This window comes from Chelonus insularis, unplaced genomic scaffold (genome assembly GCF_013357705.1).
Source record: "Chelonus insularis isolate UGA/USDA-ARS -01 unplaced genomic scaffold, ASM1335770v1 contig_27_pilon, whole genome shotgun sequence".
Lineage (NCBI taxonomy): Eukaryota > Metazoa > Arthropoda > Insecta > Hymenoptera > Braconidae > Chelonus > Chelonus insularis.
Window position 1 is genome coordinate 206433 of NW_023276464.1, and position 61326 is coordinate 267758.

The following is a 61326-nucleotide window of genomic DNA, read 5'->3' on the forward strand; positions in this document are numbered from 1 at the left end:
TGGCATGCAAGCCCCGAGACCGCCAGGACGGTGTCAGCTCCGTCCTGACCCCAAGTGGCCAGACACTACCTGGAGGCACCCCAAGAAATGCCGTCACCAGAAGATCGGGCGAGCTCCGTCTTCTACAGCTCAATCTACACTTGAACATTAAATCTACTAAAGAAGCGTTTGCACTTGTGAAAGAAAAGCAACTAGATGTACTGTTATTACAGGAGCCCTACTCCATGAATGCCGGTTCACAAGGCTACGCAGTTAGAGGATTTGGCCAAGCCATAGACGAACTAAGCACTGCACACTGTACGTGTGCCCTCATTGAAGGGCTTGGATATTCGTTCTACGCTATTTCACACTACTTTCAACATAAGGACCCAATCGAAATCCATATCGGACACTTAAGAAAGGTCCTAACGACCCTTAGAGGCAAGCAAGTTCTTATCTGTATGGATGCGAACGCCCGATATCCTCTGTGGTCACCAGACGTCGATACCAGAGGGGAAAAGCTTGCAAACTTTCTTACCGAATTCGGTCTGGAAGTTCTCAATAGAATTGAAGAAGGCCCCGCTTACAGCTCCCCAAGTGGGGAATCGCACATTAACGTGACCGTAGCTACTCAAGGACTGTCACAGTACCTTAGTAAATGGTCAGTCGAGAGAGAGTGGGTTCAGGGATCGGACCATATGGCCATCGGAATCCAGCTTGGTCGAAGCGAAGTGCAGGGTGCAACTTACACGGAGGCAACCCGACGGTTCAATGTCAAAGCAGCCGATTGGGAAGCCTTTGGAAAGCTGATACCCGAGCTAGAGAGCACACTTTCCGCTGGACCACCGCTGGACTCTCCGATGAACATTGACAGATTCGCTGTCACTCTCGCAGATGAGTTAACGGACATTTGTGAAAAGTCCAAGCCACGACGTAAAGCACCCAGGAAAGCGAATCCTTGGTGGAATAGCCACCTATCCTGCCTGAAGCGCAGCGTTTACAGACTACGCCATAGATTCCAACGTACCAAGAAGCTTGGTACAAACGCCCACCGAACCACGACGGCGAGACTCCGATACCGCCAGCAGGTAAGGATGTACTCCAGAGAAATCAAAAGAGCGAAGACAGACAGCTGGAAGAAGTTTGTTACAACCCACGGAAACGAGGAAAAATGGGGCGTAGTATACAAACTTGCAGCCGATAAGATTCAAGCCGAAAAGGTCATGAATGCGCTCCGCACTAAAGAAGGCGGCGAGACCTTGGACTTCAAGGAAACAGCCGAGCGATTGCTGGCAGTACATGTAGTCGACGACCACCCGGAAAAAGACACAGATAAACAGAGCAGATTAAAGAAAAACGCTCTCAACCTACCCAACACAGAGGATGCAGAACCATTCAACAAAGAAGAACTAAAGCAAGTCGTCCGAACGCTTAAGAACGGAAAAGCTCCAGGACTAGACTTGCTAGAAGTGGAGGCCGTTAAACGCGCAATCACGTACCTTCCAGAAAGATTTCTGGCACTATTCAACGAATGCTTGAATCAAGGTCTTTTTCCTCGGGCTTGGAAGGAGGGTACAATTCGTATGCTCCTGAAGAGTCCCGACAAAGATGTGGCGGACCCTAAATCATACCGCCCTATATGCTTTTTATCAGTACTAGGCAAAATCTTTGAAAGACTTATGAAAATTCGTCTTTCAGCTAGCGTCCTTAAACAAGGAAACATTTCTGATCACCAGTATGGATTTATGGAAGGACGATCAACTGTGGACGCGATACTGACGGTGCGAAGAGCGGTGGAAGAGTCCACGGAACGTAATGTGGTTGCACTACTCTTCGATATCTCAGGCGCGTTTGATAATGTACGGTAGCCCTTAGTCCTCGAGGGACTAAAGTCACGAAACTGCCCCAAAAATATCTACAAGGTAATGCAAAATTACTTTACAGATCGCACAGTTAGTCTATCATGGGGAACTGGCTCAACCACAAAAGTGACCACGCGTGGATGCCCCCAGGGATCTGTGCTCGGCCCACTGTGTTGGAACATCATGTTCGATGATCTCCTAAAAACACTTAATCAGTCCGAACATGGAAAACGATACGCAGCATACGCAGACGATCTAATCGTCATCGTTGATGGCAATTCAAGGGAGGCACTTGAAGCCAAAGGACAGGCAGTTGTTGACACAATACTCAATTGGTGCAAGAATGCCAAGCTCGAGCTGTCAAAAACGAAGACGGAAGCAATCTTCATGAAGAGAGAAGTAAAACTCAGAGGCAAGAGAAACTACAGGGATAAAAACAATCCCAACTACAGAGAATATAAGCCACACCTAAGAAGAAAGAAAGATAGGCATGAATGCAAACCGCCCAAGATTACAATAGATGGCAACAGGATGAAATACCCAGAAACGGTTAAGTACTTGGGGGTCTGGTTCGGCAGAGATCTTAACATCTCCATGCACATCCATAAACGACGGGCGCAAGCGGAAAAGTTATTCCACAAAATAAGGCGCCTTTCGCGAATGCGATGGGGACTTAATTACCATACCTGCCTAACCCTATATAGAGGGTGCTTCCTGCCGGTGATTGCTTACGCGTCTCCGGCATGGAGCGACTTGTGCAATGCTAAGGACTGGCTGACGCTTGCGGCCGCACAGAGGAGCGTCTTGGGAGTTGTGGCGCATGCTCGCGCATCCACTCCGAGAGACGGCCTCTGCGTGGCGGTGGGCGTCCCGCCTATACGCATAGCGATTAATGATCTCAACGCGCGATATACACTTCGCACCGATGAAGTAGTAACGTACAACGGCAGTAGAATCTTCCTAAACGACAATACGTCAGGGGAGACGACGACGCCGATTATGAACCTCAAATTGCAGACGACCAAAATATGGCAGGCAGAATGGGATGCATCTGAGACGGGCCGCAAAACATATCACTTCTTCCCGAACATAGCAGACAGGCTCGATAACCAGTGGATACGCCTGAAAAATATAATGTCGCCAATATTCACAGGACATGGTATATTCCGAGCACACCGTGCACAATACGCCACCGAAGCAGACCCAACCTGCCCTAATTGCAATAGGGGAGATGAGGACACAGTGGAGCACTTCCTGCTGCACTGTCCCGCATACAAAGACAAACGCACTAGCCTCATGGCGGTCATAGAATCGGAAACGAATGTTGACCTCAGATCAACATGGTCTGAAATAGCGCCAAAATTTGTCCAAACGAAGGACACATGTAGGGCCCTCGAACAATTTGTCAAGCTTTGCGGAGAACAAAAATTGTTCGAGGAAGTTAAAAGAATCCGCAATGCGGTAAGAGAGAAAAGGAAGGTAGCGCGAACTGGAGTGGCAATGTCCAGCACACAGAGTACACAGAACCCTCCACCCCGCAGAAGTAGTAGGTCATTACCATTACCAGCGCCGTAAGAAAACATAGCTCGTGAACTTCATTGATCCACACCTGGGTGTTGTCGGAGCACCTAGGCACAGGTTGCAGGCCTGCAATCTTCGCAGAACACCTGAAACCTGTGGATCAAACGGATAGGGATTCCCACCTAAGAATGCTCAACAAACATCCAAACTTTAACTTCAAACACAAACTTTAACTTTAACTTCAAACTTAAACTCAAAACTTAAAACAAACAATAATAATAATAATAAACTTTAATATTTCAGGAAACATCAAAAGCTAACCATTTTCCTCTTTCGGCTATTGACAATATAACGGTGCTCCCCTCACACCAAAAACAACTGGGGCCGCCGACCAACGCGGATAAAACTGGTACTACGGGAGACTGAAATCCAAGCCCGCATCCGGAGCTGCAAAGTCGAAAAACGATATGCAGAGAGCCGGGTGTTTTCGGTCAATTGAGGTTGGACTCGTAGTGGTATGTCGTAAGGCCTTGGGCTAGATGCGTGTATCCTCGTGCCTTTATAAAGGCGCAAGTATATCACGTCCCAAGTAACGCCGTCACTAGAAGTAGAGCTATCCCCAGAGTTATGCCCTATAAGGCGAGGTACTCAAACAAAATGTCCTTCTCAGGACAGGGAAACAAGGCATTACTTACTTACTATTCCAGTAATAAAGCGGATTGTGCGCAAGGGAGCTATTTACAGATATATGCAAAAACGAATATGGATAGCATGCATAAAAGCGGGAAGAATACGAAAAGTGTATAACGTCCAGAGTTTCTAACAAACGAAATTAATTAAGTGTAAACGATTGACTCGGGCCCTCTTTGCCCGTCAGAAACACCACGAAAGTAATTGTTTGAATATATATTGATTAATTTTATTTGAATTATCTAGCAATTAAAGCGAGCGAAGGTCAGTGACTTTTATTAAAGTACATTAACGAACATGAACTTATTGTTAACGTAAAGCATTAATTAGTAAATACGCGAGAATACGAATAATGTAAGTTTTTTTTTTCTGATAATGGATTCGGAATAAAGCAAAAATAAATTTTATGTGCAATTTAATCAACTCTTTATCAGTAAAACTTTTGTTAATCTGATTGATTTTAATTAAATTTTAATTCTTATTTGTTTATTATTATTATTATTATTATTATTATTATTAAAGCATAATGAATATTTGACTTTTTCAACTATATTTTTTTCTTGATTATTCAGAAAATGTAAGTCGTGAGATGAGAACCACTTGATGTTCCCACAAAAGCAAACACGTATGTATGCGTATGTACATCTCGGAATATTTTTACGAACTCTAACAGCTATCTGCACGTCTATTCATTCGCTGATCACTAATTAATACTCGCAGGCGTATTACAATGGTAGAAATATGGAGACGTGGGGATTTTTAGCCCGCAGAAAAAGTAGGAAAGAGATTCGTCGATAGATCGATAATTGAGAGAGAGAGCGTTAAATAGATCGATGATTTTTTTCTTTTTTACCGATGTCGATAACTTGGGGATTTAGGACTGGGAGATGAAGATTTCGACTCTTCCGAAGTATTAACAGCTAAGAGCCGCACAATCGGACGGCAACTTTTTCCCGTAGTCGAGCGTCGTCACTTTTAAAGAGATTGAAGGAAAAACTACGGGGGAGAAAATACTAATTTTGGGACCAATAGGAATCCACAGTCCTCCCGATTATTAGTGAGGAAATTTTTGCCCTTAAGGATCACGGAGCCTTGAAAAATTATTCGAAAAAAAGTCTCGCGACAAGGAAATTCCGAATCAGCGAAGACTATTTTAACTTTAAATTGAAAAATAATAAAATTTTTGGGGCAAAATTGGTTCCCTTTCGTTTGTAGAACTGCTAGGGTTAATTTGAAATTTAACAGCGAACAGTTTTATAAGAGAAAAATCAAGTAAAACAATAAGATGAGTCGTCGGGGCCCCGTAACTGATAGGCTTAGCGCGTCACATCAACTTCAAAACAGCAATCAGTCAAAATGAGCAAAATGTCACGGCTACTTAAATAAAACAGAATACGATTTCATATTAATAATTAATTTATTATTTTCGCCTGCGGTTTGGAATGCCAATATAACATATCTCGGTTCCTCCAATTGTGTTGATTTCGTTACCATCCAAACGTTTTTTTAAACAATAAACTCGGCATTTTTTATTATATAAAACACCATTAAATCTATGTAAATAGAATTAAAGTGTCTGTCTGTGATTTCAAAAAAACTGTCTCAAACTAAGCTCAAATTACAAATTACTGCTATAATTGATAATATTTTTTGTGAAATTACAAATTAAAGGAGTAATTTGAATTTTTTTTTCGCCAAATTACTGAATACAAAAGTAATTGATAATTTAATAATTCAAATTTCTGAGTTAAAAATTAGCAATTTCAGTAAGAATTAATTAAGATTTTTATCTATTTTGTGGTAGAAACATCACCTTCTCATAATAAGAAATAAATAATGTTTTAATATGTAGATCAACAATTCAACTTATGGTTCAATAATAAATTGTGTGTTTTAAAGTTCACACATATATTTTGACCATAACACATATGTTTAAAGAAACTTATTTATGTTTTAATGTTCGTCAAGATGTTTCAACGTTAAATCATACAATTGAACATTCTAACTTACGTTTTGATGATCAAATATGTGTTCTAACGGACTTATTTATGTTCAAAGTGTCAAATATAGGTCCTCATGTTCCAATTTATGTTCTGTTAATATGGGATACCTTCTAACGATTTCATTTATGTCCTTATAATGAAATATGCGTTCTAACATCCGTTGTCGCAACTTTTTTTTTCTATAAAATTTTTAGATGAATTATTGTACTAAGTCAAACAGCTCTCCTTGTAGTCGTGAATAGTCAATAAACTTGTAATTAAAGTAGAACGAGTGTCATTAAATAGTTCATACTTATATATGCTTATTGAAAGGCTGATTGTCGAAAACGTTGTTATAAATAATTAATTTGTACATATAACAATTGAACATTGTTATAAGTAATTCATTTGTACATATAACAATAGGACATTGTCATGAACAATCAGTAAGTGCATATAACAATTAAACATTCTTATAAACAAGTAATTTGTACAAATAACAATTTACCATTGTTATAAATAATTGATTTCAACATATAACAGTCTAACATTTCTACAAACAATCTAATTATGCATATGACGATAGAACATCGTCATAAATAATTGATTTGTGCATATAACAATTGAACATTGTCTTAAACAATCCAATTATGCATATAAAATGTTAATTTAAAAAACGTGGATTACCTTATATGCATATGGTGGTGATGTTAAGAAATAAATGTAAAATAACAACTACACAAATTAGTTTACAAGTTAGTTTTAATCGATTCTGTTTTTTTTAGTAAAGTCGATTGAAGTTAACCTGAGCTCACTCTGCAAATAATTTTTTATTATTATTTTTGTTTTACCCCCAGTTATCCTATGTATCGATAAAAAAAATCAATTAAATGAATAGCATTAATCGACTCAGCATTGAAAACTTAAGCGATTGATGCTATTTAATTTTGCGATTTTTTTTTCATGTCACTTAGGGTGATTACTCTATACAATGCTGGTGATCACTTAGTTTTCTTTCAAGTCTTACAAATGCTGACCTTGTGACGTTAGCTATCCTTTCCTATATTTTGAATACATAAACATAACCCTCCTTGTCTACTCTATCGGTTTTGCTTACATTGTGTTTCGTTTAGGCACGTTTATTATGATAAAATACTCGCAATAAGTGTGGCAAGGGCTCACATATCGCTTTGTTTCTCTTACAGCAGTATCGTACCCAAAGAGTGTTCAATATTTTCATTGTTTTGGATTTTTCTAACCTTTAGAGGTCAATAACTTTTTACCTGTCTCTACATTCATTTCTCATAGAAACTTTTTATTTTCCATAAAATCGCTAACTTTTTTTTAAAATCATTATAATCCTATTCAGTTGTGTCAATAGGAAACTTCTGAATTCTGTAGGTTTGGGATGTCACTAGTTGAAGCAGGATCTTATGAGTAATGGTCCCATAGTTTTTTATAAAAAAAGTTTTATTAAAAAAATTATTTACGAATAGGTTCTCATTCAATCTGATGACAACAATTCTGATAAAATCAGACAACATCAAACGGCGTCACTTACTCATAAATTCTCATAAGATCTTACAACAAACGGTTTGATTGTTTCTTATAAAAATAGTTGATATGCTGAAGAAATGGTTTACCGATAAGAATTCATTGATTTCTTACAGGAATTTTTCTAATGTTCTTTGTTTGAATGAAATAAAATCTGATCATATGACATTGAGATAAAAATAAAATTTCTTAGTTGCATTTTAACTGTCATATCTTTACAAATTACATTTATTCTATTTCTGCTTTGAAATACTTGCCAGGGAGCAAACTCAATTAATGTTCAAATTATTTCAAATTTTTAACTAAAATAGATTAGGCCAAAGTCATATCTTCATGTTTTAGAATAGCGCAGTCGGCAGTGTATTGGACTGTAGACCCGAGGATGCCAGGATCAAATCTTACTATTAGCAGGATATTTTCGGATAAAGTTACTAACAAATTTCACTACAGGAATATATTTGAACGACAAATTCGTATACATAACGAACGTCCAGAGTGAATTCAAATTTTCTTTTGTTTAAACTAATTTTTTTCGTGGTAAGAAGATAAATTCCAAATAAAAACTATACAAAACGCGCTTATAGATTCTTATAAAGTTATAAGAATGAATCAGAAAGTTGCATCAGAAAGATTACTTATTTTATAAGGATTTATAAGAAAATGTTCTATAGATACTTGTAAAAAGTGTGATATTTCTGATAAAATTTTTTGATCCATTCTTAGAAATTTTTTTTATAGGGTTCTATCGCAATGTTCAAACAGAGCCTTATTATTGACGCAGAGATTCAGGTATCACTTATACTCAGTGTACCACATAATAAAATACTTTCGAAACGATTTAATGCTCATATAAATGTAGAAATTGTTTCGTCTGTAAAATCTGTAAAATTTTTATGTAAATATCTATTTATAGGGCATGATTAAGCTTTAATAACAATAAATGGGAACATCTCGAATATTAATGACGATAGCACTATACCATATGATGAAATAAATAATCATACTGAAACTCGCTATGTTCGACCAGTAGAAGCTATATGGAGAATATTATCGAAACCATTACAAGAAAAATGTCACAGTATTATGCAATTACCTGTACACCTACTATTCGGACTTGGAGGGCCCCAAGTCAGCAAGTCTCAGAATATTTGAAAATTCTTAATACCGGACTTGTCCACCGGCGCGTCAGTCAACTCACTGGACCAATCATCGGGAAGTATTTCCCTCATGGCCCAGAAGGCAACTCTACGGCGCTAGTGACGCCAACAAGCACGCGGTCGAGCACTTGTGGCGTCAGTTAGCTCCAGGCAAATTACGCGGTCATCTCTGTATAATTGTTCGCAGTCAAATCGCGGTTTTGTGCAGTCAGCTCACCTTTGGTAGTACCAAAGACGGTCAAGTAGACTCAGACAACTCTCACGAACCTAAGTGAATCATCAAAATTACTCTCATCAGTGCCAGTGGTCCAGTATAGTCAGTTGTAGTGTCTTTGGGCGCGAAGCTGAACTGGCGTCGACGCCATAGTGCCTCACGGACATTCACATATACATCGCACACCCGAACAACTCTGGTGTATACCGTGAATGTTGCTATTCACTGTTTTGAGACTTTTTTTGGTGAAAAAATAACCATCAGACAATTCATAAGTGTATGAACAATTAATGTACAGTCAACTCACATAACCTTAGTGATTATTAATGTCTATAGTTTAAGTTAAGTGTTATTGGTTAATAAAATCTATAAAACCCATACAATTTGGTGTTGATAAACTATTTTAAGGAACCTTCTAGCATCCAACCTTTGTTCGTATTCTGCTCTTAATTATTACAGTCCACTAGTATTTTGTTTGCTCGTCCGGCCGACTCGAAGTCAGAACACCTACCTAATGAACAAAATTTGATAATAGACGATAACTGTGATGAAACACAAATAAGAAATGTATTTGATTAGTCTATCAAATGTTGAATTATTTTATTTCAGATTGTTATTAACAAAAATGGAAGAAGCGAAAAGTTATGAAGATTTAAGAAAAATTAATGGTCACACATACAGTACATATTTAAATACTAGCCTTGCATGAGGTTTGATCGAAACCGATAATGAATAAAAAAATGCATTTCATGAAGCAGAAATTTGGATGATGCCATGTCAATTGAGATGTTTATTTGTGCGTATATTATTACATTATTATCCATTGCACCTTGGAGAACTTTGGCAACAATGCAAGAAATCGATATCAGAAGATTTCATAATACGTTTTGGATCAATTTTAGGAGAAGAAAAAGCTCATCTGCATATAAATTCTATTCTTTGTAACAAAGGATCTGACATATCAAACATGCTATCTATGGAGAAATTACAGATTCAGAAGATATAAATAACGACGAAACTAGAGAACAAGGCGATAAACGTGGAATTCAACAATATCACAAATGAAATCAAAAACAAAAGAAAATCGTTGATTACATATGAAGTATTATCGATACTAACAACAATAATAGTATATCAAATTGTATTTATATAGATTGACCTGGTGGATCTGGGAAAACATTCATCTATACAACCTCATGGTATTTGTTAAATTCTAAAAATAAAACAGTTTCTACTATGACATTCACAGGGATTGCTGCAACATCACTCCCAAATAGGAAAATTGTTAAAAAAACTTTTTATCTATCTCTTTTTCCTGACTCATCATCTAACATTAAAAATGATTCCAAACAAGGTAATTATTATTTATTGATGTCGTTATATGGGACAAAGCACCAATCTCAATATAATATGCTTTGGAAGTAATAGATCGAATTTTGCGTAATATGACAGATAACCATCTAGCATTTGGTTGAAAAACATTCATTTTAGGAAGAGACTTTTGACAACTACTACCTGTAAAAAAAAAATTCAACGAGAAGTAAATTCATCCATTAAACATAGTTATTTTTGGCGACAATTTTATCAATTTACGTTAACACAAAACATGCGAACGTTGCCTTCAAAAGTTGCATTTACCAAATTTCTAATAAATATTGGTGAAGGTATTTTGAATAAATCCCATGATAATTTAGGTTTTCCAGTTGAATGTAGAATATTCAAATATGATAAAATAATTAAAAACATGTATAAAGAAATAATCACAGATAAATATCATGCTTAATTATCAACATGTGCTATACTTGCAGCTAGAGATATGGATGTTGAAAAAATAAATACCGAAGTTGTAAATTATTAGCTTATAGTACTGAAAAAACGTATACAAGTGTAGACAGTACTGATAACTGTGAAAATGGCAACAATGACGATGCTATATTACCAGAATATTTAAATACATTAAATCCACCCAATTTTTTAACTTATGAACTTATTTTGAGAAAATATCGTGTAGTTATGTTAATCAGAAATCTCAATATTAGTGAAGGTTCATGTAACGGCACAAGATTAATGGTTTTGAAACTTGGACATAATCTTTTACAATGTAAAATATTAGATGGTAATAAACCAGAAGAAGTAGTATTTATCAACGGAATAATATTTTATTATAAAAACACATATCTCTTTACATTTAAAAGAAGACAATTTCTGCTTACAATAGCCTTTGCTATGACCATAAACAAGGCTCAAAGACAAACATTTGATATGATTAGAATAGACTAAACAAAAGACGTTTATAATCATGGACAAGTATATGTAGCATTTTCAAAAGTTCGATCTTAGAAAACTTTACAAGTTTTTTGACGTTTCAAATAATATTTCATAAATGTTTCAATAACGTCAACTAAGGAAGAAATTTTTTTTCCGTCAATTATTACAATCCGTTTCTACATACCGTGTTTTAAACTATATTACCTATTAATATTTCTAAAAAATAAGCAATTTCAATAGTGTTTAGTAGGTGGACTAATCCATGAGCATAATAAATAATAAGTTGATTGAATAGTGGGCATTCAGACCGGTTGTTAAGCGAATAATTACAAATCTACATTAGAATCTACAGTATATTAATATTAACGTAGCGAACTAGATAACGAAAAATTCTATTATATGTCATAAGTAATTCAAAAATTAATGTCCAGTTTATATGAATAGATACTCGAATATTTTATCGATATTTCTATCCATGCATTTTACTATTAATTGCTTGTATATAGTATATTATAATTCATAACGATATCTTGCCATATTTAACATTAAAGCATATCTCAGTATGATAATGTTATTATTATATTATTCAAGCGGACAATTCTCCGATGAATCAATGTTTCAGAGTCTTTGATGTGATTGTATTGTCACAAGACGAGTGGAATCATTGTCCATTTCAGACAAGTGGCGCTATCCATGCCAGACAGGACAAACTCTCAAGACAGCAAACTCATGTCGCCCTCTCGGGGAGAAAAACATTTATTGTTCCGGCAACTACGCCATCTATTCGATGCGGCGACCACGACATCTATCGCCAACAGACACGACACCTATGACCGACACACCAGAGGCCTGTTTTACCAGCCAAGGTCGATTGACGGTCAACTTTCAACAACATCCAGCAGAGCAGCGCTTCGGTCAAGCAAAGAGGGTGGAGTCAACGCATGGTGGGGGATCCCGCCAAAACGGGACTATATACCTCGACGCACGACGCGGAAGCGATCAGTTCAGATCAGTTGAGCTCAGCTAGTTGGCGGCAAGCCAGCAAGCAATCGCGCACGCAGTTAGTCGTGTAATAACGTCATAGTCCGCTTAATTAAGTACGTTGTTCCCGAGAACGGTGAATCGTGTCACGCGCTCAGTTCCGATCGCCGAAAGCATCGTAGCCGAATCCAGGTGGACGAGTTGGACGGACATTCAGGTCGAGACGCCAGGCAGTCTCCCGCACAATCTTCTTGACCGAGAGAGTCGCCGAACACGTTGCAGCCGCTGAGAACTCAAAAGAAGCCGTCGAAGGACACCCAAGGGTACCATCAGCCGACGGAAGGAATCACTGCGGCATCCCAGGATTTCCGCGTTTGATATCATCACGGTGAGCTCGTCCATCATTTCTGTACCTTCTGTAAGGGCATAGGGCGAGCTGCGCCATAATCAATTGTAATACACTATTATAATTATTATTGATATCACTTGGCCCTTCTGGCCACTGTTAATTTCTTGTTCCTCTCGTGCCCGGCTAGTATTCCGGAGATTTGTACGATCATAATAATTTATTTGAATTGTTCATATTAATTATTAGAATCTCAATTAGACTGTTAAGTTATATATTCTGTAATTCATGCGAAAAGCAGGTCCGCTTCAGGTCGCGGATTGGTAGAATCCTACGTACAAGTGTATAAAGCAATAAATAAATAGATTGTTAATATTACCCATGTGGAAGACCATTCCCAAGAGATAACATCCTCCTGCCAATTTTGCATGCATACTTGCAGGTATTAACTGACGGCTAAGGAATACTGGAAACAACGTACACCATTTGCATTAACATCGCGTGCCGACGGATCGGTATTACACGCCGACGCTGCGTGGGTCTTTTCATCGTCGCTTTGCAATTATATCATCTCGATCAACTAAATTCGTTTGATTTGAATAATTTTAATTAATTATTAATTCAATTAAAATCATTGTTCTCATTCTTCTCGCTCATCGTTGTCTCTCTTCAATTACACCGGCTCTACCATCGAGGGAGATAAAGGTAGGTGAGAACATGCATAACTATACACACGATTACACGCAGAAAAATATCTATCCAAAAATATAATTGACTTCTTCTCCGCCAAGACCCTGGAATACCCAAGCTATTCCTTATCAAAATTCATAAGCTCTCGAACCTGGTGAGAACTTCTTTGAAGTGGACGAGATAGATGAAACAGGACAAAGACAGGCAGAGAGAGACCTCATACAACCTTTCCCGCGCTTCCTAGTGCATTCCTCATCCCTTAAATTAACCATCTCTATTCCCAAAAGATCCTTCTCAATCTCTACAATATCCAGGAATCCCCTTATTCACTGTATAAGTATTCCAACTATATACATTGTCTCCCTCAGAGATCTTCTCCTTGTCTCCCCCCAATACCCACCATTTCTCTCTTTCTCCTGGCGCGGAAATAAACCTCTTCGCCAGGAGACATTTCAGTATAATTCATTCAAAATATTACGATCTTTATGTCACTGCCAAGTTTATTATATACATATCATGATGATGACAATAATAATTACAATATAAAGTTAGAAACGTTTATAATTGCAAATAAGTATTTAATTTCAACTTAAACTCATTGAAAAGAACAATGTATTTCACAATAAAACGTCAATTTATCGATGTCGCAACGGCGCACTCATAGAGTTTAAAGAAAGTTGTGAAAACGGATGTTAGAACGCATATTTTATTATAAGGATATAAATGAAATCGTTAGAACGTAGACCGTATTAACAGAACATAAATTGGAACCTTAGGACCTATATTTGACACTTTGAACATGAATGAGTCCGTTAGAACACATATTTGATCATTAAAACGTAAGTTAGAATGTTCAATTGTATGATTTAACGTTGAAACATCTTGACGAACATTAAAACATAAATAAGTTTCTTTAAACATATGTGTTATGGTCAAAATATATGTGTGAACTTTCGTTGATCTACATATTAAAACATTATTTATTTCTTATTATGAGAAGGTGATGTTTCTACCACAAAATAAATAAAAATCTTAATTAATTCTTACTGAAATTGCTAATTTTTAACTCAGAAATTTGAATTATTAAATTATCAATTGCTTTTGTATTTAGTAATTTGGCGAAAAAAAATTCAAATTACTGCTTTAATTTGTAATTTCACAAAAAATATTATCAATTGTAGAAGTAATTTGTAATTTCATCTATAAAATTACAAATTGCTTTATTAATTTGTAATTAGATCCATAAAATTACAAATTACATTATCAATTGATAATTTTATTTTCGATATTATTTATTACAGAAGTAATTGATCATTTCGCCCTATAATACTACAAAGAAAAATATTAATACCGAACTCTGTATTTACGTTTTACCAGCATTCTAATAACCCTCTGAGTTTAGTTTGAGATAGTTTTTTTGAAATCACAGACAGACACTTTAATTTTATTTACATAGTTTTAATAGTGTTTTATATAATAGAAAATGCCGAGTTTATTAGGTTTATGTGATTCTGTTGCGGAATTGGGAGGGTCTAGGAATTTTTACCAAACAACGTTTGGATAGTAAAGACATCAACACAATTGGAGTCACCGAGATATGTTATATTGGCATTCCGAACCACACGCGAGAATAATTCAACGAAAGATCCAAGTCAAATCAATCATTGTAATTTGAAAGATGTCAAACTATTTCTTATTTCACAATGTTATCTATATGGCAATTTAAATCTTGATATAGATCATAATTAATATGCATTACTATATGATATGTATAAAAATTTTCAAGAATTATATTATATCAACGACTACCCTGTCTTACAAAAAAACAAATTCATCGGCAAAGCATCTTTGACTGTCATCGATTGTTTAATACAAAATAAATCATGGAAATCTGGACATGTGGATGTGCAAATCGAATTCGAATCGACAAAATCGATATGAGCTATTACATCAGCATACTGCTTAATCATTCATGATCAGATTGTTGAAAATAAACCTTTGAGTAGCTAATCACGACAATTATTATAAGTGAGATGTAATCTGTTTAATTTTATTCAATTTTTAACCGGGAATGCTTGTAGTTTATACATAGATTTACCCTCACAGAACTGCCCGTCAAGAATGTTGAGAGGAAGTAGCTCGAGATAGAGAAAGATTTAGATTCTGGTTGTAAATCAAACATATAATATCAAAATTAATTCTAAAATTTGAAATTAATTAAATGAATCATGTAACAGATGTTTTTATTTATTAGTTTTTTATTACATATCGTCGAGACATATCAGAGTCTTCATCTGATTGTCATTCATCAGGTAGTTTAGCTCATATAACATCAATATCCTTAGTAGCTTCCAAAAGAATAAACTCTTTCGTTAGTGATTCGACATTCGCGGGATCCAATAATCATAATTTGTAAGTTAGGAAGTACATCTGTACAAGTCGAAAATCATCATCAAAAAGGTATGTTATATAATATATAACAATATTTTTCTGAACCTATAAGTTAACATCATCTCCATTTTCTCGTGTACATTGATATTCATACTCAATCTCATATATATGCGAATCTCAAATTTTTTTTAACTCTTGACGATAGTTTTCCAAGTATGGACAATGTGTTATAAAATCATCAAACATTTTGAAATCTATTCACTCCAAATTAAATATTGGGATATCTAATTTTATTAGCCTCTTGAGATAAGACTCCATAATCATGCTCAATTATGCAGCGCATATTGTTGAATTCTTCGTCTAGATATTTATTCAATATTTCGTACAGTGTATCACCGACTTGCCATGGCAACGTCCCACGGTTATATCAATAAAATAAAACGGAAAATAAAATGAAGTAGGGTAATGGCAGGTTCTGACGTATTTTCTAAGAATTAACAAGAAAATGCGTCTTAATTAGACTGCTCTAATTAATTTCTAGGCGAAAATATCCCTTCTCAAAGGACCTAAATGCTTTGAGAACGCAAAGTTTTCGGGAAAAACTGGCTGTAGCCGTCTGTATTCTTCGGTTACTATCAAGTTTCGGTCAGTACGTGGGTCATATTCAGTGTATGTCGGACGACTCTTGGGCTTTATTGGACAATGCCAACCGACTAACAACTCGATATAACAGTCAACTCGGTACGCTTGTACTTGCAGCAAGCTCACGTAGTCAAACTCTCCAGTAAAAACCCAGAAATAGTGTCCGCCGATTCATTCACACCTGTTCAACAGTCTCGACTGTTCTAGGATCCAAATATCCTAAAAAATACAGTCCACATAATTTCGATTACTGTCCACCTGTAATCTTTTTTTTCATTTTTTTCACTAGATCATCGAAGTTTTAATAGTTTCTCGAATATTATAAACTCGGCTAGCTTCTTAAGAAAAGTAAATTTTCTTTAAATTGTTTGTACTTGCACAGATGAACGTAAATTCAATAAACGTGAAACTTTTCTTAATTATGTTTCTTTCTTACTGGAAAAAGCACTTAAAAACTCGCTCTTATTCAAACCGCACTCACAATCCGGTTTGAAGGACCATAATGTGAAGTAAAGACTCGATAAAAAATTTAGAAACCCGGAGTGTCAGCCTGGTGAGGAGAAAATACTGCTTTAACTTATTATCAACTCATAGAAAATTATCTCTCCAACTTATTGCACAATGCACGTGATCTGAAATAAAATGGTCATCTCGTATACTTAGATGGTTTCCTTCAAAAGAAAATTCATTGTAATCTTCAGAAATAACATCTTAACCATACTGCGCAATCCTCAGAAACAATCTCTGTACACGCTGAGATCAGATAGACTCTATATTTTTTACTAACGACAAATAATGAGTTAATAATTTAATAATACAACTGAGATAATTCAAATTTTTGCAGACTTTACGAGTATCGTGACTCGAGGCGTGATCCACGAAAAAGAAAGGCGGTACTTAGACCCCCTCCCCCCACATTCTCATTACAGTCCAGTCAATGAGCAGCAAAAAACAGATAATAAAAAATTTCGTGACACAAGTCGAGACCGGGCTCATTTTATAAAGAAGAATGCGCTGAATCTAGTGAACTTTTTCCCAGCCCTAAAAAACCAGCCACGTCATATTTTTTTTTTTGTTTAAAAATTACTTTTTTCTGATGAATCCGCATATTCTATGTAATATCTCATAAATAAAGCAGAAATCAGGCATAGTTGACTGAAAAAATTGATCGATTAGAAAACTGTAATACTGATAAATTGGTGTGATAATCAACAAAAATGGCTGCCACAGTGAATGATTTTTTTAACTTTTTGAGATAAAAAATTACAAAAATGAAAATGAATTCAAAAAAAATGAAATGACTGAAATATTTCTCAAAGTATAAGGAATAAATTTTTTTAGTCAAGTATGCCTGATTTTTGCTTTATTTACGAGATATTACATGAAACATGTGGAGATATCGGAAAAAGTAATTTTTGAATAAAAAAAAAATTATGACGCGCCTGGTTTTCTTTTGACTAGGATTTAGTTCATTGAATTCAGCGCATTTTTCTCTATAAAATGAGTCCGGTCTCGACTTGTGCCACGAAATTTCATTTTACAAATGGACATTGAGTGGACTCTTAGTATTCAGCTTTTGTCTACTAGGTGAGAAAATTTCCTCAGATTATCTAAAGATTTTTGAGTGATGAGGTCTTGTAAAAAGTAGACTTGGAGAATTTTAATTTTAGAAAACGTCTAGTTTTTCAACGCAACAATTATAGTAAAATAGGGAAAAAACAAAAACACATAAAAAACAAGCCTATAAATTCCAAGCGATTATATCTCAAGATAATTAATTATAGGATCTGTATCTAAGTGCAGTAGTAGAACATAAAAATGTGAATAACATTTCTATTTGATATATTTCGCTAATAAAACATCTATTTTCAAGGTAAGTGGTAATCCGTATTTATTACGTTTTCTCCGTTTGAAGGTAGCAAACAGTTCTATTGAATTCCATCAAATCCTCCAAGAAAGTCTTCATTATCTACTGAATTGATACAATACTCATATATATATATATATATATATATTTGCAGCTCTATCACAATAAAATACATCTAATTCAGTTTTATTATACATGTAGGTCGTTTATTGCAGAATCTTTCTAAAGAGTATTTACAATAAAAAAAGTTAATTTAAAAACAATGATGAATATTGTGTACCGACTGAAAAATTAAATTTTATAATAGACAAGATGTTTTATTATAAAGTACTCATTTACAAATATATGTATGTGAAAGAAAACTGATAAACTAAATATATCCACGTCAGAATAACAAGATAAATACTGATATTATAAATGATCGTTACTAAAATAACTATTCTGCATCATGAAAAGCTTATCGATCGGATTGTTGACAGTGTGATGAGAGTTTTGAGCGATTACTGACAATTCGTTTGATGATCCAATATGACCAGAGTGAACAGAAGCTTGCGGAATATTTTCTGTACCCGTAGGATTTTCATTCTCACCCATCTCGAAAGCAACTTCAGTACCATCCAACGATATATCACTACTACAAAAACTATCACCGGAATTCACTGGATAAGTATCTGAAACAAAAGTTATGGATATTATTATTTTTCTGTATGTGTAAATGTCACAATGAATTTTTTTAAAATTTATTAATAATTGAAAACACTCGCTTATATTCATTAAAAATTCTGTGGGAGAACAAAATTGCTGTCTCAACAAGAACGTAATATGAAAACCACTACTCATTATTTTCTAATATCACCATAACTACGTATTATTATTTGTCAATCAATTATTAAACCATCAATTTGTTAACTTCCCATTAGGGTGGTATTGAAATTCGGTCGATTGGTGAAATTCGAATTTTCATTATATCGCCACGTTCCATGATATTTGCAAGCATACTAACATATTTTTAGAATGTGGGTAGGTAAGTACGTATGACATCCTCTGGCTTATTACATGTGATAATCTATTTGAGTAATCTATACAATTAGGTCATTTTTAAAAATTTTATAAAATGTCATATACCATAAACTGAAAATGTATTTTTAATTTACGGTTCATGACATTTAACAAAGTAGTAAGGAAAAAAAAAAAGAGATCTGTTATCTAAACTATAAATACATGAATACCAGTATTATATGATGATAGGTCGATCCTCAAGACGTTTAGTGCGAATTAGCAAAGTTACAATAATTAAATAAAATACCCCCGCCCCCCCTAGAACATCAAACATATGCAAACCATGTACTTGACATCAAAAAACATAATAATTCATCAAACTAGTAAATTAAACATTAATAAAAACAATTAAACTCGCGTATCTAGGACCGTAATCTATTCGCGACCTTGAACGAGTTGGGTGCAACCGGAACCCCCAAAAAATCCACCACTGAGTGCAACTTGAGTAGAGGGCGGCTGTGTATAACACAAGCCTGAGCTAAAGCTATGTTGCTGTGTACTACACAAGCAATTCACAAAAACTAGTAGATAAGGCGAGGATGGTATGGCACCAGAACTCACCTTTTACAAGTACATGTCAAAAAAGTATGTCTGACCAAGAATCAGAAGATGATTCAGCCACACCCCAGATTCAAATTTATTCATTTCAGACCATACAAATGAATACAAATGAATACAAAAAAATTAATATAATGTTTCTTTTCTACATAAATAAAATACACGGTGCTACAAACTATTTAATGTTTTTGGGTTTAGAATGTGGAAAAACTTCGTAAGGCAATTTTTTACACAGTGTCGTATTACGAGAAGATAATTGAAATTACACTTAAGAAGTAATATTATTGATTTACTATCACTGACTCATAATCAACTCTCGTCTTTGCCATACATAAATCTTTTTCGTTATTCTAATTAAAAGTAGTTATACATTTATTAAACCAGATGAATTTGAAAATCAAATCGATTTTGCATTTGGAGATAACTGTAAGTTTCATTGTAAAATTACAGGATGTAAAAATATTGCAATTATATGTCTTCTCTATTTCAATACAAATCTGGAAAAGGACAACAATTTTTTTAGATCGATTTCGATCTAAAAAAACCTTCATTGACATACATATAAATACATTTGTAGGTATGTAAATAAAGGTATATTTCATCATTTTTTATGTTGTTCTTAACGTATAAAGTCGTTTTGGAGAATTTCGATTAGAAATATGTGAATGTTAAAAATCACATTTATAGGGTGTTAACTATGGTGGTGATTTTGACCTCTTTAAAACGTTTTACTATCGAAAAAAAATACGTATTCCATTATTTCCGATATAGATGATTATGTAGAAGTCTCAGCTAAATTGACGGTGACTACCTCTCGAGGTTTTCTTTTAAGTAAAAAAGGTGAATCGTAATTCATTCATCCATTACGAAAGATATTATTTTGTTCATTGAAGTACTGACGGTGACCACCTCACGAGGTTTTCCCGTTAGTAATTTACGTTTTTTTGATGATAAGTGCAACAAAAAGTTGTGAAAAATCGTTCTATAATACGGTATTCTACTTTACTATCCAAAAGCTTTGAATATCTTTTTATGTAGATAATTGTGTAGCAAGTATTGACACATATAAGCAGCGAGAGCAGTTCCGAAATGAAGTTATAAAATAAATGGTTGCTGCAGGTTTTGAACTAAAAGGGTGGAAATATACACGTTTTAAAGGACTCGCATCCAAAGATTTTATTGCAGACTATAGTAAATTTAGATTGGGATACAAAAGTTACTCCACAAATCATAAGCAATTCATTGAATGGCACGAGCAATTAGAGTTTTTTCAAGACCGTAAAATATCTTGGTAGATATTTAGAAGTTTTGATGAAGAGCCAAAATTATCATTAAATGTATTTGTTGATGTGAGCCAAGTGGCCTACGCAGCGGTAATCCATGCAAGGTTTCAGTCATCTAGGGGCGTAAGTGTTCACTTGGTTTCATTGTTCTTGCGGATGTTATATTATACCAGATTTAATAAATTCCAGAGACCTTGCATCAAGAGGTTCCATTTTCAAGCAGTTGATAGAGTCAAAATGGGGAGAGGGCACTAAGAGGCTCCAAAATTCTCCTGAGAAATCATGTACAACAGATTATTTAGTAAATAAAAAATAAGTATGCAGTGAATGAAAGAAATCTGCAACAAAGATAAAAATCTCATCAAAGCAGCAAAATTAAAATCTGATAGTGACTAATATGAGTAGTCCAATTTTCACAATACAGTACTGGTATCTCTGATATTTCTCACAATATACTAAGATTATACGTTTTGTAGAGCAGATAAGACATCTACAATAGAAAAATTGTATCAAATCGAGAAAGAAAAGAAGGGAGAATTGTCAGTGAGAGAGTTTTCCGATGAAAAAATGACAGTGATGCATCTAGTACAAAGAAAATCATTTAAAAATAACTGTGACCCCAAAATTTATCATTTAAATACTATTACTAATAGAAATGGAATGATTAGACTAAAGTCTTAATTTTTAATCGTAAAGATAATGATTATTTTCAACGACCATCAGTTCTAGATTTAGAGCATCTATTAGTTCAGTGTTTAATACAATTTTATCACATTAAATGCTTGGGGTACAGACAGTTTTAAATCCATTTAGAGAAAAATTTTGGATTCTTACGTGGAAAAAAACAATACAAAAGATGATCAAGCAATGTGTTGCATGCAAAAGGTTCAGTTTCATGCTTGTAGAAGAAGCTTCTACAACTATACCAGAAAACAGAATACAAGACACCGTAGCTTTTGAAGTCATTGATATAGTTTTTGCTAAACCTTTGTATCTGATAGACGGACGAAAGACTTTACGACACATTATTGCGAGAAGAGATAGTCCCTCTATAATTTACTATGATAATGATATATACTTGTCGAAAGCAAAAATTTATGAAAAAAATCAATTGCAACGAGATAAAAAAATGTAGCAATTCGAAAAAATCGATTGGCCATTTCGACCTGCGATGTTTTTGTAAGAAGATAAAAGAAGTGGAATGCCTAATCTTAATCTTATTGATGACATTGACTTAAGAAAAAAACTAAAGTATAGTCATAACTTAATAGTACATATACGACGTCGGTTTTGAATTGAGTATCTTGTTTAACTGTTCGGGAGACGTATGAAGAAGACTGACTATGTAACAATTCGAGTAGGAGATATTGTTCTCGTAAGTAATGATCAGCAAAAATGCCTAGACCGGCCATTAGCGAAAATAGTAAAAGAAATGACTGGTGAAGATGGAAACATACGTGTAGTTTGCTTGAAAACTGCGGCAGAACAGCTGGTACTACCAGTACAGCAGATATTATCTTTGGAAATAAATTTTCTAGAAAGGGCCAACGTTGTTCGTGAACGTAAGAAGAAAAGCACTTAATATTCTCTGTTTTTAAGTGAAGATAAACAAAATGATAAAAAAGTTAAAACAGAACTTTATATTCAGTCAGGTAGTCTTGTAAAAGCACCTAATAAATTAGGGTTTCTTGCATTTAAACAATCATAAAGAAAGTCGTGATATTAGTTCAAGTTTATGATATTCCATCTGAAAGTTTAATTTTCACGACGAATGTCTTGCTTTTTTTCTTTTTCTAAATTTAATTGTTTTGAAAAAAAAAAAGATCTAAATATTTACTTTGTTCTATTGTTTTGCAGTCTATGTACTAATTACTTTATAGTATTTTGCCGAAGTTCATCATTACTGAAAAATATTTTGAGTTTTCCAACTAAAGGTTGAAAGATATATGACAACAGAGCGCGTCTTTACATACATGTAATCTTTCAGTAGTGTTAGTATTCTTATATATGGTGGATAGTCATCATCTATGTAAACGGTGTGAGTTAAATAAGAGTAAAATACAACGAATCCAAAATTTTTCTTACCATCAGGTGAATATGGATTATTGGGATTTAATGGTCGAGAGCCCGTTGAAAAGCCAGAAGACTCTCCATCTCTTCCAGACAATCCATTCAAATAATGACCTATAATGGGCATAAATGCAATTATAGTTAACCACGCTTTTCTTGACAACGTTAAAAATCATTAAACGCCAATTATTTAAATCTAACAATAAGAACCAACAAATTTTTGAAATGAATTCTTTTCTTATGTTTTTTTTTTCAAATTTAGTACGTTTTAATACACATTCATCATAACAATCAATAACTTTGCGTGACTGTAATTTATCAGTTAGCTTCAATATTGTTAACATAATAGAAATTTTATGCTTTTATAAAATTCTAAGTAAAAAATTATCTCATAATTTGTATAGAGACACAGTAGTGCTTCGTCGTGATATAAAAGCAAGATAGAGGCGATTTGTTTGGCGCATGAGACACTCTCTTCTTATCCTGGTGATATGAAGAGGTCTTGTTTGTGCCTTTATAGACGTTTTAACCTCAAGCAATCTATTTACTAATTACAAATTATCGCAATGATGTGGGTCATTTTCTTGTCGATTTACTGAAATCTTCTAATGATGATTGTAGGTGGCACCTAGAAAACTGATTTTTTAATCTCTCTGTATTAGTTCTTGTCTTGAAATCTTTATTTCTAAACTAAACTTGTTTCTCTGCTAAATGTATCAGCCCTCACACAGTCTGAATCAAGTGATTCACTATTGAGTGTAATATCATACTGTATTTTTCGATATGTTTTCTAATCGAAACTCCGTTTACGATTTTAAACAGATTTATATTACAATATGAGTTATAAAGAGGATTTCTAACTTATAATTGGATTAAAAAAATCGATAATGCTGAATAGACTAAAAAAAAAAAGTGGAAACTGAAGGAACAGTGAAAAAGATAAGAAGTAAAGAAGAAAAGAATACAAATAAAAGGCAGTCTAAACTTTACTCAGAAGATTTATATGATAAACGGCTCCTAGAAAGCAATGATCTATGAGAAATGAGAAATAGAGGATAAAATCGTCTACTATTGTAATACTCAATGTGGCTCTAAGATATAAAACTGCCATCCGTATGGATACCAAAGTATTTGCAGCCAACTTTGTTTTCTATTTTTTTTTCTTATCTCTCAGAACTCATGACATTTCGGTAGAAATTATTATAAATTTTACTGCTATGAACAAAAATTGTTCGTTTGTACTTACTTCGCACGGTAACTCACGTTTTTCTAGTGAAAGGTAAAATGTTCCGTTGGGTAGACTTTTATGTTGTGGCTAGTACGTGTTTTTGATTGTTCATAAAAAATGAATGTATTGGAAACTGTTGAGAAAATCTCAACTTGTGAATTAACCTAACCGTTTAAGGATAGGGATGATTGTGCCGGAACAGAGCAAACGGAAGTCAGGTTTTATAAAAAATAAAGTATCTTTATTTCAAGCACTAACAGGTACACTAAGTATACTGACAAATTTGAGTTGTTAACTAGGAAGACTGAATGTCGCTCAAAATCACTGAATGTCTAATTTTAATTCTTGAATCTGAATTGAATGTCCAAAAAACTACTCAACTTGGTGTGTTCGGTATTATTGACCTCCCACACGAGCTCAGCACGCTTCTCAAGTTGAGCAAGAATGTGATTGTGCACGTGGCGTTAGCCTATCAATGCAATGCAAAATGAATCTTGATGAAATGTCTTGAATTACACTGAAAATTCTTGAAATATTTCTTGATTCTAGTTTTAGAATGAAACTTGAATGGCTCTGATGATTTTCAATAGCACTCGTACTGATGATTGACTCAAACTTGTAAGATTTCTGAAGAATGAATGAGAATGGCGTGTACACGTGAACGAGAACAGTGAAAGAAAGGCGACAGGATCTTCATTAGTCAAAAAGGACACAGAAAATAAGTCAAATGAGTGACTAGATTAAGAATTATTGATTATTTGGTCGATTGGTTATCGACCCAGTCTCAATATGGCCGCCGAAGTTCCTATCAGCTGGCAAATTCAAACTGAGAATTAATTAATTCTCAACAGAAACAAACAAAATTTTATGTTTAGTAACATTTTTTTAATAAAAGAAAAAAATTCGCATTGAAATAACTCGCATAGATCTTGTAAACTTTCCATAAAGAAGTTATTGAAATTGGGTCGGTTGGTGAAATTCGAATTTCCATCATATCTCGAAATTTCAAGATATTTGCAAGCATCAAGCTAATTTTCAGAAAAATCTATAATAGATTTTATACGTATGTGTACGCATGTATTTATGTATGTACGTATTCCAACATTTTTTTTTTTTACTTTCGATATCTCAAGAACGGATTGAAATATGAATTTCAGCTAAAATTTATTCGAAGGATATTGTTATGGAAAAAATCTGAAAAAACATTGAACAAATTCGATGAGCTGTTTTTTTTCTTTTTTTTTATAAGAGAAAAACTAAGAACGAATAACTAAAAATACGCCGCGACAACGTCAGCGATAAATTCAGTGTTTGAATTTTTTGTGTGTGTTGATGTATGAAACTCTACTAAGTGTCTTTGTAATAGATCAATAAAATAACCAAGGCAAGAAAAGATGTCAGTCGTCAAGCAGATCTCGTAACGTTGAGTTTGACTGTGTTCCTTGAGCTTGCAAACATTTATGGTTGACTTTACTCTGTATAACCATTAAAACATCGTACAATTCTTTTAACCAGTGTATATTTGTCTTCAACATTTGAAATACTGTGTAACGAGGCGAGTGAGTCGATTGTCACTCAGCCCTTTAGCGGGTCGATACGTTATCGACCTGTCGATTAATAGTTGACCTAATTTACCAATTAGTAGTCAAGTTAGTTTATTTTTGACGGCGCTATAATCACCACGTGGTCAGTTGGCTAAATTATTTCCGGAAGAACGCCATTGTGGTAATAGACTCTAACGAGAACACAACGTGTTTGTTGCTGTTGTCTCTTCGGAAAAGAAATTCCACAATCACCTTTCCTCTGACGTTGCGGAGTGTGGATGTCTCGACGAGTGTACAAACCCCGGTGGACCAGGGGGCTGGGTTATCTAGAAGAAGAGAAGCTTCAGTAAGCCTGAACATCTTCATACTTTCTTCTGTCTCTTTCCTTCTGCTATTTTCCCTAGTGTGTGTGAGTGCGAGAGAGAGAGAGTGAGTATAGCCTGGTACCAGTGCATGCGTTGCGGACCTTCCGTCCTTTTTCCGCTTGGAGGAATTTACTTTGTTTTGGAAATCAAAGGCGTCGAGAACGTTTTCGCAAATAATAGTCTAATCTCCATTAATTGTAGGACTATTATTATTGTTATTATTATTGTCGGTATTGAGATTTATTTTGAATACCAAAGTTTCTTTGAGATTAATACAAATTGTTATCGAATTATTATTTTCGAGCTGATTCAATTGTTCTTTTCGAGATCTTATAAATCAATGCGTTTCTTCATTCGATTAATAAAATCTTACTGGTTTTACGTTTATAAAATTAAAGTTTTGGAATAATTATCACACTGCTTGCAAATAAAATTAATTATTGAATAAAACTTTTGTGGAAAGTTTATTTGTGTTCGTGCGAGACCTTTTTTCGCGATTTTCAGGTGTATCAGAGCTAGCCAGCTTTTTCAGGTTTCTCGTTTTGAGGCCAAAAAACGAGTGGCGTCCACAGGTAGGATTAATCATTGGTAAATTTTTGTTAGGTAAATTGGCACCTACACGGTCAGGGATTGAGGTAACTTGCCCTGATCGCGGTAGCGTTGCAATTGAGTAATCTCAATTCATTAATCGTAACTTTATATTGTATTATTATATCAGCTTCAATAAATAATTGGCATTAATCAATCGAAATTCTTAAAGTGAATAATCGATCATTTCTCATTCTTAAATACCTATTCGATTGTTGTATTAGTATCGTTCATACATGTTCATCAACAATCTGATAATTATTCCCGTTCTGATGTCCTTATAATTACATTCACCTCTCTTGATCATCATTAAATAAGCATGATCTCTACTCTCTAAAGAAAGGAAGGAGATCATTCACTCTGCTCTACTAGAAATCAATGTATCTTATTACGAAAAAGTAACAATAACTATAATAAATATAATAATCATTCATGAATTCTCCCATCTTTTTTCTCATCCTATTATGCATTCTCTCACACTCTTTTGCATTCGTAATCTTATCTGTTCTCTTGTATCCTCTCTTACACATTTTTTCATATATTCTATCATTCATTATCTTTATCTCTCCCGCATATTCTTTAATCTATTTTCTCATCCTCTCTTGTCTTTTTTTTATACTCTCTGTATTTCATCTACTTACTTGTATTCTATCTTGTACATTATCCTATGTATCCTATCATTTATTCTTCTATCTCTACTCTTATTGTCTTTCATATGCATTCTCTCATTCATGTCGCTAATTAATTCAAATATTAATTAAAAAATAATTTAATGATCAAATAAATTCTACACAAAAAATTCTAAACTTTGAAATATCATCAATACAATGTTCAAGACACAACAAGACTTGGAATTTCAAGATATGTTCCACGACGATCTGATCTCGATCGTACTTTTTCGACAACTGACCGATGCATCAAACCTTAGGTATTTATTCAGTCAAATGTGACATAATTAGATGTCTCTTGCTTCAGGCGCGCACAAGTCCGTTTGCATGGTCATTCCCTATTTAGAAAGCTCTCCTTACGTCACGTGCTCTTTTTCAAAATTTTATTGCTTTTCGCCACATGGGTTTTCCAAAAGCAATAAAATATCTAGATGATGATTTTCTCAGCTATTCTTCTAAATCCTTTCTGTATTAACGGAATCTTAGGAAAACTTAGAGAAAAATAACTTAGGCAATAATCGTTAACTTCAATCCTCAAGGTTTATTGCTATTTATTTTTAGCTTCTTTTAAAATAGATCTTTTAAATAGTTATGTAAAATAATTAAAATACATTCAAACGTTACACCCCCCGTGTTAGACAAAAGTACGAGTGACGAAATTTGATCGAGTACGACGTTTCCTTTTTGAAATCAAGCATTTATAATAAGATTAGTAACACTCAATTCATACATGATTAGTTATTTGAAATTACTTTTTATCCGTTGGTTGACAATGATAAACGATTTTATAACTATTTTACAATGCTTTTGAAAACCTTGTGGTAGCTCGCTGGTGGCTCCTTTGTCATCCTTCTAGAAATTAGTTGAAGTTGAGTAGGCCAATTTTTGCGAAAAGATATTCACTTGACAAATACACGAGTTGTCATTTCTGTTCTTTGATTATCCATATTTGGATATAATGAAGAACTAGCTTCAGCATTTGTAACATTTTCTCCACGTTCAACGTTTATATACAACATCTTTACATTTGGCGAAGAATATTTATTTGAATTATCTTTTGCCAAATGAACCAATAAGTATGTACTCTCAGAGGTCTCCTATTAATTTCAATGACCATCCATACACGGTATGAAGTGTGTAACCATATACAGGCATTCTTGGCTATTTTTTCCAGTGATTCCTCATCCAGCATATTATAAATTGATGGCTTATTTGATATTGATCTTTTTGTTGCCTTTCCCGCAACTATTTCTAATATTGCTGCCTGTTCTTTGGTGAACACTATCAGATTCTTCATGGTTTCTAAATCTTCTGACGTGTAAATTCCGCTACTCGCCAAATGAACGGGATTTTGATATTTTCAAGTAATTTTCGATTCTGGTTTTGGACTCATCGGTGGTGCTGTTTCGACAGGTTTTGGCATGAACTTATACCATGTCTGTCCAATTCAATAAATTTGTAATAGTGGCGAATAACAATTTGTGCTACATGATTTGTGATTATATGAGTTTTGGTGATAAGAAAGAACTTAGATTGTTTCTTAATATGGGCATTCTGTTATAACAAGTTTCTGTATGCTGAATTTTCACTTCAACTGGAACACATTGTACAATATGAATAACTTCTCCAGCCAAAATTGCCATGAACCCAGGTCCTTTCATGAATCTATAGGCGAATTCATCAGGCTGGGTTGATTCAATAGCTAGGATGTTCTGTAGAATCTCCTTTTCCAGCTTACACCTATGCATCATTACATCATGATGTAATGTTGGGAGCAGACGTCTAATGTGTCTTTCAACATAAATAAATTTAGTATTAATATAAAGGAAAATGTCCATGTCATCGATTATCGTGTTGACTGCTTTAGTTGCTTCTACTTGACCGACTGAGGTTCCAATAACTAGGAAAAGTTTTGGATGCTCAGTCTTTAATAATTTGAGACCACATGAGTCTTCAGCTCCAATCACATATAATGGAAATGTAGTATCTTTCGACTGAAATGTGTAAATCGTTCCCTTTTTAGTTCCTAATTATTGAACTAATCCTCTAAATAATGTTCAATATGTAGTCATAGAACAATATCTACGTGGGAATTGATCCCAGAAAGTATGTCCTTCTTCGGGATCTACACATGCTCCCGAATTAAAATTACATTTGAAACTGGACGGCCAATAAATTTGATTAGAATCCGTTTTTACTCGGGCTATGGCCGATCGTAAACTAATACGAACAGTGCCCATTACTACTACAGAATTCCATGTACCGCATGGATCTAAGTACTGTGCACCTGAACAAGTTCAATTCTGAGTTGATAAGCCTGCTAAGGTGATGCTTCTAATTGTAGTTGTATTTAATAGTAAACCATCTATTACTGCATTGGCGATTTGAAGCGTACCATGCTTCCCTTGACATGGAATAGAGATAATCCTTGTACGCGTTATCAACAACCGAAACATGAGAATGCATTTTACAATAATGCACAGTTCTACTAATTTTATTTTCACATTGTTTTATTCCAACGTTATCATATTCGTTGAGAATTAATTGATTCTCAAGTCAACAGATACGATAAAACACAATTGCTTCGATAGCTAATTTTTGGAAGACATTTTGTGCAGAGCATGATGCTATTGGCAATTCCTGCTATGCCAGTGTATTTAAGCATGAATACATGACTACTTATCTCTTCGCTATGGCAATGAAGATTTATTATGCAGCCTCCTCTACTCTCGATAGACTTAAATCACATCTCGAGAAAGAAACTCGTAAGACAAGATCAGAGTGGCCGTATGACTAAAAACAACTCTCCAGTGATTTACCTTCAGTTACGACAACTCCTTTAGAACTTGACAAACTTGTAGAGACTGTCAAAATAAATCTTAATCTCCTTCAGGGTTTAGAGGTCCCTAGTTGATACTGGGACTACCTATTAATTTCCAAACTACTCAATCGTTTAGACTTCAAGCTCAGAGAAGCCTGGTAACTTCAGAGAATTGACTCATACATATAGTCAACTCTTAATTAACTTCTCTTGCTCATTACTTCTCAAGCGCGAGCAATTGAAGTTGAAGATTTATAAGCAGACCAGATCAACCAGCCAACTAAAGTACCATCAGGCTTATCAACGAACTCAACTCCTCAGCCAACTCAAAAGAAGCAACAGACAACTCAAGGACATCATCAGAGATCTCAACATAACCGGAAAAAGCTCAGTATTCTTGTGATCAATGTAACAGTCTTGATGACTACCTTTCAGACTGCTCTTCCTTCAAAGACTTTACAGAGTCCATGGGATACAAACTCGTGCTGACTTCTCAGCTCAGTTTCAATTGTTGCAGTCATCATTCCATATAAAAATGTCAAGCAGATCATACGTGTAATATATGCAATCAAAACAATCACACTATGATCCATCACCCCCGCACTGTAGTATAGGCTCTTCAAAGATCAGCTAGATGGAAGTCAATTGGAAGAGTGTAAAGTAGACTAACTCCTGATCCACATGAGTTTGAAGATATTAAAATAGAATCATTACTAGTCAACTCATCCAGTTCTTCATCAGCCGACTCATCAGTTGATTGTGTGGCCAACGGAGGCTTCAACTCAAACTGGTACAGTCAACTCTACAGATCATTCAGAAATTGCAGACAACTCATCGGTCAGAACTAAAAGTGTTATAGGTGACTCGATGGATCAGGTGAGAAACCTCAGACAACTCAACAAACTTCAACTTCATCAACCGCCCAGTAGTGATGTAGTGACTTGCCATTTGTACGGCCAACTCCAGATCACAACCGGTAAGTCAATCGGGTAACTCACTATCATAGTAAACTCACTGCATTCAAATCGTATCAAGTTCCGGTTCCCTCTCTAAGTGGTGGTGTGATCACTCAACCTCCAGTCAACTTTACAAAAACAGGTGATGAATCATGCTATTCTACAGATGCTAACAGAAGTAACGAATGCTTCTCTGGTGACACGACGGAAAAGATGACCTTAGCACATGAGGTTTCGGCCTCAGGAGGGTTGAGGGTCCCGGAAAAAGAGTCATTAGGTCTTGTTCGATATTCTACAGCCAAAGAAAAGAGAAAGACTCAACTTAGTCAACTTTTAGACTACTCACATGATTTTAAAAACACCAGAAACACTACAGACAAATCGTTGATACATGACAGACTTTCTTCTACACTCTGGACGGCAGAAAAGACATGCATCAGCAACTCTCCAGTACAATCAGTCAACTCAGCAGTCTTACTCACCACAGCTAATGCACTAATAGTCACAGACTACTCTTAGCTCCCAGTCAGACTCTTGATAGAGTCAGGGTCTGAACTGACTGTCATTTAATCAAGCTTGACACAGACCCGGCCATCTCAACGTACAACTCTTCTACCGACTCTCTTCAGACAATAACTCTTGACTAACGTAATGACAGGCAATTAATTCAGGAGATTAATCTGAAAGATACATGGTCGATGTTCTCCAATAAGAAAAATGCATTTTTTGCAGAACTGACTCTTTGAAGAAAAAGTCGACTTACTCAGCCTGCAGCACAGCTCATCTTTCAGGAAGTAGTACACTTAATTGACTTGCTAAAAACTCACAAATACAAACCATATCAAATCTATCAGACAAATCTCTTGGTTTTAGTTCCAAGTTACCAAGATACGAAGTATATCAGAATCAGCTGAACTCTGTGGTTCTTTTAGTTGACATGATTCATCATCAGGACCAAAGTGACTTGCGATCACTTCGATTAGAATCAACTCATCTGAGACGAATTTGTTCAAAATTTCATTGCGTACAGAAGAATCATATTCAAAACGGAACTCAACGAACATCATTTCACTTCTACTCATGTAACGAATTCTTGAGAAGATTCGCAGTAGAATTGTAGACTTTATCAGAAGTCTCTTAACCAGCTAATACTGGTGTTAGTGTCAGTCAAATCAATTGATCCAGATATTTAGAACATTCACCAGCAACACAATCAGAGTGTTAACTATTTACCAACTAACTTCAATCAGCGGGGGAGTAGTGTATCAGGCAGAGTCAATCTAACAGATTGTGCTTCTCGAAGTATGATGTTCTCCCAACTTCGAGAGCACGTACTGTGATGCAGATTTACAGTAATCGTTGCAGACAACTCTAAACAGAGAATCCGTTAACTCGTGTACGATTCAACAGCTCATCCGAAGAGCAACCCATGGGACTATACAGAACATGACAGTCAGCTTAACCTTCAAATCATTGAGAGATAATCTACAGGTTCCCCGACTGAAAAATTTGATCGGAGAAATTGCAAGTTGTCTAGAGTCAGGCAACTTCTCAGTCGGGTATTGCAGTTAACTCAATCTTAACCCCTGACGCCACAACAAAGTCAGGGAAGACAGGCTCAAATACAGGCTCATGAATCGTACTTCTGTCTGGATCAAGGTGATCTATATGCGACTTAACCACTAGTTTCACATTCTCTCAATCAGTGTCATGTCTCAACTGACACTCAAGACAGGATTCTAGTGATCAGGCTACTCTTCTGCAAACTTAGAACCATCAGCGATGCACGCAGGAACTCAAGCAGTTATTTTTCATCATCGCTGATACTTATAAAATAATTTTATGTTGTGGAACTTCAGGGAACTCTGAACCTCATGCAGTAAGGGTAATGGAATTTTGGTGGTAATCTTTCAACATAAGGTACAGATGTATCACTGTATGAAAGTGTTTGCAATGTGGCGCACAAGCACTGTACCTTTTAAGCACATGCCTTAATCGAAAATAACAGTTAAGAGAAGTGCAGATTACTCAATTCAGAAAACTTACCCTCAAGTTTATTGTGGGACATACAGATATGAATACTCAGTTTACAGAAAACTATAACTATCGGTTAAAAAGCTCCTGGAAGCTAAAAATAATAAAATACTACGTGAACAATAGCTAGAGCAAACCAAAGAGGCTATGTTTAGCCTCTAATATTTAATAAACTCTTAATTACAAACGAGTCAACGCACTAATAGACGAACAGTAACCAGTGAGCGAACGAATCACATTTATTTTTCCGACATATTTCCATAATTACTTTACAAGGTTTGTTTATTTTAGTTACATTTTAAAAAAAATTGATTTTCAATGTCTTACATATATTTTCGCGAAAAAACTAATTCATTTGATGATCTACCGTGATTCGTTTACTAGTTTCATTTTTTACTTAATTTCTTATGTTTTAAGTGAATTATGTTCCAATATTAGCGTTTCCTAACCTGAAAAAGAGCTTATTATCACGAAGCTTCTTCAATTTCTCTTTGAGTCATGTTTGAAGTAATATTCTTTGATAATTTTTAATTATAAACTCAAATAAATATTTAAGCTAAAAAATAGTTAATTTGTTTATTTTCTTATTATTTATTGAAAATTATATCTTTTTTTTTTGCTGAACTCTGATACTGAAAAAACAAGCAAAAATATTCAAAAAAAAAAACATTACCTTTTGCAATAATTTTGGACCAATTGAGAGAGAGTTTTATAGAACAGTTAAACAACAGCAGATAGAAAAAGAAAATAAAATAAAAAAAGAACAAGAATTGAGAAAAATTAAGAAAGAAACAGTTGAATTAATTTAAAAAAAAAAGCAAGAATAAGAGCAGAAAAAATCAAAATTGAAAAAAGAAAGAATAGAATTAGACGAAAAAAAGCTGAAAATAGGCTCAAAAGAAAAAGAACATAAATAACATTAACTATGAATATCAATGTAATACATATTTTTTAGTCTCTTTTCTTCTCTTTATGTGATATTGTTAATATTAATATGCATAATATTAATCGAATATTATTTTTAATTTTTTTTTTGAAAATAAAGTGCCATGTTTGTTTTGTATTGAATATATTTATATTCTATTGTAATTTGTCTTTGCAAGTGGAGCTTTCAAAGTACCCTATACTTTTATTAGTTTGGTTACCGGTAAAACTACCTTCGTACGCTAGTAAATTTGTTCGATTACTGGGATATTTGCTCTTTTTTTGGTGTTATTTTTTTGAATTTTGGTTTTTGAGGAAAAGTTTCCTCATAACTTTTTCTGTTTTCCGTGCATCTTTCTCTATAAGAAACTTTAATTTAATTTATAAATTAATTATTTATGTACTATTTGGTGACTAATCAAAAAACCAATAATCTTAATCGTTCGCTTACTGATGCGTTGACCCTAGTCAATAGGACGTTATTCAAAAGATACGCGAACGTCCGGAGTGGGCATCTACGTGTCAAGCTCATTTTCGACGTGGAGAAGCCGTTGGTGGCAAGCAGAAAAACAAAGAAGAGGAATACCCAGTGAGCTGAGCGTACTTTATTTTATTACATTGTATAAATAAAAATCAATTAAAATATTAACTCGGAGTAATTACGGAACGCCGCCGTTCGGGTACTTTGGCAACAGCGTGTCTGACAAACCGCAATTTCAGGACTCTTTGTAGACTGAATTATTATTAAATTAAGTTGAATTATTTTCGAGTCATCGTCGACATCGAGACATTACAGACTTATTATTATTTAAAAAATTAAATTCATCATTAACTGATTGCTACACAACCACAATTATGATAAATTTTATTGACCTCAAATCTATTTCATTAGCATTACAGGAAGTACATCAATCAAATATCAACCTTATTTGAAAATTAATTTTTCTTTAACGATAGAATCTGCATCGAGGCACAACAGTCAACGAAGATTGAGAACCACTCTATGTCTATCGTATCAAAGTCAATACAATGTTAATTTTACAACAAATAAGTCTGAGCACACTTTGTCTGTGCTAACACAACGAACTTCTTATTAGTAATTGTTTATAACAAATTTATATCTGTTACAAAAAACTTATCGCAACCTGTCAGCTGAATTAGTTTTCGTCACAGCTCGTGCTCACCTAATACGTTTAGAATACGAATACGATACGAATCTATTCTAGATATTTTTCCTGCACTTAACGAATTCTAGCTCTTCTCCAGAAACCCAGCCAATGACTGCGTTATTCTACCATTTTGTTAGGTCTACTGACACCGGTGGCAACGTGTTTGCAGCTGTTAACGCTCACGTGACGCTCAAGTACATGTGCTCTATTACCGGTCTGACAGTAGAATGCAGCCACTTTGGCGGACCCCACTCCTATCCACACCACAAAGTGGGGATGAATTTGTGACAGCCAGTGCGGTTTCACAGGGGGGGGGGTAGCCGCGCAGCATCGCACACGCTGTGGTTTGGCTAAAAGGCCTTGATGAGCTATTTAGCGTTTGACAGTTGTGGTATGACTCTCAGCAGGTATACCGTCAGCAGAAGCGGTGTTACCATGCTTGAGCATAAAAGTAGTCGGGCTAGCGCGTGGTGGGACTAAGTCCGACTCACGACGGCTGAACGCCGTTTCGAGCGTTCAGTGTTGCCCAGATAGGGCTAGCGCGGGAGGCCTGTCGCTGCCGCTCGCCGCGTGGGTGAATGAGTCTAAGAGAAGATGCGCACGAACGCGTTGCTGTATTTACAGATACATGTGCTCACAGCAAATAATTTTTTTGATCGAACGTAATCATACATTTTTAATTATGAATAATACGGTATACTTGATCATGGTCACGAAAAACATTGGTGCCATAGATTCAATAAACTATCAAAGAATATCTCATTATTATTTATAAAGGTTTACATATATTTTCTTTATTTCAATTGCATTGTCTTAGTGCATATTAATTATAAATCATACAGGATATTTGGATAATTGGCAACGAAAATAGTTAAATATAGTTTTATTCAACTATTACTTTCATTGGAACACAATTTTGTTCTTACTTAAACATATTTGATTAAATTTAAACTCTTTACCCATAGATGGATTTCTATTATATTTCAAGCGTTTCTTTTCCATAAGGGTTTTATAACATTCATCTACAATTCCATCGTTTTTGGAATATTTTCTACTGAAGCCAGATAAATAGTCACTAAGTGGATAATTAATATTCATGCAAAAACACGATACGATGTTGGCCGCACACTTGAGAGTTTTCCTGTTGCAGATATTTGACGGAGTGGCAGAAATATCGGCAATTCTTCCTAACGAGAGAACCTTGCGAGGTAGTTACCGTCAATTTAGCTGAGATTTCTATATGATAATCTACGTCAAAAATGATAACCACGTATTTTTTTTCTGCGGAAGAACGTTTTGAAGGGGTGGAAATCGACCCCAAAGTTGACACCCCATAAAGATGATTTTTAATGTTCACGCATTTCTAATCGAAATTTTTAAAAACGACCTTATGCATTAAACTTAACATAAAAAATGATGAAAAATACCTTTATTTAGATATTCATAAAACTTGCGGATATACATTTTTTTTTTCATTTAAAATAACAAAAAATCTCTAACTCAAAAACTATTATTTATATTTTAATGCGACCAACTTCCATCGAAAGACTATAAAAAAATACGAGAAACGTCTCTTTGCAATTTCCAAAATAACATTAATGACAGTAAACAAAATCGCAATTTCAAAATTTTTCATTGTTATTGATTATTTATTCATCGTCACAATAATCACTAAATAAAATACGTCTTAATTAGAGACTGAATAGTTTATGATTACTCAAAATATTATTTTTTTATCGTCACGTGGGCAAACATAAAGGTAATCGTATTGTTTCTGGTGAAATTAACGAATTCATATAATCAAAAACAATTGAAGATCGTAAAATATTACAACAAACATCAGAAGTGTCAGTAAACGATGTAATATCGAAAATTCAATCACATAGTTCAGACAACATATATAATTCTGATCAAAGTGGCTTTTAATTGGAAGTACATTCAGAGAGGACTCTAGCTCGAGGAGGAGATAAAAAATAAAGTGCACAGTTCAATTGGTTTCTTCGACAACTCACAGTTATATTATACAACCAACAATATCAGCTGATGGAAAACTCCTTACTCCCCTGTTTCTTGTGTTAAAAGGACCAACTGGGAAACTAGGTCTACGAGTCCAAGCATCACATTTTAGACAAATAATGTACACGTAAAAATATCGAAATCTGAAAAACTCACTTCAGGTAAAAAATTCAATTCAAATATTTTATTATATGGTATATTTTGAACGTTCATTTACTAATTTTTTACTTTACTTTTGATTGATTCGTGGACTGGACATTGTTCTGAAGCTGTCACGTCGGCCAAACCACTGGATGGAAAAATTGAGATAAATATTATTCCTAAACGGACTACGGGACAAATTCAACCATTGAATGTTTTTGGGTTGAGAATATGGATAAACTTCGTCAATCATTTTTCAGACAGTGTCCTATTGCAAAGAGATGTTTTTAATTTACACTCAAGAAATAATATTATTAAATTACAATCACTGACTCGTAATCAACTCTCGTCTCCGCGATACATGAATCTTTTTCGTTATTTATAGTTAAAAATCCAGTCGATTTTGCCTTCGGAGATAACTGTAAGGCTCATTGTGAAAAGAGGGAATGTTGTTATTTCAAAAATTGCAAAGACACGTATCTCGTATTTTTTATAGTCTTTCGATGGAAGTTAGTCTCATTAAAACATAAATAATAGTTTTTGAGTTAGAGATTTTTTGTTATTTTGAATGAAAAAAAAAATGTATATCCGCAAGTTTTATGAATATCTAAATAAAGGTATTTTTCATCATTTTTTATGTTAAGTTTAATGCATAAGGTCGTTTTTAAAAATTTCGATTAGAAATGCGTGAACATTAAAAATCACCTTTATGGGGTGTCAACTTTGGGGTCGATTTTCACCTCTTCAAAACGTTCTTCCGCAGAAAAAAAATACGTGGTTAATCATTTTTGACGTAGATTATTATATAGAAACCTTAGCTAAATCGACGGTGATCACCTCGTGAGGTTTCCTTGTTAGCTAAGGAAAATACTGTCACCGGTCGCCATGTTACCTGTGTAGACGCCTATGGTATAAGCCGGGATATACTGAAAAGCTTTTATAATTTGCAGTGCATTCATGACAGGTTTTGCAGTTAATATCGCCGCAATTCAAATTTTCCTTCTCCTTTAGAACAGCCGTAGATGTAATGTACATCAATGAACTATTTTTTAGGCAATCACGGTAATAATAAGCAGTGGACATTAAATAGTAGCCTGTTAACGCGCACGCCAGAGCAGAGTGATATGATCAAACGATGTCTACAATTAACGGGTTAGTTAATGGCGGCTTATCAGACACGTCATCGATATTTAGCATTTTTTTTTACACACAACCGTTTCTGATAGGCGTTTTTGCATAAAGCCCCGTGTATAAATCCGTTAGGCATTATGTGTAATAGCCCGTAAATTGCTATTTACCGACTTGATTGATGATGAGCCTTCGTATCACGGAATACCATGTTGTGATGTCAATCAGGTATTCGCATGTTGTTTTGATGCCGATAATAACGACTTATGGTACGACGGTATCGACGACGATATGGTACGACTTTATGAAAAATATAGTTATCTAGTAAAATCCACAATAATTCACCGAGCTGAATCAATTTTAAGTACATTCTTATATTCAGCATAAATAATACAATCTATAGTTGAGGCTAAAGCGATGAGTTTTCGACAGTGATAAATTATCAGCAGCGATCATAACGATTGCAATTGTTTTTTACTGACCGCCATTACCGATAAATTACTGACAGCTATAATATCGATTTTTTTACCGACTTTGTTTATAATCTAATTATCAGCAAAAAAATCACTGTAGAAAAAAAATGGCGGTGGTGTGTCTCAAGAATGTTAGATAATGGGAGAGGTTTTAAAGTAAAAACAATTACTCCTTCAAGTTAATTTTTTTTTTATCAACAAAAAATTATAATATGTACTTTTTTTTTCTATAAAAAAAAAATAATCCCTTAAATGATGGTTCTCAAGTAGCATTAATTTACCTGTAAGAATCAAAATTATTGTCTTTGATAACTTTTTTCATATAAGAAAAACAAATTATAAAACAAGACTTACAGTATCATAACCATCATCATAGTCAGTGGAATCATCATCATAATTATCGTCATCAATTGTTGGAGGTGAAGGAGGTAGAAATTCTACTTCACTATCACTGTCTTCAACAGGTGATGATTTCCTGGCTTGGAGGCGGTGGCACAACGGAGATGTCTCCTCCTATCCGGAACTATATGACATTACCGGGGAACGTTAGGCAGGTAGCCGTCACGTACCAAGTGTGAGAGTAGCACATTCTATCCCTCCCGTCTCTTCCCAATGATCTTTAAGTGCCATTAGAATAATCATTTCTAGGAGGGTGATCGGTAGCTCGAACCAGGCCTCCGGGAAAATAAAAGTGCACATTATTTTCTAAAAAGTAATAACGATTATGATAGATTTTTTGAAATGAAAAAAAAAAGAAAATTTCCCTACTTGATAAATTATCATGTAACAATTCATGAAATTCACAATTAAACTCAATGAATAATCATATTAATGTATGAAAATTAAAAAAAAGACAGACTTTTAATACTTGAATAAAGAAAAAGTCACTACTTACTTAGTATGGTTTGATCGGTTTCACTGTCGGAAATGAACTAAATATTTTTTCCTATGCATCATACACCATGGCTAAATGTTTATATTGGTGAAAAATCATTAAACGACATTGATTTAAATATATATAGAGAGGCCTTTATAACATCACTCAGCATCAAATTACAGATAGAGAAAAGAATTCGACAAGAAGAAAAAATTCTCACTAAAAAAATTTATAAATGACATTTTTTTTTCTTTTTTAATGATTAAAATAGTTTGTTAACGATCTCTCTACCATGGATAAATAATTTTAAAGACACATATTTTTTCGATTGGATTTTTAATTAAACGTGTTTTCTTTGTCGCACCTTTATACTCTCATTCTCTGTTACTTATTAAAGTAAGACATAATATATATTATGAATAATCGATTGAAATATTCATTTACTGTATGAGTAATCATAGCTGAACGTATTTTAAATGTAAAAAAATTATTGAAACGAAAAATTAGTATCTGTTTTTATTCTATATTTTCTGAACTACGTTTTGTAATTCTTCACGTTTAAATGGCTTCTTTAACAATAATAATGAGATTTTTATCTTGAGAAAGAATTTTTATTCAAGAAATAAAGATTACACATTTTATTTTATGTATTCGAATGAATGTTTTTTTTCTTTTTTACAATGGACACAATTAATTCCCAACATTCTTGTACGATCTAATGGCATGTAATGTTTGTAACATTTACGATGCAATAAGATATCTCTATGGAGTTGTAAATGTTCCGGTAATTTATCCCAAATATCGTCGATATATTCTGGAACAATCTTCAAGAAAAAATACTTTGGAAGACAAGCAATATCTTCACTTAAAATTTTTGTTATATTTTTAAAAAACAATACAATTTAAATGACTTTTTAAATAGGGTTTTTTCAATGGAATTCACCATATACTATTCTTTTAGAATTTTTACATTCTTTTTTGCACATTGTTTATTTTCTCCATTATGCACTCCACAATCTTCTGGATGATTCATATTCAGAGCATGAAGCGAAGGACATTTAAGCTCATTTAGCATGTTTTTCAGGTAAATTCAAAAAATTCATTGGGATACTTATTTCTTCTAGGGACACACCTTACTCGCTAGCTAATTCAAGAGAGTAGGATAACTGTGTAATGAAGTTCGTTGTGGTGTCATCGGGAAAATAAATCATGCTACTATTAATGGGCAATATCATGTGAAACTCGTCTTTTTGTAACAACATTTTTATTTTTGCTGTTTAGATTTTTGACCAACTTTCATCAAGTTTTCTGCATAGAAAATACTGTCGATATCTTGATAATTAAGATCTTGAAGAATGTAACCGGGCGGTTAACGGAACGTTGATATGCGAATAATTTTAAAAATTTCTTCGCTCCTACCGTTTGTATAACCTTCCGCGAGAGCTGTTTTTTCTTTACTGATGGAAACGAGATCGCTAATACTATATTTAGGCTTTTTGGATGGTTTCTTACAGAACTTATCATTCTCATATCTATCCTTCATGTTCAGAAAAGCTGTTCACTAATCGTTAAAATCAATTTCAACAGGTCTAAGTTTTATAGCACTATGTTCAGTATTATTTTAAGAGGTTTTGTAAAACGTCGATGTATCGTTTTGTATGTGAGTATGTAAAATAACGCAACATAATACAATAATGCCATCACTGGAACGAAAATTTATTTTCACACGGCCGTTTTGAAACTCCTGAACCTATTCGAGATTTATTGCTACGAGCGCTCAAAAAAGGACCATGATTAGGACGACTACTACTGTGATTACTTTCCTACATATTTTCTTTTTCACAATGTTTTATCACATATTCTACTATTGATCGAGGACGGCCTACGATATTCGCTATTTTTTATTAAGATTGTACGAGTTTCGACACGTTCGTGTTTTGTTTATTATCTGATTCGTAGAAATCTATGATGCACGAATACTTCTACGATCTGAATTCTTGAACTTCGTAAAAGTTTAAGTATTGTGATCCAATCATAATTATTCTTTTTTTTTGATACATATGAATAAGAACTATCAAGATTAGTGTTAAATAATGATAATAGTAAATTTAGATTTTCTCTGTGAATATTTGATTATTTTACCTTTAAGTAATTGATTGCTGACTGTACGAATACTTTTGCGGCTTACTGTACGTTTACGATGTACATAAACGTAGTGCTTCGGGTCCTCTGGAAAAATACACGTACTTAAGCGACCATTTCCAGGTGTTGACTGTTTCAAGTCTAGTAATAAGTAACATTGCTTTACTCACGAAGCACTCATTGGAATGCAGGCACAATTCTTGAGCACTGATCTCGACGGCCATAACCGATACAATGTGCGATGTATTATAGATAAGCGTCAGTTGTCATTATTCCCTCTTATATTTTAAGTTACATTTTTATATTTAATTATTTCATGTATATTGTGAATATTTTATGATATATTATAGATTATAGATCATATAATAAAATATTTGAATTGAATTTTTTACGTGAAGTGAGTTTTTCAGATTTCGATATTTTTACGTGTACATTATTTGTCTAAAATGTGATGCTTGGACTCGTAGACCTAGTTTTCCAGTTGGTCCTTTTAACACAAGAAACAGGGGAGTAAGGAGTTTTCCATCAGCTGATATTGTTGGTTGTATAATATAACTGTGAGTTGTCGAAGAAACCGATTACATCGTTAACTGACACTTCTGATGTTTGTTGTAACATTTTACGATCTTTAATTGTTTTTGATGATATGAATTCGTTTATTTTACCAGAAACAATACGATTAGCTCTTTTGAATGATGGTATCCACGTTGAAGATACTTGAAAACGGAGATCATCAAATTGTAAATTTTTCCTTGCTAATAATGCCCATTTTTTAGAATCGGGATAATGGACTATCATCCCAGTATCGATAGCAGTTTCACAATTTGACTAGGTATATTTGCAAATTTGAGCTATTTTTTCTCTGTATCTTCCACCTTCGTTCAATTGATGTGCCCAGCGTTTTAATTGTCGAGGAGACTGTACTTTTTTAAATTCTTGCTTAACACTATCTACACTTATATTTTTTTTCAGACACTTTTGGTTCATAGATTACAGATGCATATTCATCGTCTTCTATAATTTCTGATTCCCAATCCTTATATGGTTCTTCAAAGTGTAATAAATTCTCCTCCATTATTTCGATATAAGTATACTCATTCATTGCATTCAATAATATTTGTTCGAAGTAATTCTTCAATTGTTTGATAAAAGATAATAATATTCCTATCTCGAGCACACGATTTTATACACATATAAAATAATGACTATTAACTAAAATTAAAATGAATGCCAGACGCAAAAATATCCATTCACTGCAGTATTGAAGATAAATGCAAAAAAATAATGTTACAATTCTTTTAATGATTGAAATATGTCACATTAGTTCAAAATGCTAGCATTGAATAATTCGTATATGAAAATTGCAGAAATCATTTTCCTCAAAAATAGTTTATCAATGACTGTGATAGAAATTATATCTATGTTTAATCACATGACAATAACAAAAAATAATATTTTACATAAACTATACAGTCTCTAATTACGACGTATTTTATTCAGTGGTTATTGTGACGATGAATAATTAATCAATAACAATGAAAAATTTTGAAATTTCGATTTTGTTTACTGCCGTTAATGTTATTTTAAAAGTTGCAAAAACACTTATCTCGTATTTTTTCATACTCTTTTGATGAAAATTGGTTTCATCGAAAAATAATTTTCAGTTTTCGAGTTATAGATTTTTTGTTATTTTTAATAAAAGAAAATTTCTGCAAGTTTTATAAGTATGTAAATAAAGGTATTTTTTATCATTTTTTATGTTGATTCTAATGTATAAGGTCGTTTTGGGAAATTTTGATTAGAAATATGTAAGAATTCAAACTTTCTTTTTTAGGGTATCAACTTTAGAGATGATTTTTAGCCCTTCAAAATGTTTTTCTGCCGAAAAAAAAACGTGGTTTATCCTTTTTGATGTAGATTATCATATAGGAACCTCAGCTAAATCAACGGTGAGGTTCTCTTGTAAGTACGACACTGTACGCCTGCTCTAATAAGTGACTTGCTCGAAAAAAAATAATTATCACGCTGTTACTTTACAAATATTAAAAAGTATCGTCACTAAAATTTTTTTCTTCAATAAAATGACAGAAGAAAAGCAACCCGAAATTCATGCAAAAATTAAATCTAAAAATGTGTGGATTAGGCGGAAAATATGTCCATTGACATTTGATTGTTCTTTATTATTTTTTATGTTAATTTTAATGATTCAAGTTTATGTTGTATTGTTCGACAGGGCACCAAAGCGAAATTGAAGCGACAACGATGAGCGAAACATTTCCAAGGTTTTTAAGATAACTCAGGTATAATATATTGTAAAATATTTGTATGTCGCCATCTAATGACTATTAGACTAACGACAGTTTGTTAGTTAACAACGATTGCTTGACGATTAGATTGTTTATAGCAACGAGGGGAGAGTTTGTTTATCTCCAGTTTTTGTCAGAGACTTGAGTTGACCGCACGGATTCTTTCTTTTAATTACTTGCTGTCAATCATTAATAAACATTTTAATTAATATACTAATTTTCCGAAGTTGTTATTGAGTCTTATTTTACATTGGTGTCAGAAAGTGGTTCGTTTCGCGTGCCGTGAATATTTTTGTTGGTGATTACTGGAAAAGTATTTTAAAAATCATGCCAAAGAGTCCAAGTTGGAGACAAACTCAAGCTGGAAGGAGAACTCAATATGCTGATTGTGTCGAAGACGGTAGTAATGGAGGACTTCTAGCTTTAGAGATGAGATTGAATCGTTTGGAAGAAAGACTAAATCGTGATCAGATTCGTTTTGAAGAAAGCTAGAAAACAGTCTGAAAATGAAAATTTAACTGATTTTTCAAATGATTTGAATAGGCTTGTCAAATTTGCGTATCCTTCGGTCTCTTCCGAAGAGAGAAATAGAATTGCTGGTTTACAATTCATTTCCGGATTAAAAAAATTAAAGTTACAATTTTCTCTTCGTTCAGAGAGAATTGAGTCTCTTCAATTAGCAACTCAGAGAGCTTTAGAGCTTGAGTCGATTGAAGATTCGACCTTTGGAGGTCAGTGTAAAAATAAATTTAATAATAAGAATGAAAATAATTTTAGTAAAAATAATTATAATTCCAATAAAAATAATAATTTTAGAAATAATTTTAAAAAGGATGATAAAAATAATTCGTTCAAAGGAAATTTTAGGTCAAATTCCCAAAGTCAAAATTCTTCGCAAATTTTCCAATGTTGGATTTGTGGTGAAAAAGGACATTCTAAGAAGAATTGTCAAGTTCTTCAAGCTGTTCAAAGTAGTTTATCAAGTATTCATAATTTTAATGAGTCTACTGGTGAAAGTTCATCCAAAAAAAAAATTTCGTCAAAACTAAAAATTAATTCAATTTTCTTATTCTTCTGATTCTAAACCGAAACTTTTACTTAGAGGGGAAGTTAATGGCAAAAAATGTATTATGACAGTTGATACTGCTGCTGATATTACGGTTGTTAATTCTTCTTTGTTTAAAGGGATAGTAACTGTTTCGAATAATTCTTCTATTTCTTATTCTATTTTTACAGTTTCAGGTGATAAATTTGATTTTGATTTTATCGAGACTGTAGAAATAAAGATTTCCAATATTAAGGTTAATTTAGAGGTTGTTTTTGCTCAAATTGAAGAAGAATGTATTCTAGGATTAGATTTCTTAATCAGGTCTGGTTTATTTACGGATTTCAAAGATCTTCTTGATAAAAAATTCTCAGAAAGTAATAAAGTTGTTTCAATTAATAAAATAAGTTCTTCTTTGAATAAACTTTCAGAATTTGTTTTAGATTTGTTTGAAAGATCTTCAAAATTTTTGGATGTCAATGATAAATTTCGTTTTGAAGAAATTTTATTGAAGAATTTGGATATTTGTGCGAAAAATTCTTTTGATTTAGGAAAGTGCAAAATTTTACAACATAAAATTAATGTTGGAAATGCACTTCCTATTAAACAGGCTCCTCGTCGTATTCCTTTACATTATAGGGATAAAGTTGATTCAGTTATGGAGGAAATGAAACAACAGAATGCAATAGAACCTTGTAATGGTCCTTGGGCTTCTCCTGTTGTTCTTGTTCCAAAAAAAGGTGATGAAATCAGATTTTGTGTTGACTATCGTAAATTAAACGATGTCACAGTTAAGCATTCAACACCAATTCCTCATCAAAAGGACATATTGAATATGGTCCTTGGTGCTCAATGGTTTTCTACCGTTGATTTAAAAAGTAGATATTGGCAAGTTGAAGTTGCTCCGGAGGATAGATCTGAAACTGCTTTTTGTATTTGGAATGAGGTTTGGCAATTCAAGGTTCTTCCTTTTGGTTTGTGTAATGCTCCTGCTACCTTCGTTAAACTTATGAATATAGTTTCAAAGGTCTTCTCCGTAAAATTTGTTTAGTTTATTTGGATGATATTATTATTTTCAGTAAAAGTCTTGATGAACATTTTATTCATCTTCAAATTGTTTTTGAAAGACTTTTACAAGCTTCTCTTAAGATAAATCCTAAGAAATGTATATTTTTCCAAAAAGAAGTTATTTTCCTTGGACATGTAGTTTCTGGTGAAGGACTAAAAAGTTCTCCAGATAAAATTTCTGCTATTATTAATTGGCCTGTCCCTAAGAATAAATCTGAACTTAGAAGTTTTATAGGTCTTTGTTCTTATTACAGAAAATTCGTCAAAGATTTTGCTACTATTGCAAAACCTTTATATCTTATTAGTCAGGAAAAGAAAGATTTTATTTGGGATGATTAAGCTTTTCAAACGTTTCAAAAATTAAAACAAATTTTGACTTCTACTCCAATTTTGGGTTATCCGGATCCAAATTATCCTTTTATTCTTGATACTGATGCTTCAAATGTTGGCATTGATGCTGTGTTATCTCAAAAGATTCCAGTTAATAATAATGGTGAGACTATTTATGAAGAAAAAGTTATTGCTTCCTTCAGTAAGACTTTAAATAATCGAGAACGTAACTATTGTGTTACTAGGAAAGAATTATTAGCTGTTGTTATTTCTGTTGAACATTTTCGTCATTTTCTTCTTGGCAAAAGGTTCACTATGAGAACTGATCATGCTTCTCTCACTTGGTTACTTTCTTTTAAAAATCCTCAAGATCAAATAGCTCGTTGGTTTGAAATCTTATTTTAATATGATTTCGAAGTTCAACATAGACCTGGTCATAAACATGGCAATGCTGATGGTCTTTCTCGGCGTCCATGTGATTTTAAAAAATGTCTGAAAATAGATTCTGATGCAAAATGTGATAGTAGGCATATTTTCCGTGTTATTTGTGAAATTAATAATGATTCTGATTGGATCAAATTTCAAAATGATGATAACATTTGTTTATTGGGCGGAGCGATTCCCCCACTCTATAGTATTCCCCTCATTTCTTTTTCGCGTCACGTGATACACACATATACTACATAGTCACATGCATGCAAAAAGATCTGTAGCATATTTTAGGTTATAACTGTAGCATGTAGTAAAATTATAGACATTTTGTTGCTGTAAATGAATATTAATAAAATGGAAAGTGCAAATCAAGTGAAACGAAAATACACATCAACAACTTTGTCGATAAAGCTAAATGCTTTGCAAGAATTAAGTAACAAGAGATCTTCAATTTATGAAGTAGCTAAGGAGCTGAACGTTGATCACACGACTATCAGACTGTGGCAAAAAAATGAAAAGTATTTGAAAAAGTGGTCAAAAGAATATAATGAATGTTTTTATAAGTCAAAAAGAATGCGAACAGCTAAGAATACATCCATCGATAATGCTGTTTGGCTGTGGTTTAACGAAAAACGTGCTGCAGGGGTAGCATTAACAGGACCAATTTTACAAGAAAAAGCAAGAATGTACAATGAACAATTAGGTGCTAGTGACAATTTTTGTGCAAGCAATGGATGGCTACGATCTTTCAAAGAAAGACATGGGTTAAAATGTAAAAAAATTTGTGGAGAACAATTATCAGCCAATCAAGAGGCTGTGCCTAGATTCAAAGAAGAGCTTTTAGATTTCATTCGAAGTGAGAATTTAAGTCATCACCAAATTTTCAATTGTGATGAAACAGGACTAAACTATAGAGCTTTACCAAAATCAACTCTCTGTGAAAAATCAGAACTTCATCCATCTGGTGTTAAAGGTCGTACAGAAAGGATTACTGTGATGGCGTGTAGTAATGTTTCTGGCACGTGTAAACTTCCACTTGTTGTAATTGGTAAATGGGCTAGACCTCGTCATTTACGGAATATTGAAATACCTGTTTCGTATAAAAGTCAGAAAAGTGCGTGGATGACAAGTGACCTATTTGTTTCTTGGTATGAAATGGAATTTGTACCATACGTAAAAGCTTTCTTACAAGCATCGAATTTACCTCCTAAAGCTCTGCTATTGATGGATAATTGCTCTTCACACAATAAAGTTACTAATAAAGATGGAATTCTTGTTAAATTCTTTCCTCCAAATACAACATCGCTAATCCAACCCATGGACCAAGGTTGTCTTCAGAATCTAAAACTATTATATAAAGAAAATCTTATGAGACATATTATTCAATGTATTGATAATAAACTGTCATTAAGTGATGCTATTAAACAAGTTAATCTCAGAAATGCTATTTTTTGGGTAGCAGATGCATGGAAAAGAATGAACTTATCCACAATCCAAAAATCATGGAACCAAGTAAGTGATTTTAGGGTATATGTTACTTTTTTCTTCAAAGTTAATTGTATAAATCTTTAAAGTTGATTTTTTTCTTTCTAATAAAAGGTATGGCCATTAGAAGATCGTCCGCAAATCTGTAATACTTCATCCCAACCAAGAATGGAACTTTTGCTAGTTCAATTTCTGAGACTGCTCCAAAACACATTAGTGTTTAAGCAAATAAATATGTCTCAATTAAAAGCATGGCTAAACCACCCTTATTTGATGACTACTGATGAGTGCCTTACTGATTCCGAAATTTTACAAGTAACAAGAGAAGAAAATCATTTAGAAGAAGATAATAATGATACAAATATTGCTGAAAGTGGAGAAGAATACTTAAGTAATTGGAAGAAATTTACGAATGATTTCAGGAAAAACGAAGAAAATCGCTATATTATAGATCAAGAAAGAAATAATAATGAAGACATTAATAATAATTTTCATTCAACACTGTCTAAAAAAGAAGCTGACCTTTGCTTTAATCATTTATTTAGTTTTTGCAAAGATAATAACTACCCTGAAAAAGTTATTACAGCTCTAAATGATGTTAAGAAAGAAATAGATAAATGTCATTCACCTATTCATGGTCGTAAATCATCAAACTAGTCAAATACTAGTCTAAAGTAGATATTGAAAATGATACTGATATATTGACTTTTCGTTTTAAAACATTTCTAATCATATCAAGTATTATTAATTACTAAGATTAGTTACATTGTGCTTGTATTAATTCTTAAGTGCAGTTACATCTTATTTAACTAATTAAAATTTTACGAATTTCTTAAAAGTTTATTTAACTGAAAATGTGCATTATTTAAACTAAATAGGAGTTTATGTTGAAGTCTTTCTCTATATAAAGTCTTACTTATTAAAAATTGATTATATATTACTGTGTTCATTGTTACATAATATTAAACATACTCATATATTATTTAACTATTGTTTGGTTTAATAAAGAAATTTGCATAATTCGTTCTAAACAAATTTCTGTCTTATTTAATTCAAAAAAATCCTTGACATTTCATTCATTCATATAGAAAATATTATTTTGTTTCTGAACATTGGAGGTTATGTTTGCCATAACCAAATTGCCTAAAAGAAAAAGAGACAGAATATATTTTATCTGTCTCTCTCGATTCCCCCTCTTGCGACGGATAGTCTTAGGAAGGGGATTGAAATTAAACGGAATTCGAAGAAAAGGTCGTCGAATTTATAGGAGTCCCACTGTACAGACAGACACTGAACATTTTATCAAGAGTGATCTGCTCGTCACTCGCGCCAAGTCCACGTCTCACTTTCTGTTTCTCACACTTTTTCATATTATCTCTCTCTCTCTCTCTCTTTTTCTCTCTCGCACTCTCTCATGACAGCGCGAAACAGGAGACACTCTTCACAAGAAATTTTACCCTTCCCCTTTCCTCTCAATTCTATTTTTTCTTTTAACTTTTGAAGTACAGCAAATACGCTGTACAAATTTTTAATCTATTTATTGAGAAGATATTTATCCGTAAAGATTGAAAGTCTGAACTTTTCTAAAAAATATTTGACAAAAGTCAAGATTCTCAGATTTCTTGAGTTGGCAGCTCTACATCAATAGATGACATACGAGAAAAATATTCTATCCGCACATTAACCTTCTTTCTCGCTCTCTCTCTGTTTTTTACTAGTGCGCTGTTTCCCTCATGAGCACCGAGGCTATTGACTACTCTATACACGAAAAATTTTGTGTGACGTCATCAACGCATCTTTATATGCAAATATCTTTATAATTACTACATGTTATGCTTTCATATTTAATAGGTAGTTATCTTATATCATAAGCAGAATAATAGAAAAAAGAAAAGCAAAAAATACACCTATGTAGCATAGGAAATAGCTAAAATAGTTATAAGTTGTTTTTAGTCTTAAATAATGTCTTATTAAAATATCATATCTTTCGCTATTTTTATAAGACATTCTTATGTTGAACTTCTTTCTGTCTTAAAGAAATAAGAAACGGGTTCCGCAGAATAATAGAAAAGCAAAAAATACACCTATGTAGCATAGAAAATAGCTGAAATAGTTATAAATTATGTTTGTATAAAAACATAGTTTCTGAGAAATTGCACTTAACGAAAGACTCCTAATAAAGTACCTGATTTTTAGTAGGCTGTGAATAAATCAGATATTTCTGATAGTAGTCATAATTTTGCAGATCATAAAATCGAGAAATTACAATCAATGGATTAGAAGACGATAATGGGAGAAAAAATTTTGCAAATGCTACTATGCAATTAATTAGTAATTGTATTTTGACATCAAATTTTTTTAGAGATTTGACTAATACCTCTAAGTCTCCTTTAAAACAATTATTCTTTATGTATATAAATAATCACAGTGACCTGAGGACTTCCATCCTGCTAGAAGATATTGGAAATCATTTTAATACTGATGGAGAAACAGATCCTATATTATTATTTGATTTGTTATGTAAAAAATATTAGGAAATCCAACAACTATTTACTAATCATTTACAATATATGGATCGATGCAATACTTGCAGTTATGTCAATTCGTACGCAGAAGAAACTATCCAATTATCGTTTTCGATTCCTTTAAGCATAACTAATATTAACAGTTTACTAAAAAACGCCTATTCTCATTGTCAAAAAGAAGAAAGTACTTGTCCAACATGTAGTCAGGAAACTGAATGTCAACGTAAAATTCCAATGGCCCTTCTACTGGGCCATTGTTGCTGTTTCCTTAAATATATTTCCTGATGGCGAAAAAGAAAAGGCGATATCTGTCATAACATTTATACAGTAAAGAGCGCTATATTCTATGAAAGTAAGTCTTTATCGCCAGGTCATTTCTACAGTATGATAAAAGAAAATACATCTTCGAAGTGGGTTAAAATCGATGATTTAAATCATAAATATGAAAGATGGCCAACGAACAGTAAACACGCTTACATTCTGTTTTTATACAATAAACACTTCAGACCTTCGAAAAAGTTGTAAAAGTACTCATATTCAACGATTGAAACTTTGAATTACGACAGATGTGCAAAATCATGCTATCATAGATTGTTTGATAATCAAAACGGTGTGATAAATAATAAAACTATTTCGATAATCAGTATGATTTTCATTATACTTGGAAAACGAGATTTATAGTTGGTTAAGAGATGGCTATATGGGGTGAAGGAGGCCATCAATGTTTCTTGCAGAAGAATTCTATGAATGCATATAAAATTTTAATTTATCCATAGAATAATTTGTACATTTCTATCTTCTAAAAATTTAGATTTTCAGAAATTTTAAATACAAAAATATTCAAATAAAATCAAATTGTTATCGTCGTAGCAATTCCCACAGTAAGTTTAAAGACGAAATTTCAGGCAATCATAGGGACTAGTGATAGAAGTAAAACTTGAAACTATCATATAACAATAGTATGTTTGAATTTTTGAAATTGTAGTATGAAGAATTGAAAATTTATAATTTGTAAAATGAACCTATCAGTATTAGTCCACGTTCTTATATCTATCATAGCTATAAACATACTATTAACGTTACCATATCGGTAACGCAGATGGTTTGGTGATGTGAACTTATAAGTTTGTCTCCTACTAAAAATTGCTCCAACGCGCCTAAAGAAGTTTTCATTTTAAAAATAAGTGAAATCCGAACAAAACAGGCATTTACGAATGCCTGTAAAAATTGGCGCCAATTCCACATTCAAGTAAAATTAGTGTAAATGAAAGGCAGGTACGATCAAAAAAATATGTGAAATCAAGTAAAACGCCAAGTTAGCCGCGTTTTTTTTTCATGATCTTTTCGAACTAGAAACGTACTATTGGCTTATGAAATTTAAGTTGATTTTGAATTACAGATAAAAATTATGTTTGAAATCAAAAAACTATAGAACTTAGCCCACTTTTGCTTGAAAGTCTGCCCAATCCAGTTTCAAATGTCCTTATGTACAAAGAACTATACCAAAAATAACTGAAATCACATGTAATGCCGAGTCATTTATTGAATGGAATAGAATCTTTTTGCTTTCAATTGATAAGGAAAAACTAAGGACTTTTCGAAGATATCATTTTCATTTTCATGTTATTTACAAAAATATTCTTCGAATAAAATGTTAAGAATTAACAGCAATTTTTTGGGTGATTTAAATTAATCGAAAAAAATATTCATTTGAAGAAAAAATTGATGACTTGGCCCAATTTTAATGATGTTCTATTTTTAAAATACTTCATGAGCATTTATGATTTGAAAACATTGACAAATATTTCAGTAAAAAAGTATACGGTTATCATATTTTATATTTTATTCCCGGAATTTGTAGAAAATTAGGCAATTTGTAGGACTTGACATTACATGTGATTTCAAATATTTTTGGTATCTAAATATTCCAATAGTCTATCACATATGAATGTTATTATATTAGAGTCACTTAGGACGTGGACTTGGCGCAAAGTTTTACCGACATCTGGTGAAGTCGGTTTTGGTAGGATTTTATCTATATATACATATATAGATATATATATATATATAAAATCAGAGTGTCTGTTTATGATTTTAAAAAAAACTGCCTCAAAATGAGCTCAGAGGGTTATTTGCGTGCCGTTAAAACGTAAATGGCCATTTTTAGAATTGTTGTCTGTCTGTCTGTTCGGGGTAATCTCAGAAATGGCTGAACTGATTTCAATCAAACTTTGCAGCTATAAAAAATGGGACGATAGAAGTAACATAGGCTACTTATTATTTCTGTAAATTGTTTATAACAATTGAATTCGTTATAAACAGTTGAAACGGGTTCAATACAACATATTTGAGTTCTTCTAACGCGTAATCTTTTCTTTTACGAAAATAAAGTTATTTGACATAGAAAATTTTTTTTTCATAAGAACTGCATTTTTTATAAAGAATTGAAAACGAGGTCAATGAAATATGTACGATTTCTACCAACGACATATTTTTCCTATGAGCGAAAAAAATTATTCATCATGCATCCTCAATAGAAACGGATTTTTTTTGCCAACAAAGGTAAAATTCTCGAACATTCTGAAAAATTCTAGGCATTACTAGGAATTCATCGAAAATATCCAAACTTTTCTGAAATTTTTAGAGAATTAAAAAATATTTTCTGAAATTTCAATATTTGAAAAATTTTAATCAACTCATGTTTCACATAATTCATATTTAAAAATAATCCATAAGTAATTCATATTATTTATATTTTCTTTATGAATATTAACGAACGAAACATAAAAACCATTCATTTGCTGACATTACACATTTGGAGTATACCTATATATATCGTTGAAAAATCTTGGCTACGAGAGAGAGAGGTTTGCGTCAAATGGTTTTTAGATAAGACTGACAAAGAAGAGGCTAGAAATTGAATTGAAATGTGCGGAAAACAGAATATTATCTTTGAAAAACAATAGGAATTGATTTTGAACTAATGTAAACAAGTCATTTTTGCATTACTATTACTGGGATCGAACCCTAATCGACAAAATAGAAGTCCAGCGTTCTGACCGCAGAGCTGTCGTATTAATAATCTCTCTATTTATGCTTGTGAACTATAAGCAGCAGGCTTGGGCATGAAGAGTGGGTGTAAAGCTTGCCCGCGATGTGCCGGAACTCGCCGCGGATTGTTTAAACTATTTTTCATTGTCAATAAGTTGTTAACAACAGGCTATTATCAATGTATCTGTATGAAAAAAGGTTAATGGCCGTTTTCAAATTTTTTCATCGTTTAATTAAAAGATGGTTTTACATAAAAATTGAAACTGAAAACTCATTTTTGGTATGATAAAATTGCAATTACATGCAATTTGAATAAAAAAAAATTTTGCTGTAATTGAAATCGGACACCGTTCAGCTAAATAAAAGCCGAGCGATCTTTTTACAGAGCCAGCATATACATGCGTAATTATCTATGTTGTTTACATTTATGGATTATAAGTTTCAGGCTTGGAAACAGAAGTTAAAGTGGAAACTGAGCTCGCTCGCCAACTGCTCGAATTCGCACTTTTTTTCTGACAAATAAGACGGAGATGGATAGATATATTCTCACTCTATCTTACTTGGAACAGATAATTCTGAAATTTGTAAATTTTTTGGTTCCGTAAGACTCCCTTTTTTTGGTGCATGCCTGTAAATTATTATTTTTCAAACTATTTCCATGTTACCTGAATGACGCAATGAATAATGGTTGGATTGAGAAGCTGATTGTTTGAACAGTGCATTATAATTTCTAATCAGAAAAGCTCAAGAGTTGAAATTCAATGATGTGTCAGCGTGGCTTCAAATATCAATAAATGTCTGTACCGTGTAAACTCTAATTTTGAGTTATGAAGAGCTTCTGTATTTGATATCTATTAGTATTAAACTAACATTTAGAAAAAAATGACTCACCGTGGTCGCTATGAGGGCTATCAGCTCTTCTGTCATCTTTTGTATCTTTTTCTGAGTTTGTGTCTGATTTCGCTTTCCGTTGGAGCTTTTTCATTTTTGCTCGTTGGTTCTGAAACCACACTTGAACTACACGTACACTCAATCCCGTATCTTTTGCAAGTGCTTCACGAACTTTTCTACATGGTTTTGGTGATAACTCGAAGGAGGCCTTAAATTGTCGTCTCTGAGCAGATGTAAGAATGGTGCGTGGTCGTTTCGGTCCGCGACGGCCATCTCGGGGTCTCACATCGTCTAATATGTCATCATCTAGAAAAAATAGAAACGGTTTAGTCTTTATACATGATCGATAATCGGAGTAATTAAAATAGAGCTTTCTATAAAATGTATTTTTTTTTTTTTCCGATGTAAAATCACTCAAAAAATGGTCATATTATGAAACACAACAGCATCATATTAATCTCAAAATACGTCTGATAGTGCAATCCATTTCATTTTTCACTGCACGTGAATAATATTTGACTTTGTAACAGAAATCGTAAAACATATTTGTGATTGACAATTGTTAGGTAGTGTTAAAGTTTGTACACTTAAACCTAAATGCATACTTGTTTACATTTTCGTGAATTTGCAATATTAAATATACGTGTGTGTGTGATGTCACGCATTTTTTTCTGCAGACAGTTTATTAGCGATCTTGAATTTGCTACTCATAGGTTTGCTATCACAGGTATTCTGCAGTTTTCCTGTGTCATTATGCAAATGAAATCCAATGGTTAAGGCGTAAGTCGGCTGCAGACGCAACCTGGCATACTATGTGTGTAATAGAGTGTCGGGCAGGTAGGAAAGAAAGGGAGGCAAAGTGATAGAGGAGGAAGAGTATGTGTTGAGAAGGAGAGATAAAAAGGTGTGTGAAAGAGGAGAGGATGAGAAATAAAGGGAGTAGTGTGTGATAATATACATGTATGTAAAAATCTGTAAGCTGGACATTTATGTGACACCATGTTTTTGATAGCTTATAAGGTGTGTCTTGATCTTCTTACAAGGTCCTTCGAAGAATATAGAGATATTTCTAATAGTTTGCAGGATATTTACGTTTTTCTACCATCTGTACATTTGTGTGACTTATATATAAGCCACATGAATGAATAATTCGTGCTACTTTTATATATACTTCTGAAAAATGGCTTTATATTGTTTTGAGTATGATAACACGAAGAGAATATGTATGAAAATATCAGTGCTCTGCAGTAGTCTGGGTGCGACCCGAAAGGTCCACACGACCAACTTCCCAGTGGAAAAAATGAAAAAACAAGTCGAAAAGAACCCGTTTCCATTCTTTATAACGAATAGAATTGTTATAAACGAAATGAATGTGTTTTTATTCATTTGATATGCTTAGTTACTTCATTTCAATAATAGAAAGAATTGTGCGTTAGGAGAATTCGAATATACCTCATAGATCCTTTTTTTCATTATTTTCAACAAATTTCATTGTTATACACGAAAAAGTATGTTTCCATTTATCTGCTACGGTTGGTAATATTTTTTTAGTAAAAGAAAAAATTATGCGTTAAAAGTACCCATATATATATAAGGGTCCCTATTTTTATTGTTTATAACAATTTAAAACTTATTATTTAAATATTACTATGATCAATAATCACTTGTTAGTAACAATGTTCAATTGTTATGGACACAATTCCATGTTATTGACAATTATTATAGACTATTATAGCATCTTTAATGCTGTTTTCTCAATCCTGACACGAGTTTAAAATACTTTCATTGCTGATTTTGTTTTTTCAAAATTTCTTTTTTTGATGAAATATTGTCATCATATTTTTATACAAGTATTCTAATTATTTAATATTCATATTTTTTAAAAGATTTCGAAATTTTGTCTAAAAAATGGTATAATTTATAAATTGAGAAATTCAGGTCATTTTCCATTTTTGCTAGTTTTTTGGTTCTGAAATAAAATGGCTGGGCCGATTTTGTTGAAAACCGAATCAGTTCTAAGTTGCGCAATTACGTGTCGAATGCAGTTGGTTCCACGTCGATATCATTGTTCATTCTCGAGATAATCGAGGCGAAAAATAATTCCGAACGCACATATGCACATACGCACTTCCCGCTGGGAAGTTAAAAACAATTTTTCTATCATAATACTGATGATAGATGTGCCGTCCCTAACTTTCGTTGAAGTTGTCATATAAATGATTTTTTAGCCTTTTTTCTTCCTTTAAAATATTATTCCAAAATGAATTTGTACCAAAGAAACTATTTGTTTTCTAATATTGTAAAATAAGACTCAATAACAACTTCGGAAAATAAGTAAATTAATTAAAATGTTTATTAATGATTGACAGCAATTAATTAAAAGTAAGAATCCGTGCGGTCAACTCAAGTTTCAGACAAAAACTGGAGATAAACAAACTCTCTTCTCGTTGCTATAAACAATCTAGTCGTCAAGCAATCGTTGTTAACTAACAAACTGTCGTTAGTCTAATAATCATTAGATGGCGACACACAAATATTTTACACTTCTCCCGATCTTCTAAAAAATTGCCACCTGGCAATTCCTATTAGTTGGGTAAAAATATTGGATTAGGCTGAAATAAAAAAACATGAAAGATCTAAAATTTAATGTCTAATTCGAAATTATGATAATCAAAATAATAATCATTCAGCCTAGATTCCAATATTGCCGCTTCCCAACTCTGTCTGCTTTAAAAACAAATAAAACAAATAATTAGGAGTGAAAAATCCTGCGGCGGGTAAAAACCTCCAAACAGACCAAAATGATTTAAATTAAACTAATAACGTGATTCTATACAATAAAAGATTTCTTAAGAACTAATCGTCCGTTAGTCAAATTAAAAATTAAAAATTAAAATTTCCATCTTCAATTCCCTTTCCATCCTTCTTTTTCATCAGGAGGAACCACTGGGAAGAACCATAAGAACCCAAAGAGTAGGAAATGCCAAGAACTGGAAGGTCATGGAACTAAACAAAATAAAAGTTCCTCACAGAATCAAAGTTCTTTAAAAATTTCATTTTTAATCATAAATTCAATGTTCAATTAATAATTAGGTTGAATGGTCACATTTCATGGAGTCAATTCTCCAAATAAATTCCGACTTCGCATCCTTTTTTTTAATTAAAAATCCGACTCTCAAATAAATGATTCAATATCATTAAAACAATCAATTCAATTCCACCTTGCGCAAGGAATTTTCATAAATAAGTTCAATAGCTTCTGCTCACTGTGCAAACTAAATTATTAAAAATTGGGCTCACAGTTACGCATACTATCCGAACAAAAAAATTAGGATACCATGGACATCTAGTACCTCACTTTGCTTCACTTTGGCCAATAAATGAAGAAAAGGATTCCAGTACAATGACTCCAACCGTGTATATCCTACAGTAACTCCACGAGAACGCTCCAGGACAGACATTGTGAATTTAAATCAACAATCAAATGATCAATGAGAGCCAACATTCTCAGACTGGAAGTTACAAAAACCCTGAATTCAACAGAAATTAGGAATCCAGAAAGCGTCAACAATGATTCATTATCATCATACGGAGCGAGTCTAATCATTCAATCACTTAAAAACGACCATTCAAGATTTTCTGAAATTCGAAACACAACATCTTTAAGTAGATTTCAGATGCATGAAGACCTTCCAAAAAAAACTAAAACTTTAGGCGATTTCCTTCACTTTAAAGAAAAATTGAATTAAATCTCTGAATTTAATCTGAAAGAATTTCAAATCAAATTTAATTTTTTTCTGTTAAACTTGATTTAACAGCCTGAAAAATCCTACAATTCTTCTTAGAATGACCTTCTATTCCACAAATCCAACATCTAATTCCATGAAAAGAATTTTGATTATTAAAAGATTTTAAATTTCCTTCAACAGAATCAGAATGATTATTATTATCATAATAAATTTTATCTTTTTTGAAATTACTGTTAAAGTTGTTTTTATTCTGACCTCCGAAGGTCAAATTTTTAATCGACTCAAGCTCTAAAGCTCTCTGAGTTGCTAATTGAAGAGACTCAATTCTCTCTGAACGAAGAGAAAATTGTAACTTTAATTTTTTTAATCCGGAAATAAATTGTAAACCAGCAATTCTATCTCTCTCTTCGGAAGAGACCGAAGGATATACGCAAATTTGACAAGCCTATCCAAATCATTTGAAAAATCAGTTAAATTTTCATTTTCAGACTGTTTTCTAGCCTGAAAACGACTAAAATAAGCTCGAGAAAATTAAGCTTCACCAAAACGATCTTCCAAAATTTTCTTCAATTTATCGAAATTCCCTAAATCTTCTAAACTCAAATTTTCTAAAATGACTTGAGCTTTGTCCTTCAAACAGGACACTAAAATCGATGCTTTAACTTCATTTGTCCATTTATGTAGACGAGCGATAGTCTCAAATTGACGGAAATAAGATTCCCCACGTCTGAGAACCATCAAATTTTCCTGGTTTTGCAAAAGCTAAAGAACTACTGTTAACTGAAAATGTTGAGACCGATTCAACCAAATTATTAGAGTTATTTTCTGAATTATGAATTTCCAGATTATTATTATTATTATTATTATTATTATTATTATTGTTATTATTATTATTAATTAAATTTCTTATCTCTTCAAATAAATTTTGAGTCTCTCTTCGACCTTCTTCAAAACGAATCTGATCACGATTTAGTCTTTCTTCCAAACGATTCAATCTCATCTCTAAAGCTAAAAGTCCTCCATTACTACCGTCTTCGACACAATCAGCATATTGAGTTCTCCTTGCAGCTCGAGTTTGTCTCCGACTTGGACTCTTTGACATGATTTCTAAAATATTTTTCCAGAAATCACCAACAAAAATATTCACGGCACGCGAAACGAACCACTTTCTAACACCAATGTAAAATAAGACTCAATAACAACTTCGGAAAATAAGTAAATTAATTAAAATGTTTATTAATGATTGATAGTAATTAATTAAAAGTAAGAATCCGTGCGGTCAACTCAAGTCTCAGACAAAAACTGGAGATAAACAAACTCTCTTCTCGTTGCTATAAGCAATCTAGTCGTCAAGCAATCGTTGTTAACTAACAAACTGTCGTTAGTCTGGGTTTGTTGTGGTTTTGTTGGTAAAAAAAAATAAAAAAAAAAAAAAAAAAAAAAAAAAAAAAAAAAAAAAAAAAAAAAAAAAAAAAAAAAAAAAAAAAAAAAAAAAAAAAAAAAAAAAAAAAAAAAAAAAAAAAAAAAAAAACAAAAAAAAAAAAAAAAAAAAGGAAAAAGAGTAAAGTGTTGGATTTTGGTGGGGGTTGGGGTGGGGTGTGTGTGGTTGGGAAAAGGGGGGTGTGGGTGGTGGGGGTGGGGGGTGGGTTGTGGGGGGGTGTTGTTTGGGGGGTGGTGGTCGTGTGGTTGTGTTGTTTGGTGGTGGGGGGGGTGAGGGGTGGATGGGGGGGGGTTGGGGGTGGGTTGTGGGATTGTGGGGGGGGTGTGTGGGGGTTGGTTTGGGGGGTGGTGGGGGGTGGGGGTGGTGGGGTGTGGTTGGGGTGTTTGTGTTTGGGTGGGGTGGTGGTGTGGGGTTTGGGGGGGTTTTCCATAGATTGGCGACATACAATATTTTTACAAAATATATATAGACCTAGTAGAAAAAGCCCTGTCTACAACAAAAAAGTATTTATGATTGGATCCCCACAATCCACCACTCAACTGTTTTTTCATAATTATGATACGCACTACATTTTTGTAGATACATAAATCGCTAAAACAAGATGCTGTTCTTTCTAAAAGACGGAACACAATTTTGTGTTTTTTATAAAAATCAACAGTCTGAATTTTTTGTTTTATGGTGTTACAAAATGTACAATTCCTTAAAAACTTAATTGCGTATGTTATTTTCTATTCAAAGTATATTTTTCTAATCTTCTTATACTGAAAACAGCGGGAATGACGCATATGTATGTGATTGATAAATAATAAATCCAC

At 33.3% G+C, this 61326-nt stretch overlaps 1 protein-coding gene across 1 annotated transcript; it reads right to left on the reverse strand.

Moving 5' to 3' along the window:
- Positions 1 to 18434: 18434 nt before the first annotated feature.
- Positions 18435 to 60172, reverse strand: LOC118065250 (LIM homeobox transcription factor 1-alpha-like). Its single transcript, XM_035080420.1, has 4 exons — positions 60013 to 60172; positions 55322 to 55627; positions 23130 to 23228; positions 18435 to 18815 (listed from the first exon to the last, which is right to left on the reverse strand). The coding sequence occupies exons 1-4, from the start codon at positions 60170 to 60172 to the stop codon at positions 18556 to 18558; spliced, it is 825 nt and encodes a 274-aa protein (XP_034936311.1). The 3' UTR covers positions 18435 to 18555.
- Between the last annotated feature and the right edge of the window lie 1154 nt (positions 60173 to 61326).

Bases quoted from the DNA above. Each gene is read 5' to 3' on its own strand.
- LOC118065250 (XM_035080420.1), bottom strand. From the start codon at position 60,172: ATGTCAAAGAGTCCAAGTCGGAGACAAACTCGAGCTGCAAGGAGAACT. The intron at 23,229-55,321 runs GTGAGTCATTTT...TGCCCATTATAG, and splicing joins TAGCCCTCATAGCGACCACG to GTCATTATTTGAATGGATTG. The intron at 18,816-23,129 runs GTAAGAAAAATT...CTTTTGTTTCAG, and splicing joins TAATCCATATTCACCTGATG to ATACTTATCCAGTGAATTCC.